The following is a 65,211-nucleotide window of genomic DNA, read 5'->3' on the forward strand; positions in this document are numbered from 1 at the left end:
GGGACACGGGGGGGCACAAGGGGCCACGGCCATGGGGGGACACGGGGGGGACATGGGGCCACAGGAGGACACAGGCTCATGGGGGGCCATGGGGTCATGGGGGGCTATGGGGGTCACAGGCTCACGGGAGGACACGGGGGGGCCATGGGGTCACGGGGGGACATGGGCTCATGGAGGGACACGGGGGGGACATGGGGCCATGGGCTCACAGGGGAACACGGGGACAAAGGGGGGACATGGGGTCATGGGGGGACATGGGCTCACGGGGGCCACGGGAAGCGCCCTGGGGGCACAGGGGGGTCACGGGGGACACGCCAGACACGAGGGGACGCGGCGGCGGTGGGTCACAGCCACCTGGGGGGGGGAGGGGAAGGAGGAAGCCGCCCCTCCCCCCTGCGCTTCCAGTAAAGGGGCGTGGCCGGGGCAGTGACGTCAAGCGGCCGCAGGGCGGGGCCGGGGCAGCCCGGCGGGGCCGGGGATTCCCCGCAGAGGGGGGGGGCGCAGCGAGGGGTCCCCGAGGGGGGGTCCCACGGGGGGTCATTAGGGGGGGTCCCCACTGGAGGAGGGGGGGCATCAGACGGGTCCCACTGGCGGGGTCCCACCCGGGGGTGGCCTTGGGGGGTCCCACGGGGAGAGGGGGTGGGGGCCTATCGCGGGGGTCCCCACTGGGGGCGGGGGGGGGGTGTCCCCGACTCACGTGTCACCGTCCTCGTCCTGCCCGGTGGCGGCGGCGATGTCGGCTGCCAGTTGGGTCTCGGGGGGTCCCAGCAGGGCCAGGGGGGCGGGGGGGAGGGCGAGGACCCCCGGGGGGGCCACCAGCCCCCCTCCGGCCCCCCCCGTCCCCAGCAGCGGCAGTGGCAGCTCCCCCCGTAGCCCTAAGGGGGGGGGGGGGGGTCAGCGGGGTGACCCCGGCGGCCAGGAGGGGGACACACTCTCACCCCCCCACACCAGGCACCCCGGGGCGGGACACACACACACACACGGGTCTCACCTGAGAAGAAAGCGGCGGGCGGCAGCGGGGGGAAGCCGAGGCCGAGAGGGGCGCAGGCGGCCGGGGGGAGTGGTGGCGGGGGGGGCTCCGCGGGGCGCTTTCCCCCGGGGGGGGTCCCTGCCCCGGAGGGGGCCCCCCCATCGCCCCCCGCATCGCCGAGCGCCGTTTCCCGCAGCGGCAGCGACGTTTCGGGGGGTCTCGGGCCCGGGGGGGCACCGCGCCGCGTCCGTAGGTCCACGGGCAGCTCGTCCGCCATGGCGGGGGGGGGGGGCACCGGAGACACCCCCCCCCGGACGCCCCCGGTCCCCTCCCGGCCGCCCCGGTCCCGCCGCGGCGCGGAAGCGACCCCGGGACTTCCCCGCCGGCAGCGAAGGGACTTTCGGGGCCGCCTCCGCCGGGGGGGGGGGCGGAGGGGGGCCGGGGCCACCCCCACCCCCCCCCGCCCCGGCCCCGCCCGCGCCCCGGGAACCCCCTGGGGGGGGCGGGGGGTTCCCCGCAAGCGGCCCCCGCCCCTGGGAGGGGACCCGGGAGTCCCGGTGCTGCGCTGCCCCCTGGCGGATGGGCGGGGGACGGGGGCGGCCCGCAGCCCCCACCCCGAACAGGGGGACAGGGGCGTCCCGCAGCCCCCAACCCAAATCAGAGGAAATGGGCAACCCGCAGCCCCCACCTCAAATGGGGCACAGGGGAGTCCTGCAGCCCCCACCCCAAATTGGGGGACACAGGCATCCTGCAGCCCTCAACCCAAATCAGAGGACACGGGCGTCCAGCAGCCCCCACACCAAATGGGGCACAGGGGCGTCCTGCAGCCCCCACCCCAAATCGGGGGACATGGGCATCCTGCAGCCCCCTGTCCCAAACTGGGGAACAGGGGTCCTCCCACAGCCCCCGCCCCAAATCAGGGCACACGGGCATCCTGCAGCCCCCCACCCCAAATCAGATGACACTGGCATCCTGCAGCCCCTGCCCCAAACGGTTCCCGTGCACCGCACCATAGCTGTGTGCCTTGCACACACGTGTGCACACGCATGTGACCCCAGCTGACCCCCCCCCCCGCGGGCCCCCCCCCCCCCCCTCCACTCTGCCCAGAAACGCCCCAGAACATCCTGGTGGTGTCACACGCCCAGGGACGCCCAAAGCCCCCCGTGTGCCCCCCCACACGCCCCCCACTCCCCAAAAAAAATGCCCCCTCAGGAAGCGCCAGCCTGCACACACCCGCCCAGGCTATGCGCACACGCGTGTGCACACGCGTGACGGGGCCTGCTCGGGCCTGACAGGTTTGGCAGCTCGGGGCGCCTCGTCCCACGGCCATGGGGCCCCCCCTGGGCAGGGGGGCTGCAGCCACCCGCTGCCACCACCGCATCCCCCGGCACCACGGGGCCCCCCGCGGCCACGCCCTCCGCGACGCCCCTCGACAGCCCTGCGCCCACGGGGCTCCAGCCTCGGGGCCGGCCGGGCCCCCCCCACCGTTCCTGGCCTGGGTGGTGGCCGGGGCGCTGGTGGGGGTCCTGCTGGCCGGGGCCTTCGCGGCCGCCATGGTCCATCGGCGAGTCCGGCCCCACACACGACGCCCAGGGTAAGGCCACCAGGACGCCTGGGTCCCCCCCCAGACGCCTGGGTCCCCCTCCCCGGACGCCTGGGTCCTCCCCCCGGACGCCTGGGTCCCCCTCCCCGGACGCCTGGGTCCCCCCTCCCCGGACCCCGGGGTGGCTCCCCAGGCTCCCCTGGCTCTTTGCAGGGACGCGAGGAAACCCCCGGCCCCCCACGAGGGCGAGTGCTGGGCCCGGACGCCTGGGTCCCCCCCGGATGCCTGGGTCCCCCCCCCCGGCCGCGGGGGTCCCCCCCGGATGCCTTGGTCCCCCCCCAGCCGCCGGGGTCCCCTCTGGACGCTGGGGTCCTCCCGTCTCCCCCTCGACCCCCCCCCCCCGGGGAAGGAGGTGCCGATCTGCGACAGGGCGGAGCCCCCCCGGGGGTTGCGGCCACGCCCCCCCGAGGCGGCCACGCCCCCCACATCCCCCTTCCCTGTGAGCCGGCGCTGGGGTGGGGCGGGGGGGGGCCGGTCTCGGGGTGCGGCTGACACCCTCCCCCCCCACCCAATAAAGCGCCGCCGACCGCCGCCCTCATTGTGTTCCTCCGCCCGAGGGGCGCCGGGGGGTGGGGGGCGCTGCGGGGTGCTGCGGGGTGCGGAGCACAGCAACGCACGCGTGTCACACACGAGAGTCTCCGCTCCCGTCATCTCCTTTATTGTGCGGTCGGCCCTGCACGGGGGGGCCTCGGACCCTCCCCCCCGACACCCCCCCCTTGCCCCGCGGGGTGGACCCAGGCGTTCGGGGCAGCGCCCCCCCCGCTATTTCTGCCTGACCTCGGAGTAGACAGTGCCGCCGTCGAGCCGGGGCGAGGGGCTGCGGGGGCGCCGGCCCCCCGAGGGCGCTGAATGTCAAGGTCAAGTACTTGACCCCCTCCTGTGAAGCAGTGCCAGGCGTCAGGGACCCCCCCAGCAACAGGGAGGGGGGGCCCAGGCGTCGGGGACCCCCAAAGCCCGCCCGGACCCCCTTACCATGTCGTCCACGCTGACCGCAGCTGGGGCTTCTGTGGGGCAGAGATGGGAGGGGGGGGGTAAGATGAGCCCCCCCTCAAGGTGTGGGGGTCCCCACGACAGCCCAAGACATGGGGGGGGGGCAGAGGACTCACCGCTGGGGGGGGCGCTGGGTTTGGCTCCGTCGAGGGACGGGGGAGCGGAGGACCTGGGGGCAGAGGGGGAGCCTTGAGCAGGGCCCGGGGGGGGGGGCGTACCCTGGGGGGTTGTGTCCCTGGGGGAAGGGGTGTCCCTCCCGGGGGGGGGGGGTCCGTTACCTGCCGACGTGGCGCCAGAGCAGGTACCCCGGCGGCCACCAGCATCCCCAGCCCCAGCAGCGCCCCCAGGACGATGCCAGCGATGGCCCCTCCGTCGAGACCTGGGAGGGGGGAGGTGAAGGGGAGCCCCGAAATGGGGAGGGGGGGGGCCCCGGCCGCGAGGGTCACCCCCCATCCCACCCCCGGGCCCCCCACTCACCCCAGTCCGGCGGCAGCAGCAGCACGGCGGACTCGGCAGCTCGGCCCAGGGCCGGGTTGGTGGCCCGGCAGCGGTACTCGCCGGCCTGCTGGGGATCCCCGAAAACGAGGCGCAGGGGGCTCCCAGTGGCCAGGGTGGCGTTGCCATGGGCCCAGGAGAAGAGGGGGGGGGGGGGCGGCGGCAGCGGCACAGTGCAGCTCCAGGTGGGAGCCCAGCAGCGGGCGCAGGGGTCCCGGGGGGGTGATGGTGATCCCGTCGGGGCCGTCTGCGGGTGCCGGGGTGAGGCAGGCGCGGGGAGGGCGGGGGATGTGGGGAGGGGGACACAGGGGGGTGGGGGCAGCGATGGCGTGGGGGATGTGGGGCGTGGGGTACACGGGACGGTGACGGCGTGGTGTGAGTGAGGGGATGTGGGGACACGGGGATGGGGACATGGGACTGCGTGGGGGGCGCAGGGATGGACGGGGAGACGCGGGGATGGGGACGTGGGGACGTCGGGATGGGGCGGTGCAGGGGACATAGGGGTGGGGACGTGGGACAGCGAAGGACTGGAGGGTCCCAGGGGACGTGAGGACTGGGATGGGGACAGATGTGGGGGACGGCACAGGGATGGGGACGGACACGGGGCACACGGTGATGGGGCGGTGTGGGGGGACATGTGGGGATGGGGATGGCCGAAGGGATGCGGGGAGCAGGACGGGCACATGGGGGACGCCGTGGGGACTCACAGAGGACGGTGATGGTGGCGTCGTCGCTGCGGTTGGCGCCAGCGGCATTGCTGACCCGGCACGCGTAGGCCCCGGCATCCCCACGCCGCGCCGGCTGCACCGTCAGCGTCCGGTTGTCCGGGGACAGGGACAGGCGGCCGCCGGCCGGCACCGGCGCCCCGTGGCGCAGCCAGGCCACTGCCTCGGTGCCAGGGGGGCTGTGGCACGTCAGGGCTACCGTGTCATTCTCCGCCACCGTCACGTTGTCCGGCGTCACCGACGGCTGCGTCAGCGGGACTGCGCGGGGGGGACCGGGTGGGACAGGGTGGGGGCACACGGGGATGGACGGGTCGGGACCTCCCCCCTTGTGGGGACTGGGGCAGGGGTCGCGTGTCCGGCTGCTCCCGCTCCCAGTGCCACCCTGTCCCCGACCCGAAGCCCCTGGGCAGGGGGGTTGTCCCCACGCCTCCATCCCTAAGGGGGGGAGGGGTTCTGTCCCATGTCCCCCCATCCCAAAACCCCCGAGGCGGGGCACGGTGTTGTCCCCACGACCCCACCCAGCCTGAATCCTGCAGGGTCCCTACCCACCCTCCCAGGCACGATGCCCCTGGAGGGGGTGACACATGCAGCCCCCCGGGCTGGGGCAGCCCCCCTGTGCCCAGGGCAGCGCAGGGAGGCGGAAGCGCGGCCAAAAGTTAATGATTCACCGCGGGGACGGGGACGACGGGGGGCACCGGCGGCCCCCTGCAACGGCGCGGGCAAAGGCCGCCGGCACATGGCGCTCGCCAAGAAGCAGGGACGGACAGATGGACAGACGGACTCACGGTAGACGGTGAGGTTGAAGGTGGCGATGGTGACGGCGGGGAGCCGCAGGGCCACGGTGTAGGCGCCGGCGTCGCCCGGTCGCAGCGCGGCAAGGCGCAGGGCGCAGGCGGCGTCGCCCGTCTCCCGCCCGGTGTGCGCCGGTCCGTCCTGCTGCCCCAGCGGCGGCTGCACGAAGACACTCAGGATCTCGGAGGCGACGGCGGCGGTGGGCGCCCGGTGCCAGGAGCATGACACGACCCCCGTGGGCACCGGCTCCGGGGCCAAGGTGACGTTGCCCCCAGCCTGGGCGGCCTCGGGGTGCTGGCGGATGGTGAAACGGGGGGCTTGGCCCCACGCTGGCGGCGGGACGGAGAGCAGGAGGGTGGCTGCTGCAGGGGGGAAGGTGGTGTCAACCCCCTGGGGACCCCCCGAGGCTGGGGGAGACCCAGAGGGGACCCCTGCCACCCCGTGCCGCCCCCCCACCTGCCAGGACAGCGGAGCCCCAGGGGGGGCCCCGGTGCTTGGTGGCCCATGGCGGGTGCTCGGTGGCCCATGGCGGGTACCCGGCGAGAGGGAGGGGACGTTGCTGCCCCTCCCTGGGGGATGGGCTTCCCCACGGCAGCACTGGGGGGGGCGGGGGGGGGGGGGGGGGCAGCTGCCACCGGGGCATCCCAATGGCCCCCCCGACCGGGGACGGTGGCGGGGGGGGGGGGGGGGGCCAAAAGGCTGTGGGGGAGATGGGGACAGATGGCGGGACAGCATGGGGGACGTGGGGCGGGGGTGGAGACAGGCATGGGGATGGCATCGGGGACAAGGGGACAGGGGACAGCACAGAGAGGACAGGGGGACACGGCTATGGACAAGGGGACAGCGTGGGGGACGTGGGGACAGGGACAAAGCTGGTGGCAGCACAGACAGGACAGGGGGACACAGGGACGGATGGGGGGATACAGGGACGGTGGGGGCAGCAGGGGCCCGAGGACAGGGGCGGGGGAGGGGGGGGTCACTCACCTGCCGGGGGACATCAGGGCGTGGTGGGGGGGCGAGGGGGTGCCGGGGGTGGGGGGCAGCCCCGGGGGGGGCCTTGGCCGGTTCGGGGAGGGGGGGGTGAGGGCGCGGTGGGCGGGCGCCCCGCCAACACACACACACACACCCCCCCCCGGTGCTTCCCGGCAGCACCGCCCTGGCCGGGGGGGGGGGGGGTGAAGGTGCGGTCGGGCCCCCCCCGGGGGCAAAAATGGCTCCGTTGCTGCTGCTGCTGCTGCTGCTGCTGCTGCTGGGGGGGGGGCGTGGGGGTCCCCGCCACTCCTCAGCACCTCCTCCCGGGGGTGGGGGCCGCCCACCGGCATCACGCCCCCCTGGCGATGCCCCCCCCGAGACCTGGGGGGTCTCACGGCGGCGGCGCTCCCCCGGGACGGTGGTGTGCCTGCAGGAGAGAGGGTGAGAGGGTGTGGGGGTTTGGGGGGGTACACACACCCCTTGCCCCCCCCCTTCTGACCCCCCCCCCCCCGCCCCCTCCAGGTTCCTCTCGCCCCTCCAGGAGCGGCCGGCGCGGACGATGCCCCCAGCGCTGCCGCCCCCGCGGCCCCACCAGGGGGCTCGCCCTGCCCCTCTAGGGACCCACGCGGACCCCCCCGGACCTGCGCGGACGCCCCCCGACCCCCCCCTTTGACCCCTCCTGACCCCTCCAGACGTCCTCTGGCCCCCCCGAACCCCCTGACCCGCCCCGATCCCCTTCAGCCCCGGAACCCCCCGGACCCCCCCTAAACCCTCCGTGACGCCCCCGACCCCCCCCTTTGACCCCTCTGACCCCTCCAGACGCCCTCTGCCACCCCGACCCCCCCGTGACCCGCCCCGACCCCCTTCAGCCCCGGAACCCCCCGGACCCCCCCCAAACCCTGTGTGACCCCCCCCCCTTTAAACACACTCCCCCCCCCCCTCCGCGACCCGCCTGTGCCGCCCTCGAATCCCACAGCCCCCCGGAGTGGTCACGTGACTCCGGGGGTCTCCGGGGGCGGGTCGGGGGTCGCCCCCAATAAAGGCCTCAGCAAAGCGCCGGCTCCGCTGCGTCGGGTCGGGGTCGCGACCCCGCGGGTTGGGGGGGGGGGGGGGGGGGGGGGAGGGGGCGCTGCGTCGGGGACCAGCACGCATGCTCGCGCTGGGGAGGGCGCGGCGGCGGTTGCCAGGCAACACGCGCGGCGTTGATTGGCTGCCCGTGCGTCACGTGTGCGGAAGGCGGTGGGGCGGGACGGAAGAGCGGAGGTGGGAAGGGGGAGCGCAGAGCGGGGGGGGGGGGGAGCAAAACTGGGGGGCGGGGGGACGGGACGACCAAGGGGCGAAAACAGCCCAAGCGGGGCGGGGGCGGGGCCGACAGACTCGAAAGGGGGGGGGGGGGCGGGGTGTCACGAGCCCGGGGTCACCCCGCGGCCGCCTCCGCCCCCGTCCCGCAGCCGCCCCCCATCCGTCCCCCCGCCCCAGTGCCCCACTGTCCCCCCCTGCCCCACTCCCTTGCTCAACCCTGGCTCCGCCCCCACCAGACACCCCCGGGACCCCCCCGCCCCCCTCCCGCCTCCCCTCTGCCCCACTGGCGCCCCCCGGGACCACCCCTCCAGCGCCAGCCCCCGCCCCCGTCCCGCTGCCTTTGCCCCTCCTGGGGCGGGGGGTTGCAGTGGGGCACCGGCCCCCCATCGCTGATCCTCCCCCCCCTGCCCCGCAGCCGTGGCCCCATAAGTGCCTCTCGTCCCCCATAACCCTCCACCGCCCCCCTGCCCCACCGCCGTGGCCCCATAAGTGCCCCTCATCCCCCTCGTCCCCCTCAACCCTCCGTTGCCAAGTGCCCCGTGTCCCCCACAACCCTTCCTCGCCCCCCCTGCCCCACAGCCGTAGCCCCATAAGTGCCCATTCTCCCCCATAACCCTCTGCCGCCCCCCTGCCCCACAGCCGTAGCCCCCTAAGTGCCCCTCATCCCCCATGGCTGATCCTCACTCCCCTGCCCACCCCCTTGGCCCCATAAGTGCCCATTCCCCCCCAATAACCCTCCGCCGCCCCCCTGCCCCACACCCTTGGCCCCGTAAGTGCCCTGTGTCCCCCATAACCCCCTGCCTGTAACCTTGGCCCCGTGGCCCTCCCGACCCCGGCCGGCCCAGCCCCAGCCACCCCCCAGGGACCCCCCCCCCGCGCCAGCCCCTGCGTCCTCCCGGGGTGGGGCGTCGGGGGCCGGTTGATAAGGGGGCGCCCAGCCACCCCCCCGACCCTCTCTGTGTCCCCCCCTGTCCCCCCCAGCAGCAGGATGGACGCCCGCCCGCTGTTCCAGGCGCTGCGGGTGCTGGCGGACGACAACGCCGCCTTCTTCCAGCGCCTGGGCACCGAGAGCGGCCGCCGCTTCGCCGCCGCCTTCGCAGCCCTGCGGGAGCACGGCCGGCGCCTGGAGCCTGCCCTGCGCCACTTCGCCCGCCTGTGCCACCGCTTCGACCTGGACGAGGCCACGCCAGGCAACGGCTACCGCAGCCTGGTGCAGGCGGCGCGGTGCTGCCTGGCCCACGCCGTGCACAAGAGCCGCTACGTGGCCGCCCACCGCCGCAGCCTCTTCTTCCGCGCCGGGCACAACGCGGCCGAGCTCGAGGCCTATGGCGCGGCGCTGGCCCAGCTGCGGGCCCTGCTCTGGCTGGCGCAGCGGCTGCTGGCCCACAGCCGGCCCGGCTGCCTCTTCCCGCCCGAGGAGGCCGGCGTGGGCGAGCTGGTGCTGCGCGAGTACAGCACCATGCGCAATGGGTGCTTCTACGGGCGCTGCCTTGGCTTCCAGGTGGCGGGGGGCGGCGTGGGGAGGAGGGGGGACGGGGGGATGGGGAGGGGGCTGCGGGGACAGGGGGACAGGGGGCGCAGGGGCGTGGGGGGCACGGGGATGTGGGGATGGGGGTGCAGGGGCGGGGGGACGGGGGGCTGCGGGGACGTGGGGACACGGGGAGGCAGGGACAGGATGTCACAGGGGACAGGGGTGTGGGGACGTGGGGCTGCAGGGACAGGGGTACGTGGGGACACAGGGACAGGTCCCAGGGACACGGGGAGCGTGAGGACAGGGGCACAGGGGACATGGGGAGAGGGCTGCAGGGACACGGTGCCGCGGAGTCCAGGGACGTGCCGGGAGGTGCGTGGGGGTCACGGGCACATGGGGACCCGTCCCTGGGGTGGCGGGGACCCCCGGTGACCCCCTGGTGCCGTCCCCGCAGTTCGCCCCCTCCATCCGCCCATTCCTGCAGGCCATCGCCATCGGCCTTGTCTCCTTTGGCGAGAACTACAAGCGCCACGACATGGGGCTGGGTGAGCACTGGCGGGGCCGGGGTGGGTCCTGGGGGTCAGCCCGCTCCCTCACCGCCCCCCTGTGTGTCCCCCTTCCCCCAGGGGTGGCCGCCGGGTCCCTCTTCACCAGCGGGAAGTTCGCCATCGACCCCGAGCTGCGGGGGGACGAGTTCGAGCGCCTGACGCAGAACCTGGACATCCATTTTTGGAAGAGCTTCTGGAACCTGACCGAGACCGAGCTGCTGGCGGTGAGCAGGGACCCCCCACGACCCCCCCGGCCCACGGGACCCCTCCAAGACCCCCTGGGCCCCCCTAAGACCTCCAGCCCCCCCTAGACCCCCACAGGACTCCCCAGACCCTACTGACACCCCCCCCAGGACCTGTGGGACCCCTCCAAGCCCCTCAGGACCCGCCTAAGACCTCCAGCCCCCTCCTGGACCCCCCCAGGACTCCCCAGACCCCACTGACACCCCCGCCAGGACCCGTGGGACCCCTCCAAGCCCTCCTCAGCTCTCAGGACCCCCCTGAGCACCCTGGGCCCCCCTAAGACCTCCAGCCCCCCCGGACCCCCACAGGACTCCCCAGACCCCACTGACCCCCACCAGGACCAGCGGGAACCCTCCGAGCCCTCCCCAGCCCTGAGACCCCTTCGAGCCCCCCAGGACCTCCCTGGGACTCCCCAGGACCCCACTGAGACTCTGGGACCCCCCTGAGCCCCGCAGCCCCCCCTGGGCACCCCTCCCTGGGACCCCCCTGAGCCCCCCATCACCCCCTCACCCTGGGCATAGTGGCTGCTGGGGGAGGGGGGGCCAGGGGGGTGCTGCGGGGGGCCCGCTATGGGGTGGCAGAGGGGGTCCCCGACCCCCCTAACTGACCCCCCTCGCCCTCTCACCCCCCACAGTCGGTGGCCACCATGACGGCCACGCAGGTGGGGGTCTGCCGGTCGCTGACGGTGCCCCCCGAGCCCCTGGAGCTGCCGCTGGCGGCCGACCCCTCGGTCACCGTCACCATCAGCCCCCCGGTCGCCCACACCGGCCCCGGCCCCGTCCACATGCGGCTGCTCTCGTACCACCTGCGCGAGGGGCAGGTGGGGGCTACGGGGGGCTGTGGGGGCTGCGGGGGCTATGGGGGGGCTTCCGGGGGCTGTGGAGGGCTGCGCGGGGTGTCCCTGCCTGGGGCGGTGGGGGGACGCGTGGGGCAGGGGTCCCCCACTGCGGTGGGGGGCTCGCTGACCCCGGCGCCCCCCGGCAGGACAGCGCGGCGCTGAGCGCCCTGACCCGTGCCGAGGGTCCGCGGGGGCCGCGGCGGTGGTGGCAGGGCCCCCCCCTGCCCCCCTCGCCCGCCCTCCTGGTGCACTTCCACGGGGGGGGCTTCGTGGCGCAGACCTCGCGCTCGCACGAGCCCTACCTGCGGGGGTGGGCGCGCGACCTGGGCGCCCCCATCCTCTCAGTCGACTACGCGCTGGCCCCCGAAGCCCCCTTCCCCCGGGCGCTGGAGGAGTGTTTCTACGCCTACTGCTGGGCCCTGCGCCACTGCCGCCTGCTGGGTGGGTGCGGTGGGGTGGGGGGGCTGCTGTGGGGTGAGGGGGGGGCTGCTTCTACGCCTGCTGCTGGGCCCTGCGCCACTGCCGCCTGCTGGGTGGGGCTGGTGGGGTGCTGGGGGGTGGAGGAGCTGCTATGGGGGGAGCTGCTGCCTATGGAGCAGGGGGCTGCTGGGGGGGTGGGGGTCTGCCATGGGCTGCGGGGGGGGGGGTTGCTGTGGGGTCAGCGCCCAGCTGTGGGGCAGGGGGCTGCTGGGGGGTTGCTGGGGGGCAGGGGGCTGCCAGGGAGTCTCCGGGTGACTGCCGGGGGTCCCCGCAGGCTCGGCGGCGCAGCTGGGGGGTTGCTGTGGGGCAGGGTGCTGCTGGGGAGGTGGTAAGGGGTCAGGGGCGTCGCTGTGGGGGTCTCAGGCTGCCGGGGGTCCCGCAGGCTCGACGGCGCAGCGCGTGTGCCTGGCGGGCGACAGCGCGGGGGGGAACCTGTGCCTGAGCGTGGCGCTGCGGGCGGCGGCGGCGGGGGTGCGGGGGCCCCACGGGATCGTGGCCGCGTACCCCGTGACGCTGGTGCAGGCGGCCGCGTCCCCCTCCCGCCTCCTCACCCTGCTGGACCCGCTGCTGCCCCTCGGGGTGCTCTGCAAGTGCCTCAGCGCCTACGCAGGTGGGGGGGGCGGGGGGGGCTGGGAATTGATGGGGGGCTGGGGGGAGATGGGGGGCGGGGGGAGATGGGAATTGATGGGGGGGCTGGGGGAGATGGGGGGCGGGGGAAGATGGGAATTGATTGGGGGACGGGGGGGCTGGGGGAGATGGGAGACAGGGGGGACGGGGGGGAGATGTGGAGAGATGGAGGACATGGAGATGTGGAGAGGTGGTCTGGAGGAGACGGGGGGACTTGGGGGGGATGGGAATCGGGGGGATGTCGGAGATGGGGGCTAGGGGAGGTGGGGGACACGGGGGAGATGGGGGACGGGGGGACTTGGGGGGGGATGTGGGGAGATGGGAATTGGGGGGCTGGGGGACGGGGGGCCTGGGGGAGATGGGAGACAGGGGGACACGGGGGACATGTGGAGAGATGGTCTGGGGGAGATGGAGGATGGGGGGATGTGGGGGAGATGGGGGACAGGGGACTTGGGGGGACGTGGGGAGATGGGCTGGGGGACATCAGGGGACACGGGAGATGGAGGACAGAGGGACATGGGGGGCTGGAGGAAGGTGGGGGCACGGGGAGGATGGGGGACGCGTAGGATCCCCCCCGCCCCGGTCTGCTGGGGCCGTTTGGGGACCCCCTTGTCGCCCCGCCCCCCAGGGACGGAGGAGGAGGCCGAGCCCCACCCCACGCCGGAGCCCCTCGGCCCCACACGGCTGCTGCTGCGCGACCTGCGCCGGGGGGCGGCCGCCTGGCTGGGGGGGCTCCTCCGCGGGACCCCCCCGCACCCCGGTACGGGGCCGAGCCCTGCGGGGGGGGTGTTGGGGCGCTGGGGAGCGCGGGGGGGGCATTTGGGGGACATGGGGATGGGTTTGGGGGGGCACCAGGGAGGGAGGGGGATTCGGGGGCACGGTGAGGGGGGGTGTTTGGGACATGGCGGGGGGAGTTTGGGAACACTGCAGGGCGGCGTTTGGGGTCATGGGGAGTGTCGGGGGACATGAGGGGGTGTTTGGGGATATGGGGCAGGGGATTTGGGGTCCTCACCCCCCCCCACCCCCCCGCAGACCCAGCGCACAAGAGCCTCGCGGAGGGGGGGGCACCAGAGCAGGAGGAGCCCCCCGGCTGCCCCCAGGACCCCCCCGCCGAGGACGGGGATGAGGGGCTGGGGTACCCCGACGAGTTCCAGCCACTGCGGAGCCAGGGGCCCCCCGCCCGCTTCGTGGTGCCCCCCGCCCCCCTGTCCAGGAACCCTTACATGTCCCCGCTGCTGGCGCCCGACGGCATGCTGGGGGGACTGCCCCCCGTCCACCTCGTGGTGAGACCCCCGAGACCCCCAGTCCGCCGTGACCCGCTTCCGTGTCCCCTGACGCCTTGCACCCCCCCACACAACTCTGTGACCCCCGTGTCCCCTCTGAGCTCTTGTGACCCTGACACCCCCCTGCCCCCTGTGTCCCCCCTGACCCCTTGTGACCCCTGTACCCGATGTCCCCCCTGAACCTTTGTGACCCCTGACACCCCCGTATCCCCCCTGAGCCCTTGTGACCCCAACACCCCCCTGCCCCCCGTGTCCCCCCCTGACCATCTGTGACCCGACACCCCCATGGCCCCACATCTCTCTGCTGGCCCCCTCTGACACCCCCATGACCCCCATGCCCCCCACCCTGTCCCGCCCCTGACACCCTAGTCCCCCACGTCCCCCTGCCCCCCTGTGCCCCCCCACGTCTCCCTGACCCCCCGCCATGTCCCCCCTGACCCCCTGCCCCCCCCAGGCCTGCGCACTGGACCCGATGCTGGACGACTCGGTGGCGCTGGCCCAGAGGCTGCGGGCACTGGGGCGGCCGGTGACGCTGCGGGTGGTCCCCGACCTGCCCCACGGCTTCCTCAGCCTGGGGACCCTCAGCCCCGAGACCCGCCAGGCCACCGCCCTCTGCACGCGCCTCATCCGCGACGTCCTCCAGCCCCCCAGCGCCCCCCTGGACGGCCCCCGCCGGGGGTCCCTGCTGCTGGGGACCCGCAGGGACAGCCTGGCCCCCCTGGACGGCCCCCGCCGCGGGTCAGTGCTGCTGGGGTCCCGCAGGGACAGCCTGGCCCCCCTGGACGGCCCCCGCCGTGGGTCAGTGCTGCTGGGGACCCGCAGGGACAGCCTGGCCCCACAGGACACCCCCCGCCGTGGGTCGGTGCTGCTGGGGACCCGCAGGGACAGCCTGGCCCCACAGGACACCCCCCGCCGCGGGTCGGTGCTGCTGGGGACCCGCAGGGACAGCCTAGCCCCACAGGATGCCTCCCGCTGTGGGTCGGTGCTGCTGGGGACCCGCAGGGACAGCCTGGCCCCACAGGACGCCTCCCGCCGTGGGTCGGTGCTGCTGGGGACACGCAGGGACAGCCTGGCCCCACAGGACGCCCCCCGCCGTGGGTCAGTGCTGCTGGGGGGCCTCCCGGAGAGCTCAGCAACCCACAGCACAGGGGGCATGGGGAGCCTTGGCCCTCCGGCTGCAGTGACCCATGGCCTCGGGGCTGCAGCGACCCACAGCTTGGGGGATGCAGGGGGCCCTGGCGCTGCCCCGACCCACAACTCAGTGGCTGCAGCCAACCCTGGCACAGGGGGCACGCCGGCCCATGGCAACGGCACTGCGCTGACCCACGGCGACAGCACCAACCCAACCCACAATGATGGCACCACCCCGACCCACGGCAGTGGCATCACACTGACCCATGGCGATGGCACCGCACTGACCCACGGCGATGGCACCAACCTGACCCACAATGATGTCACCACCCCGACCCACGGCGACAGCCCCACACCAGTGACCAGCTCCCACGCCGCTCTGACCCACGGCACCAGGGTGGAAGGCAGTGGTGCTGCTGCGACCCACGGCACCAACACAGCCCTGACCCACGGCGCGGCGTCCCCCCCCGAGGCCGGGGCAGCCCCCCGGCGCCCCTCGCCGCCACCCCTGTGCTGCGGGGCCCTGGCGCAGGGGGGGACCCCTGGTCCCAGCCCGGCGCCTCCCGGGGGGCGCAGTGGAGCCCAGCCGGGCGCCCGCCGCCCCAGCGGCCCCGCGGGGCGCGAGGTGGGGTCCTGACACCCCCCCCCCCAGGTGTGTGTGTCTGTCGGGGGGGGGGCGGGCCCGGCCCCTCGAGAGAATAAAGACCCGCTGGCACCACCGCGGCCCCGTCGTGGCGACCGGGGCGGGCGGGGGGGGGGGTACACGACACACGACGGACGCGGGAGAGCCCGAGCCCCGGTCCGGCGGCAATGAGCCCCGAGATGGCAGCTGTGGGGCTACGCCAGCGGCGTATGGATGGGGGGGGGGGGGGGGGGCGGGCGGGGTGTGCGCTGCCGCCGCGCTGAAGGGGTAATACTCACGCAGGAAGCGTAGGCGCCACGCAAAAGGCGTACAGAGGCGGCAGTTGTGCGTTGCCGCCGCGCAAACGGCGTAATGCCCACGTAGGATGCGTAGCCGTCACGCAAATGGCGTGGCCTCACGTAGGATGCGTTGCCGCCGCGCAAACGGCGTAATGCCCACGTAGGATGCGTAGCCGTCACGCAAGCGGCGTAGAGGCGGGAGCTGCCGCTACGCGAAGAGCGTAACACCCACGTTACGAGCGTAGTTCCCACGCAAACGCCGTAGGGCAGGTGGGCTGGGAGCGGCCCGAGGGCTCCCTGGGGGCCCCCGCTGACGACAAACGTGGGGGGGCATTGGCCCCAAAACGTGACACATCAACCGCCCCCCGACTGCCCCCCCACCCCACCCCCCGGCTGATTTCAGGGACACGCTGGGGGGCACAAACGGTGTTTATTAAACACCCCCACCCCCCCACGCACAACGGAGGGGGACACAAAACTGGGTGCAAGGAGCCCACCCCCCCCCCCCCCCCCAAACCCCGGAGTGACTCCCCCCCGGCAAAGGGCCGCAGGCAGCACAAACACCCCCCCCAACGCCCCCTTCAATAAATACAGGAGGGGGGGCCTGCACCCTGACAACCCCCCGCTGCTCCCCAAAAGAGGGGCTGCCCCTCCCCCCATAAATACTGGAGTGTTTTGCCCAAGTCCGGGGGTGCCCCCCCTGCCCCCTCCCCTCAGAGCGCCATGGAGGTGAGCTCGTGTGCCAGCCCCCCCTTGCGCGCTGGGGGGCCCCCCCCGTACTCCTGCAGCCCCTGGCGCAGCGTCACCAGGGCCGAGGCCAGGGCAGCGCGGTGGGGGCCCCGTGGGCCCCCCGGCAGCTGCAGCAGGAGGGTGGCCACCGCCGCCACCCCGTCCTCGGTGGGCTCCAGCGTCACCGGGCCAGCGCCCGGCCGGGGTAGGGGGGCCGGGGTGGCAGCGGCGGCGGCGGCGGTGGTGGTGGGGTGTCGGCGGTGGCGGGGAGGTGGGGGCCCTGGGGGCGCCCCCCGCTCGAAGCAGACGGTGACCTTGGCGAAGGGGCGGCTCGCCATCTTGCTCATCTCCTGGAGGTGCCGGCGCTGCTCGTGGCGGGCGTCAAGCCCCTGCTTGGCCTTCCAGAGCAGGACGCAGAGGGCGAGGAAGAGGAAGAAGCAGGAGAAGAAGACGGAGAAGAAGACGAAGAGGTCGATGTGGGCCTGGTCCTGGCGGAAGAAGAGCAGCCCCTGCGAGGGGCCGCCCCGCGGGCCCCCCACCCCCAGCAGCAGCAGGTAGAAGCGGCTGGACTTGAGGGGGTGCAGGGCGTGGGGGTAGGTGAGCACCAGGCGGTCCCGCACCCCCCGCACCACCAGCGCCGCCGCCGCCTCCCGCACCGTCAGGTAGGTCACCAGCCCGCCGGCGCGCTCCTCCCGCAGCCGCGTGGCATTGGCGGCGCTGCCAGCGCCGGTGCCGGCGTGGGGGGTCTGGAGGCGGACGACGTGGCGGCCGGTGGCGGGGTCGACGTCCACGGCGAAGGTGTCGTAGGCGGTGGAGACGAAGAGGTCGACGCCGCCGAAAGTGACATCGAGGGTGATGCGGATGTCGACGTTGGTGAACTTGGGCTGGACGCCGAAGAGGACGGTGCGGCCGGGCGGCAGGTGCTGGAGCTGGGGCTGGTGGAAGCAGTTGCTCTGCGAGGTGGGGTCCAGGCAATACTCCTGCTCCACCGCCATCAGCCGGTAGCACTGCTGGCCCCCCACCGGGTGCCCGTGGAAGGAGTCCCGGCACTTGGCGCACTGCGGTGGGGACACGGGGGGGGACACGGACATGGGGGGGGGGGACAGACACACGGAGCGTCCATCAGCAGCTGCGGCACCGGGGATGGGGGGACGGGAGGCGGAGCAGAGGGACGGGAGCGGGACCCGGCGTGGGGCGGCACGGGGAGCTGGGGCCGCGGGGACGGGAGCACGGGGACGGCATGGGGACATGGGGCACAGGGACGGGAGCACAGGGACGGCAGAGGGACACGGGGGTGCACGGATGGGAGCAGGGAACCGGCGCAGGGGCGGCATGGAGACAGCACGGGGACACGGGGCGCACGGAGAGGAGCGCGGGGGCGGCAGGAGGACGTGGGGCGCGGGGCCGAGGGGGAACGGGGCCGTGGGGGGCAGGGGGTGCCGGCGCTCCGACCTGCTGCTTGTAGCACTCCTTCTTGTCGGCGGGGCTGGTGCCGGGGCAGCTGCCGGTCTCGGTGTTGTTCTGGCACGGGCAGCCCGTCCCGTCCAGCTCGTTGCACGTGTCCGCGTGCCCGTTGCACTGGCACCTTCAGGGGGGCGACACCGCGTGAGGGCGCGTCCCTGCGCACGAGGGCGCGTGCGTGGGGGTCCCGTGGGTCCCCCCTCAGCCCCACACGAGGGTCCCCCCCGCCGTACCGGGTGCAGGCGCCGTCGAGGAGGAAGAAGCCGGGCCGGCAGCCGTCACAGCGCTCGCCCACGCTGTTGTTCTGGCAGTCCACGCACACGGCCGCCTCCTCGCTCGGCCCCTCCGACACCCACGTGGGGATCTGGGGGGCAGCGAGGGGGTGAGAGGGGGGCACGGCCGCCCCACGGCGGGGACGGGGGACACTGCCCCCCATCCCCGAGCGGGGCGAAACAGGGAGCCCCAGGACGTGGGGCAGGGGACGGGGACGCCCCCCCGAAGCCCAGGGCGCGGGAGCGGAAGCCCCCCACCCCCTCGCCGCGGGGCAGCCCCACTGACCATGGCGGGCTCGAGGGGGAAGCGCGCGGGGTCGCGGCGGGCGCGCTCGTAGTCGTCGCGCGAGAGGCAGACGGCGGCGTTGTGGCGGCAGAAGCTGCGGCACGGCCGGCACGTGCCCCCCGCTCGCGCCGAGCCCACGAAGAGCGGCCGGCACCGCTCGCACTGCGGGCCCTGCCGTGGCGCAGCATCAGCCCCGTCGCCCCACGGCCCCCCGGCATCGCCCCCCACGGCCCCCCTGCCATCCCGCCCCGCAGGCCTCCCGGCTCCTCTCCTGCACCCCCCTGCCCCATCGCCCCCCAGGACCCCACGCTATGGCCCTCCCAGCTCCTCTCCCGCAGCCCCCTGCCCCACACCCCGCCCCACAGCCCCCCGCCCCACACCTGGGTGTTGTTGAGGCACTGGAGGCAGCGGTCGCGGGCGGCGGGGCCCTGGCACTGGCTGTGCCCGTTGCAGCGGCACGGCACCGCGCAGTCCTCGCCCACGAAGCCGAAGTGGCAGCGGCAGCGGTTGGGCTCCACGCACGTCCCGTTCACGCAGCCGCGCTCGCACACTGGCCGGCACGCGCCCGTGCCGCTGCGGGGGGGCTCGCACGGGGGCTCGGGGGCACGGGGGGGTCCCCGTGCCCCCACACCCGCTCCCTACACCCTCACGGGGGGGCGCCCCGGGCGTGCGAAGCCTCGCAGAGCTCGGGTGGGGGCGGCTTGTGTAACGCTGCCCTTGTGCAAACCACTCGTGCAACAACCCCCTCGTGCAACACCACCCCCACGCCCTGCTGCCCCTGCGCAGCACCCCCTGGCAGTGCCCCCCCTTGCCCCCCACTCACTTGTGGGGCATGTAGCCGCTCCGGCAGTGCCCCCCGTGCCCCCCCCCCCCCCCCGCTCACTTGTGGGGCGCACAGCCCCCCGGACTCACTTGTGGGGTGTGTAGCCGCTCCGGCAGGCACAGCGGAAGCCCCGTGGCAGGTCCCGGCACTCCTGGCTGGCGCCGCAGTCGTGGTGCCCGTTCAGGCACTCGTTCTCGGGGGGGCACCCCAGGAAGGCCCACTGCGCCCCCGCCCCACACGCCTGCGCCAGCCCTGGGGGGTGGCAGGGGGGGATGGGGGGTCTGGGGGCAACCCTGGGGCTGCCCCACACGCTGCACAGGTCCCACCAGGCACACCATAACCCCCCCACCACCACCACCTCCCACACACCCCATACCCCCCCCACCCCCCCAGGCACCCCATAGGCCCCCCAAGCACCCCACAACCCCCCCCCCCACGTCCCATAACTTCACCCCCCACACGCACACCCCTCCCAGCCCCCCCCCCAAGGACCCCATAAACCCACACACACCCCCCACAGCTCTCCCCAAGCACCTCAAACCCTCCCCCACTCCCTCCAGCACCCCCTCAGCCCCCCACACTCCCCCCCAGCCCCCCCATACCGTGCCGGGGGCCGTGCAGGCCGCCCTCCAGGCAGCGCCCGCTGCCGTTGTGCCCGCGCCGGGCGCACCACCCGCACCGGGGCAGCCGGAGGCACTGGGAGCACTGGGAGGCGCCGGCGCACCCGGGGGTGCAGCTCTCGGCCCCCCGCAGCAGCCGCCCGCAGCCCCCCGCTGCGCAGCGCAGGGGGACGTAGCTGGGGCTCATGCACTAGGGGGCAGGGGGGGTCAGGGGGGCTGCGCCCCACAGCCCCCCGAGTGCCCCCAGAGCCCCTGCTCAGCCCCCTGAGTGCCCCCCAGCCAGCCCCCCAGCACCCCCCTACACCCCACAGCCAGCCCCCCAGCCCCCAGCTCAACCCCCAGCACCCCCCTACACCCCCCAGCCAGCCCCCCAGCCCCCAGCTCAACCCCCCAGCACCCCCCTACACCCCATAGCCAGCCCCTCGCTCAGCCCCTAAGCACCCCCCTACACCCCACAGCCAGCCCCCCAGGGCCCACCTGCTGCAGGCTGACGCTCCAGACGCAGTGCTGCCACCCCCCGTCGGCCCCCTTGGAGGCGAGGCAGGGGGCGCAGGCCGGGTGCTGGTGGCAGGGTGTGGGGCAGGGCAGGGGGGGCGAGGACTCCACGGGCATGGGGGAGACGTTGAGCAGCGAGTGGCTGAAGCAGGTCCAGTCGTAGGTGGGCTGCACGCTCAGGATGCGCCGCGTCTCGCCTGGGGGCCACGGGGGGCTGGGGGCGGCGGCGCTACGCCCCCCAACCCGGCCAGGGCGTGGGGCAGCCCCCCGGCTCGGCCCCGCTGCGCCCCACTCCCGGCCCCGTTGCACCTCCTGATCTCAGCCCCGCTGCGCCCCACTCCTGGCCCTGCTGTGCCCCACTGCCAGCCCCACTGTGCCCCACTCCCGCCAGCCCCCGCGCCCCCCGCCCCGTACCGGTGCGCTTGAACTGCCGGGTCCACATGCACTTGCCCCCGGCCGTGCACTTGGGGCAGTCGGAGGCCTCGCACGACACCTCGGAGCAGTTGGCGGCGGCGAAGATCTCGCGCTGGTTGATGCGACAGTCGTTCTCCGACGTGCAGCTGCCCCCGGCCCCGATGCAGGCGCCCTCGGGGCAGTTGGTGCACCACTTGCACGGCGGGGGGGCCTGCGGGCGGCGGGGGGTGAGCCGGGGGTCCCCGGGGGAGAGGAGGGGTGCTATGGGGTGAGCGGGGGGTCCTGGGAGGTGAGGTGGGGTCCTAGGGGGACAGGAAGGGTCCTATGGGGTGAGCGGGGGGTTCTGGGGGGCGAGGAGGGGTCCTACGGGGTGAGGTGGGTGTCCCATGGGGTGAGCCGGGGGTCCCAGGCCAGCACTCACCGGGGGGCCGCGGCGCAGGGCGTGGGGGTGCAGGGCCAGGCACTCGCTGCAGCTGCGGAGGCGCCGGCAGTCCTGTGGGGCGCGGGGCGTGGGGGCGCAGGGGGACACAGGGGTGCAGCCCAGCCTGCGGCGGGGCATCTCATTTGCATCTCATTTGCATCTCATTTTGATTCTCATTTGCCTGTGGGCCCCGCCCACCCCTGACCTGCGTGTGACCCCCCACACCCCACAGAAACACCCACCCCACAGCACCCTGGGCACCCCCTGCACCCCCTCCCACACCATAGCGCCCCACACACCCTCTCCTACCCCATAGCACCCCACAGCTGCTCCACAGACTCCCCCAACCCCATAGCACCCCATAGCACCCCACAGCTGCTCCATAGAACCCCCAATCCCATAGCACCCCACAGCACCCCACACACCCCGCACCCCATACAGCCCGTCCCACCCCATAGCACCCCACAGATCCCCTCCCACCCCACAGCTGCCCCACAGACCCCCCCCACCCTGTAGCACCCTGTGCGTCCCCCGCACCCCCTCCCCCCCATAGCACCCCTCCCCCCGCCCCACGCCCCCCCCGCCCCCCGCAGCCCCCTGGTACCGCAGGGCGACGTCGGCCCCCTGGCAGCGGCCCTGGCACCAGGCGCAGGCGGCCCCCCCGCGCTCGCAGGCCGTGGGGCCGGGCAGCACCAGGCAGGGGTCGGGGGGCACCCGCAGCGCCCGCAGCTGCCCCAGCGCCACCCCGGCGAAGCCCCCCGACACGTAGACGCGACCCCCGGCCGCCGCCGCCGCGTGGGCCACCGAGGGGCTCATGGGCTCGCCCACCGCCGCCGCCTCTGCGGGGCGACACGGGGTGGGGGTCGGTCTGGGGGTCCCACGGACGGGATGGGGGGTCCCGTCCGTGTCCCCCCCCGCCGCGGGGGTCTCCTCACCCGTGTCGGGGGGCAGCAGCCAGGCGTTGCAGCGCAGCTGGTAGAGCAGCACCTCGCTGCTGAAGTCGTGGGTCTCCGTGCGGCCCCCCAGGACCACCATCACGTCCCCCACCACAGCCGCCGCGTGGAAGAAGTGGGGCTGGGGCTGGGGGCGGGGGGATGGGGGTCACACGGGGGGACCCCGTGGAGCCCCTCGCGCGCCCCCCAAGGGCGCAGAGATGCCCCTCGCGCTCCCCGCGGCCGCTCCGTGGGTGCCCCACGGGGACCCCCGATGCGGCCCCCCCCATTCCCTAGGGCCCCACAGGTGCCCCCCAGCACCCCCAAAGGATGCCCAGGCACCCCCCAAGGACCCCCAGGCACCCCCCAGTCATCCCCAGATGCTCCCAAAGGACGCCCAGGCACCCCCTAGTACCACCAAAGGACCCCCCAGCACCCCCCACGGACCCCCAGACGCCCCCCACCTTGCGGCCCTGGGAGGGGGCGAGCAGGCTCCAGGTGAGGTTGGGGCAGTAGAGGCTGTAGAGCTCGGGGGAGGCCGCCACGGCCTCCACGTGGAACCGGTGCCCCCCGAAGACGTAGACGGCGTCGGTGGCCTCGTGGTAGACGGCGGAGTGACCGTAGAGCCCTGCCGGGGGGCACGGGGGGGTGAGCAGGGGTGCCGGGGGGCCCGGCCCAGCGACCGGCGGGTCCCCGCTCGGCCCCCCCTACTGCAAGGGCCTGGGGGTCCCAGACCCATAACCTGGGGGGTCCCAGACCTGCAACTTGGGGGGCCCAGCTGAGCGCCCCTTACTGCAAGGACCTAAGAGTCTCAGCCCCATTACTGTGGGGTCGCAGCCCCGTGACCGGAGGGTCCCAACCCTATAACTTGGGGGTCCCAGCCCCCTTACGGGGGGTCCCATCCTGGCCCCCCCTTACTGCCAGGACCTGAGGGTCCCGGCCCCGTTCCCGGAGGGTCCCAGCCCCCTTCCCCCCCCCGGAGGGGTCCCGTCTTGCTCCCCCTCCTGCCAAGCCCCCCAGAGGGGGTCCCCGTTACCTGTGGGGGGGGTCCCGGCCTGCTGCCCCACCTCCCAGCTCTCGGTGTCCCCCCGGAACTCCAGCAGCTTCGTGTTGAAGCCGTTCTCGGGCGAGTACCCCCCGATGAGCAGCACCGAGCCCCCGCCGCGGGGGGTCAGCGTGTGCCCCGCCACCGCCGGCACCACCGGGTCCTGGGGGGGGAGGGGGGGGGCACACATGGAGGGTGACGCCGGAGACCCCGTGGGGCCGGGGGGGTCCCGGGGGGGTCGGTACCTGGTGCTGGCGCCACTGGAGCGTGGTGAGGTTGAGGAGCCAGGCGTCGGCCGCCACCCCCGCCGCCGTCAGCCCCCCCAGCACCAGCATGGCGCGGCGGGCGGGCAGGGGGGCGGCCGCGTGGAAGTAGCGGGGCGAGGGGCCGGGACCCCCGTCCTCCGCCCCCGCCAGCATCTGGGTCCAGCGGCGCTCGGGGATGGAGTACCTGGGGGGGGGGGGAGGGGGGGGCTCCGTGGGGCGGGGCCTGGGGCAGGGCGGGGCAGGGCGGGGCAGGGCGGGGCCCACTCACCTATAGACGTTTCCCAGCAGCCCCTGGGGCAGCGAGAGCCCCCCGAACATCCAGAGCGTCCCCTCGGGACCCTCCACCAGGCTGTGGCCCATGCGGTGCAGGAACCGGCTGGCCGTGTCCTGGGGAGGGGGGGGGCGTGGGGATGGGGGGGTCAGCCGGGGAAGGGGGGGGGTGGGGCGGCTGGGGGGCGACGGGGACAGTCCTGGGGAGCGATGGGGGGGGTGATGGGGATTGTCCTGGGGGGGTATTGGGGGTCTGGGGGGGTGATAGGGGGGTGATGGGGATGGTCCTGGGGAGGTATCGGGGGGCTGGGGGGCACTGGGGAAGGAGACCAAGGACACGCCCCCCCACCCCATGGGGCAGGAGCCGCGAGGCTGGAAGGGGGCCCTGGGGGGGGGTGTCCCAGCCCCCGAGGCCCCCCAGGTGTGGGGCGGGGGGGGCACTTACGGCCGCCGGCGCCCCCCTCGCCCAGGCTCTCCCAGACGAGGCTCCCGGGCCCCCGCGGCTCCGCGCAGTCGGGGCCAGCGAAGCCCCCGCTGCAGGTGCAGACCCCCAGGGTCTGGGGGGTGGGGGGGTCAGGGGGGCTGCCGGCCCCCCCCTGTGCCCCCAGACCCCCTCTGCCCCCCCCCCGGACCCCTCTTGCACCCCCCACATGCCCCCTGTGCCCCAAAACACCTCTGCGACCCCCTGCGTGTCCCCTGTTCCCCCCCCACCTCCCCCCCGCCCCCCCAGACCCCCTGTTACCCCTGTTCCCCTCGCACCCCAAACCTCCTGCACCCCCCACATCCCCCCTGCAGCCCTAAACCCCCTGCGCCCCCCATGCACCCTAAACCCCCCCGTTCCCCTTGCACCCCAAACCTCCTGCCCCCCCCCCCCCCGCACCCCCAAACCCCCTCTGTTCCCCCAACCCCCCCCGCCCCCCTCACCTCGTTGCAGACCCCCCGCCCGGCGCTGGCGCCGCAGTCCCCCGGGCAGAGGCGCTGGCGGCAGCCGGGCCCCCCCAGCCCCCCCGGGCAGGCGCAGCGGCCCCCCCGGCACTGCTGCCCGCCGGCGCAGGGGGGGCTGCACCGCTGCACCCCCACGCTGGCGTTGAACCCCGTCGGCTCGCTCCCGTTCGCCTCGTAGTACAGCACCAGCACCCCTGGGGGGGGGGACACAGCAAGTTGGGGCCCGGGGGGGGCACCCCGGAACCCCCGGCCCCCCACCCCCCCGCCCCGCACCTGAGTGGGCCTCCAGGGTGAGGGGCTCGGGGCGGCCGCGGCCGCAGAAGGCCCCCAGCAGCGCGGGGTCCCCCTCCAGCACCCCGCTGTCCAGGAAGGCCGGCACCCCGTCGAAGGCGTAGGCGTAGCTGCTCTGGGGGGGGCACGGGGGGGCTGGGGGGGGCGGTGCGGCACCCCCGTGCCCCTGGCACCCCCCCGGCGCCCCCCCAAGTCCCCAGCACCCCCTCTGCACCCCTTCAGCACCCCCTACGCACCCCCCAAGTCATCAGCACCCCCATACACCCCCAGCACCCCTCCATCTCCCCCTCAGCACCCCCCGGCCCCCCCAGCACGCTCATGCACCCCCCACGCACCCCTCCATCTCCCCAGCACCCCCAGCACCCCCATACACCCCCCCAGCCCCCCCCCAACCCCCCCGCCCCCCCAGCCCCCTCACCAGGCAGGAGGTGTGCAGGTCGGGGTGCAGGGTCAGGCTGATGGTGGGGCAGGGCTCCCCGGGGGGGCACGGCTCCAGGCCCCCCGTGGCCGACACCACCCACACGCAGTACGAGAGGCCCCCCCCGGCCGCCGGGACCCCCCCGGCCAGCCGGGACCCCAGGGCCACGGGTGAGGAGAGGTTGGCCAGCAGCGAGCGGCCCCCGCACTCCCGGTAGCAGGTGCCCCCGTCCCTGGGGGCGAGAGGGGGGGACGGGGGGCTGAGCGGGGCTGGGGGCTGGTGTACGGGGCCTGGGGGGCCGGTGTATGGGGGGCTGGGGGCTTGTACGGGGTGGGGGTGGCGTACGGGGGTCTGGGGCTGGTGAACTGGGGCTGGGGGCTCCCACAGGGGTCTGGGGGCAGTGAACTGGGTCTGGGGGCTCGCATGGGGGTCTGGGGCTGGTGAACTGGGGCTGGGGGCTCGCATGGGGGTCTGGGGGCAGCGAACTGGGTCTGGGGGCTCGCACAGGGGTCTGGGGGCAGTGAACTGGGTCTGGGGGCAGTGAACTGGGTCTGGGGGCTCGCATGGGGGTCTGGGGGCAGCGAACTGGGTCTGGGGGCTCGCACAGGGGTCTGGGGGCAGTGAACTGGGGCTGGGGGCTCGCATGGGGGTCTGGGGGCAGCGAACTGGGTCTGGGGGCTCGCACAGGGGTCTGGGGGCAGTGAACTGGGGCTGGGGGCTCGCATGGGGGTCTGGGGCTGGTGAACTGGGTCTGGGGGCAGCGAACTGGGTCTGGGGGCTCGCACGGGGGTCTGGGGGCAGCGGACTGGGTCTGGGGGCTCGCATGGGGGTCTGGGGCTGGTGAACTGGGTCTGGGGGCTCGCATGGGGGTCTGGGGGCAGCGAACTGGGTCTGGGGGCTCGCACAGGGGTCTGGGGCTGGTGAACTGGGTCTGGGGGCAGCGAACTGGGTCTGGGGGCTCGCACGGGGGTCTGGGGGCAGCGAACTGGGTCTGGGGGCAGCGAACTGGGTCTGGGGGCTCGCAGGGGGCCCAGGGCCCAGCCTGGGGTCCGGCGGCTCCGAGGCGGGCGGGGGTCCCGCCGCGGGCCCCGTGCCCCCCCTCACCTGGGGTCCCCGAAGTGTCCGGGGGCGCAGCGCTCGCAGTGGGGGCCCTGGGTGGGGGGCGCGCAGAAGCAGGCGCCGGTGGTGCCGTGGCAGAGGCCGCGGTGGGGCTGGCCGTGGCCGTGGCACTGGCACTGCCGGCAGCCCCCCGGGCCCGTGGCGTCGCCGAAGCTGCCGGGGCGGCAGAGCTGGCACCGCTCCCCGTGGGTCCAGTCTGGGGGGACGGGGGGGAACACGCTGTGGGGAGGAGGCGGGGGGGGGACGCGCCGCGGGGAGGTGGGGGGACGCGACATGGTGGGGAAGTGGGGGGACACATGGGGGACACGCCGCGGTGCCAAGGAGGTGGGGGGTCCTGCCGCGGTGCCAAGGGGGGGGGTCCTGCCACGGTGCCCGGGGGGGGGGGGGTCCCACCACAGTGACAAGGGGGGGGGTCCCGCTGCGGTGCCTGGGGGGGGTCACGCCACGGTGCCCAGGGGGGGTCCCATCAAAGTGACGGGGGGGTGCCCGGGGGGGGGGTCCTGCCGCAGTGCCAAGGAAGGGGGGGGGTCCCGCCGCAGCCCCCCACTCACTGTGGCAGCGGTCGCAGACGCCGGGCCCGGCCGCCTCGCAGGAGCTGTGGAAGTGGCAGCCGCAGTCCACGGAGCACCGGGGGGCCACGGCCCCCCCCTCAGCGTCCCCCCCCTCCTCGGGGTCCCCCCCGGCGGTGGCGTTGGGGGGCGAGGTCCAGCCCAGGTGGCAGACGCAGGTGTAGTTGGGGGCCCCGCTGCAGTAGCCGTGGCCGCAGTCCTCGTAGCACCTGGGGGGGGCACGGGGGGGGACATGGGGGCGGGGGGCGTGGGGACCCCCGACGGCAGCACACGCGTGTCCCCACGCCAGCCCCCCGTGCGCCCCCCGACGCCCCTGTCCCATGATAGGGGAGTGTGTGTTCCCCGTGTCCCCCCCCCCGAGCGTCCCCACCCCACGGGACGGGGCTGTGGGGTCCCCCCGAGTGTCCCCCCACCCCACGAGACGGACACGCACCGTCCCCAGACGCCCCCAACTCGCCCCCGCCCCCACTCACGTGCGGTTGCAGTGGGTGGTCCCGTCCCCCGCGAAGCCCCTCCGGCAGCGGCACTCGAAGGCCTGGGGGGTGTTGTGGCAGGCGGCGTGGGGGTGGCAGCCGGCCAGGCCCAGGCGACACTCATCCACGTCCGGGCACTGCCCGTAGGACCAGGCCGCCCCCCGCCCCCCCGCCGGCAGCCCCCCCAGCGCCGCCGAGCAGTTGGGGGACCCCCGCACCCCCGAGAAGTCGCCCTCCACGCACCTGCAGGGGGACACGGGGGGCTCAGCGCTGTGCCCGGGGGCTCAGGGGGGCAACCCAGCCCCCGGGGACCCCCCCTGGCCCGCCCCTGTGGGGGACCCCTCAGGGGACCCCCCCAGCCCCCGGGGGACCCCCCGGCACCCCCCAGCCACTCACCGTCCGAGCGTGGGGTTGTCGGCGTCGCCGCACCAGCCGCAGCCCACGTGCCGCAGGCACTCCCGGCACGTGCCGAGCCGGGGGCACTCCAGGCACTGCGGCGCCGAGTGCACACTGCGGGACCCCCGGGGTCACCCAGCGGCACCCCGGGACCCCCCTCTGCCCCCCAGCACCCTCTACGATACACCCAGGGACTCCAGGACCCCCCTGGGACCCCCAGGACCCCTCCAGGATGCCCCTGTGCCTCCCAGAACCCCTCCGGGATGCCCCCAGGACCACCCAGAACCTCCCCAGGACCCCCAGCACCCCCCTGGACCTGCCCCGGACCCCTTCGGGATGCCTCAGGACCCCTCCAGGACTCCCCTGTGCCCCCCAGGATCCCTCCAGGATATACCCAGGGCCTCCAGGATGACCCTGTGCCTCCCAGAACCCCTCCGGGATGCCCCCAGGGTGCCCCCAGGACCACCCAGAACCTCCCCGGGACCCCCCCGGACCCCTCCAGGACGCCCCAGGACCCCTTCGGGATGCCTCAGGACCCCTCCGGGACTCCCTCGTGCCCCCCAGGACCCCTCCAGGATATACCCAGGGCCTCCAGGATGCCCCTGTGCCTCCCAGAACCCCTCCGGGATGCCCCCAGGACCACCCAGAACCTCCCCAGGACCCCCCCGGACCCCTCCGGGACGCCCCAGGACCCCTCCGGGACGCCCCAGGACCCCTCCAGGACTCCCTCGTCCCCCCCAGGACCCCTCCAGGATATACCCAGGGCCTCCAGGATGCCCCTGTGCCTCCCAGAACCCCTCCGGGATGCCCCCAGGACCACCCAGAACCTCCCCAGGACCACCCAGAACCTCCCCAGGACCCCCCCGGACCCCTCCGGGACGCCCCAGGACCCCTCCAGGATGCCCCAGGACCCCTCCAGGATGCCTCAGGACCCCTCCAGGACTCCCTCGTGCCCCCCAGGACCCCTCCAGGATATACCCAGGGCCTCCAGGATGCCCCTGTGCCCCCCTAGAGCCGCCCCGGGACCCCCCCCCGGGACCCCCCGCCTCACCTGTCGTACCAGCCCCGGCAGCCCCCGTAGGGGTACTTGGCCAGGTAGGCGGCGAAGAGGAAGCAGCGGCGGGTGGACTGGCACCAGGCGCAGGGGCTGGCGGGGGTCAGGCACTCGGCGCAGGAGCGGCGCCTGCGGGGGGCACGTCAGACCCCCCCGGACCGGGACCCCCCCGGAGGGACCCCCCGACCCCCCCGGCCCGCACTCACTGGCTGCAGAGGGTGGGGCAGCGCTGGGGGTCCCGCACCGCGCCCCCCTGCCGCCCGCGGCGGCTGCAGGCGAAGTCGCCCTTCTTGCTGCTCAGCACCTGCCACTCGCAGAAGGGGTCCTGGGGGGGCGGGGGGCTCAGGCACCCCCAAACAGACCCTCCGCAGACCCCGGACCCCCCCAAACCGCTCTGCAGCCCCCAAGCCCCTTTGCAGCCCCCCAACCCCCCTAAACAGCTCCGCTACAGGCCCTCCGCAGACCCCCCCTCCCCAAACCCCAACCCCTTCCCCAGCCCCCCTGCCCCCTCTGCAGCCCCTCTGTACCACTCCAAACCCCTCTGCAGCCCCCCCAGCCCCCCTGCAGCCCCAAAACGCCTCCCAGCCCCCTTTGCAGCCCCCCCCCTCCTCTCGAGCCCCCTAACCCCCTCCCCAGCCCCCTCTGCACCCCCAACCCCCCTCCCCAGCCCCCCCCGCAGCCCCCCAAGCCCCCTCTGCAATCGCCCAACCCACTCCCCAGCCCGCCGGCCCTCCCCGCAGCCCCCCAAGCCCCCCCCCCCCCCCGGCGCTCACGGCGGCGCAGGCGCGGCAGTCCCGGTAATCCTCGCAGAGGACGCAGTTGTTGGGGGTCAGGACGAGGCGGGGCCCCCCCTCCCCGCAGAGCCCCCCCGGGGGGAGCTGGCGGCCGTGGCAGGAGGCGCTGGGGGGGCACCAGCCGCAGCCCTGGTCGGCCAGGCAGGCCAGGCAGGAGGGGTACGAGGGGCAGCGCCCGGGGGGTGCCCGGAACGGCTCCAGGAAGAAGAAGGAGATCTCCTGGGGGGGGCGGGAGGGGTGTCGGGGCGGGGGGGCCTGAGCCCCCACACCCACGGCCCCCGGCCCCAGGGCAGCCCCCCCGCCGCGGCCCCATGCGGCCCCACGCGGACCCCTGGGCACCCCGCGAGGACCCCCCACCCCGACCTGCGCCCCCACAGGGACCCCCCCCACCCCGACCTGTGTTCCCATAAGGACCCCCCCCACCCCAACCTGTGTTCCCATAAGGACCCCCTACCTTAACCCCGCCCCCCCACAGGAGCCCCTTACATGAACCTGGGACCGTGCAGAGACCCCCCCACCCCAATTCCGCACCCCACAGGGACCCCGTACCCCCACAGGCACCCCCCCACCCCAACCTGCGCCCCCCAGGGACCCCCACCCCAACCTGTGTTCCCATAAGGACCCCCTACCTTAACCCCGCACCCCCACAGGAGCCCCTTACATGAACCTGGGACCGTGCAGAGACCCCCCACCCCAACCTGCACCCCCACAGGCGCCCCCCCCGCACTCACGCTGCCCCCCGGCACGCCGGTGCGGTCCCAGACGAGGGTGAGCTCGGAGCTGAGCCCCCCGCCCGAGCGGTTGACGTGCCCCTCCACCTGCACCGCGTACTTGTTGCCCCGCTCGGGCGCCCCGAAGAGCCGCTCGGGGCGCGGGCGCTGCAGGGGGCGCGTCTCCCGCTCCTGCTGCACCGACCAGCGCCCCACCTCCTCCTGGGGGGACCCCAAACCCCCGCGGGGACCCTCAGCCTCGGGGGGGACCCACCTCCTCCTGAGGGGACCCCAAACCCCCGCGGGGACCCTCAGCCTCGGGGGGGACCCACCTCCTCCTGGGGGGACCCCAAACCCCCGCGGGGACCCTCAGCCTCGGGAGACCCCCTCAGCCTCGGGGGACCCCCACCTCCTCCCCCAGCCCCTCGGGAGGCCCCCCAAATCCCCCCCAACCCCCCATTATCCCACCCCCGCCCCCCCCAGGACCCCTCCCTGCCCCCCCAGACCCCTCTCCTCCCCCCGCGGGGACCCCCCCCACCAGCTCCGGGGAGTTGGGGTGCCGGCCGAGGCGGGCGACGACGTCGAGGCGCTGGATGCGGGCCCAGACGCTGGGGCCGGGCCCGGGGGGCAGCGGGGGTCCCAGCAGCGGGTAGATGAAGCCCCGGTAGACGAGGGAGACGTCGGTGTCGCCGCTGGGGCTGAGCGTGATGGTGGTGCTGCGCACGATGGAGACCTGGGGTGCACGGGGGGGGCTGGGGGGGCTGCCGGGACCCCCCCCCGTGCCCCTGTGAAATGGGGGGACCCCCGGCACCCACCTTGTCGGGCTGGGAGTCGTTGCGGGGCTGCTGGAAGGTGAGGAGGTGCAGGCCCGGGAGGAAGTTGGCGGTGCGGCACTGCGGCAGCGCCGTCAGGAACAGGGGGCGCGGCCCCCACCAGCCGTGGGTCCCCGAGATCTGACCCACGCGGCACCGGCTCTGCTCTGGGGGGCGGGGGGAGGGGGCGTCAGGGGGGCTGCGGACCCTCTGCGCACCCCCTGTCCCCTCTGCAGACCCCCCGTCCCCTCCAAGGACCCCCCGCCCCCTCCAAGGACCCCCGTCCCCTCTGTGCACCCCCTGTCCCCTCCCAGGACCCCCCCGCCCCCTCCAAGGACCCCCATCCCCTCTGCAGACCCCCCCCCCTCCCCTCCGCAGCCCCCCACTCACCCGCCACGGGCATGCAGGTGTCGTTCTGGACGCACCAGCCAAAGGGGCCGGGGGCGCGGGGGGGTCCCGGCGCGGCCCCCCCGAAGGCCAGGCAGGACTCGCAGTCCAGCAGCAGGCGGGCCAGGCCCAGGCACCCGCTGCTGGGGCACTGGGGGGGGGCACGGCGTGGGTCAGGGGGACCCCCCCGTGCCCCACAAGGGGGCTACGTGGGGCGCAGCGCTCCTCCCACAGCACCCTGGCTCCGAAACTGCCCCCGCCCCCCCCCAACAGACCCAGGGGTCCCCCAGCTGCCCCCACCAAGGCGACCCCGACCCCAGCGCTGCTTCCTCCCATTTCTCCAGGGGACTCCAGATTCACGACCCCCCCACACTTCCCCAGGGGACCCCTGCACCCCCAACCCCCTCCCCACTGCCACTGGAGACCACGACCCCTCTCCCCATTTCTCCAGAGGACCCCAGATCCACGACCCCCCCCAAGTTCCCCAGGGGACCCCTGCACCCCCAACCCTCTCCCCGCTGCCACTGGGCACCATGACCCCTCTCCCCATTTCCCCAGGGGACCCCAGCTCCATGAGCCCCATCCCCCTGCCGCGGGGACCCCCACGCCCCCGACTCCCCTCCCCACTGCCCCAGGGGACCATGACCCTCTCCCCATTGCCCCACGGGACCCCCATGCCCCCAAACCCCCCCCGCTCACGTTGCTGTGGGGCGCAGGGCTCTGGCACCCCCCGAGGCACCAGGCGCACTGGGGGTCCTTGGTGCAGGTGCCCCTCTCAGCGTAGAGCGAGCAGTAGTCCAGGTGGTACTGGGGGGCAGCGGGACCCCCGGCGCGGGGTCAGGGGGCACCTGGGGACCCCCCAGCCCCTGTGGGGGGGGGCTGGCGACCCCATGGTGACGGATGGGGGGGTGGCCGGGGACCCCACAGCGCAGGGGGACTTGGGAACCCCATCGGGAGGGATGGAAGGGGTGGTGGGACCCCCCCACACACCAGAGCAGGGACCCCCGGGGTGGGATGGGCAACCCCTCCACGGGAACAGAGCCCCCTGGGGCGGGGTGAGTGGACCCGGAGACCCCCCCGGGTGGGAGCAGGGACCCCATAAATGGATCTACAACCCCCCCCACCCCAGCTGGGAGCAAGGACCCCCACGGGGGGGAACGGGGGGTCCCAGGGACCCCGGGGGCAGGGGGGGGACACACACACTCACGTTCTGGGCCGGCACCTGGAAGACGAAGGCCGGCACCTTGTAGGCCAGGAGGTCGCCGCGGGGGGCCCCGCTGAAGCCCCCCGCCACCAGCAGCACGCTGCCCCGCAGCACCCCCGCCACGTGGGCGTAGCGGCCCTGCCCCGGGGACCCCCGGGACCCCTGGTCTGGGGGCACACGGCAGCATTGAGGGACCCCCAAACCCCTCGGGGACCCCACGACGCCCCGGGACCCCTGGTCTGGGGTCCCACGTCGGCATCCAGGGACCCCTAAACCCCTCAGGGACCCCCAGACCCCCTGGGACCCCCATCTGGGAGCACACATCAGCATCTAGGGACCCCCCAAATCCCTCAGGGACCCCCAGGAGCCTCCCAGCCCGGGGCACATCAGCACCACGGGACCCCCAGACACCCTGGTGTGCCCCGCGCCCCACACCAAGCCTGCCCCCACCTTCCCCCCCGCCGCCGCAGGGCAGCCCCCCGTGTCCTCCCCTGCCACGGGGCAGCCCCCACGGCCCCCCCCGCCGCCGTGGGGCAGCCCCCCGCCCCGCTCACCGTGGGGCAGCCCATGGGCCAGCTCGGCGCTGGGGACCCACTGGTGGCAGCCGAGGTGGTAGAAGAAGATCTCGTCCTCGTAGCACTTCTCCTCGTGGTAGTGGATGTGCACGTTCCCCCCTGCGGGGGTCGGGGGGTCAGCCCCATTTGGGCGGGGCCGGACCCCGCCTTGGTGTGGCGGGGGGGCCAGACCCCCACCTGGCGGGGTGCAGACCCCCCAGGGCGGCAGCGGGGCCGCAGGGACCCTGCAAACCGCGGTGCCAGGCGAGGGGGGCCTGCAGTGGGGGGGGTCTCGGGGCCAGCGCTGCCCCCCACCACGGGGGTCCCTGGGTCCCCCCGCTCACCGTAGACCACCATGTAGTCGCCGACGACGGTGGCGCTGTGGAAGGCGCGTTCGCGGGGGCCGCGGGCCCCGTCCCGCGCCCGCAGGGGGGTCCAGTGCCGCAGGTCCACGTGGAACAGGTCGGTGGTGTTGACCCGCGTGCTGAACCTGGGGGCAGCGCCGGGGGGGACACCGTGGGGCGGTGAGACCCCCGGGACCCCCACAGTGGGGTCCTCCCCGCTGCCCACGGCCACCCGAGACCCCCTGAGCCCGCCCCTCACCCTGCCAGTGCCCCACAGCCACCCCCGAGACCCCCCAGTGCCCCCACCTCACCGGGTGGTGGAGGGCCGGTGCCCCATGGCCACCCCACGGCCACCCCCGAGACCCCCCAGCCTGGCCCAGGACCCCCCCGCGCCCCCCCCTCACCGGGCGGTGGAGGGCCGGTGCCCCCCGTAGACGAGGAGGGTGCGCGAGGGGGGGTGGAAGACCATGGAGTGGCCGGCGGCGGCAGGGGGCTTCCCGCCCCACGGGACCACCCGCTCCCAGCCCCCCAACTCCAGGTGGAAGCGGAAGAGCTGGGAGGAGAAGACGTCCTCGGCCGTGCGGCCTGGGTGGGGGGCGTGCAGGTGGGGACCCCCGCCGGGGGGGGGGCCTGGCCCCTCTGCCCCCCCCAAGGGCTGAGCCACGGACCCCCCCAGACACGAGGGACCCCAGGACCCAGCCCCACAACCCCCCCCGCCCCCGGGGGGCTCCAGGACTTGGAGGGATGGTCCGGCCCCCCCAGAACCCCCAGGCATAGGGGACCCCAACCCCACAGCCACCCCCAGACCCCCTCAGCCACAGGGGACTCCAGCCCCACAACACCCCCATAGCCCCCAGGCATAGGGGACCCCATCCCCACAGCCCCCCCAGAGACCCCTAGACCCCCCATCCCCAGCAGACCCCACCCCCACAGCCCCCCCAGACCCCCAACCCCCAGCAGACCCCATCCCCACAGCCCCCCGAGCCCCCACAGCCCCCCCCCAGCCCCCCCAGCCCCAGCAGACCCCATCCCCCCGAGCGCCCCCATCCCCCCGAGCCCCCTCATCCCCAGCAGACCCCCCAGCCCCCCCGAGCCCCCCACCTCCAAAGATGTAGAGCCAGTCGTCCACCAGGGCGGCGGCGTGGGCGGCCAGCCCGGGGGGGCCGGTGCCGTTCTGGGGGTGCAGCTCCCGCCAGCCCCCCCGCAGCGGGTCGAAGGCCCAGACGTCGCGGGCCAGCGCCCCCCCCCGCCAGCTCCCCCCCGCTCAGCACCAGCGTGTCGCGCCAGCACACGGCCACGTGCGAGTGCCGGGGGGCCTGGGGGGGGGGGGCGTCAGCGGACCCCCAGCTCGGGGGGGGGGTTCCAGGAGGGGGTGGGGGGACACTCACGCACCGGGGCGGGGGTCAGCTCCAGCCGGGACCACCGGTTGGTGGTGAAGTTGTAGAGCACCAGGTCGCCCAGCGCCCGGTTGAGGTCCAGGCCTGGGGGGGGACGGACGGACCCCCCACATCAGGGCCCAGCCCCCTCCCCTGCCCCATAATCCCCCCGCCCCCCTCGCTGCTGCCTGTGACCCTGGGCGACGGACCCCCACGGCCCTCGGACGGCAGCTACCCCGCCAGCCCCCCAGTCCCGGCCCCCCCTGTACCCTGTACCCACCAGCCCCACACCACAGCCCCCACGGCCCTCCCCACACCCCTCTACAGCCCCCCCAGCCCCACATCGCCCCTCCCACACTCCTCTACAGCCCCCCCGGTGCCCAACATCCCTCCCCACGGCCCCCACCACCCCCCCTTAGCCCCCCATGGCCCTACAGCCCTCCCAGAATCCCACATACCCCTCCCATAGCCCCCCAGGACCCCGTATCCCACCCCACAGCCCCCCACAATCACCCCACAACCCACCCCAGAGCCCCCCCAGGACCCCACATCCCACCCTACAGCCCTCTGTGACGCCCCACAACCCACCCCAGAGCCCCTCCCAGCACCCCGTACCCCCCCCAGCGCCCCCCAGCTCACCCCCAAAGACGTAGAGGGCCCCGGCGCGGGGCAGGACGGCGCCGGCGGCGGCGGTGCGGGGCGGGAAGTGGGGGTCCCCCTCGCTGACGTTGTACCAGCGGCCGCCCCCCTGGTTCTCCCCCAGCGCCAGGTCGCAGGCTCGCCCCACGAAGCCCGGCCGGCACCTGCAGCGCCCCGTGGCCTGGGGGCGAGGAGGGGGGACATGGGGGGGACCCCAAACCGGGGGGGGACACCCATGACACCCACACAGAGTCCCCAGCCCCAGCAGGCTCTGGCCTCGGGGGTCCCAGAGCCCCATCCCTGGGGGTTGGGGGGGCGCTCCCCTAGCTCCACCTCCAGCAGGTCTGGGGTCTCCCAGGGGGTCCCACAGATCCACCTCTGTGGGTGTGAGGGGGGGGGGTGTCTCTCCCCATCCCTGCAAGTTTGGGGTCCCCCAGCCCCATCCTTGGGGGTACAGGGGTCTCCCAGCCCCAGAGGTTCAGGAGTCCCCCAGCCCCAGGAAATCTCCCCCCCCCAGACCCCTATGTTCAGGGGTCCCCCATCCCCCCCAGACTCAGGGGATCCCCCATCCCCATAGATTCAGGGATCCCTCACCCCCAGCCCCCAGATCCAGGGGTCCCCCATCCCCCCCAGACCCAGGCGCTCCCCGGGGTCCCCCCACCTGGTCGCAGGTGCCGCCGTGGGGCTGGCAGTAGGTCTCGCAGCGGGGCTGGGCGCAGTCGGGGCCCCCCCAGCCGGGCTGGCAGTGGCAGCGGCCCTGGGGGTCGCAGCCCCCGCGCCCCGAGCACCCCCGGGGGCACAGGGAGACGCTGTAGGTGGCGTTGAACCCCAGCAGGTTGTAGTTGGCGTCGCTGAAGAGGTGCAGCAGCATCTGGGGGGGCGGGGGGGGTCAGGGCTGCCCCACGGCTGCCCCACGGACTCCCACCACACCCCATGGCTGGCCCCTGCACCCCTCACAGCCCCCCCTGCACCCCACAGCTGCCCCATGGCCCCCCTGTGCACTCCCTACAGCTGCCCCCTGCACCCCACACAGCCCCCCTTACACCCCACGGCCACCCCCTGCACCCCCGGCCGCCCCCTGCCCCGCCAACCACCCCAAACCCCCTCTCTGCCCCCCTCCACCCCATCACCCCACGCCCCCCCCCCCGCCCCCCTACCTTGCCCGAGGTGGCCTCCAGGGGGGCGGGCAGGGCGCTGCCGCTGAGGCTGGCGAGGAGGGGGCTGCGGGGGGACCCCCCGTCGTACACAAACAGGTAGTCGTAGCCGCACTCCGTGTCCAGGAACGTGAACGTCAGCAGCACCCGGTGCCGCGGGCTGGGGGCTGGGGGGCGGGGGGGGTCACAGCCCAACCCCTGCGGGCCCCCCAAACCCCCCTCCCAAACCGCACGCACACCCACCCACCCGCAAACCGGAGGGGAGACCAGGATGGGACTGGGGAGGGACTGGGGGGGGGCTTTAGGGGGATTGGGTGACCCTTGGGGTGTCCCAAGGGAGCTGGGGAGTCTTGAGGGGGGGGGCTTTAGGGGGACTGGGTGACCCTTGGGGTGCCCCAAAGAGACTGGGGGGGGGCTTTAGGGGGACTGGGGGTCCTTTGGGGTTTTCCAAGGGTGCTGGGGGATCTCTGGGGGGGCGTTAAGGTGTCCCAAGGGGGGTGGGGGTGTCTCTGGGGGGGCTCTAGGGTGAATGGGTGTCTCTGGGGAGGTGTTAAAGTGCCCAAAGGGGGCTGGGAGGGGGCTTTAGGGGGACTGGGTGACCCTTGGGGTGCCCCAAACGGACTGGGGGGGTCTCTGGGGGGGCTTTCGGGTGACTGGGGATCCCTTGGAGTGCCTCAAAGGGACTGGGGTGTCTCTGGGGGGGCATTGGGGTGCCGGGGGTCCCTCACCCTCCACCAGCCACTCGCAGTTGCCGTTGACCGAGTAGTTGCCGGGGCCGTCGGTGACGAAGCCGGAGGAGCCCCCCAGGACACGCCGCTGGCCCTGGCACTCGCCCCCCGCCGCCCCCCGAAACCCGCTGAGCGCCAGCGCCAGCGCCAGCAGCGCTGGGGGGGCCGCCATGGCGGGGGGGGGGGGGAGCCCCGGGCCGCCTGCGGGGGGGGAGGGAGGGAAGGGAGGGGTGAGCCCCCGAGGGTACCCCCGGACCCACCGGGACCCTGTGGGGAGCCCGGGGAGCCCCCAAAGATGTGCTGACCATAGGGACCCCACGGGGACCCCCCAACACCACAGGGACCCCCATGAGAACCCAATGCCCCACAGGGACCCCCCCAAACCCTCAGGGACCCCTCAACCACACAGGGACACCCCCCAGCACCCCAGGGACCCCCACGAGAACCCCCTGCCCCACAGAGACCCCCCCACGCCACAGGGACCCCCCAACCCCACAGGGACCCCTCCAAGAACCTCCTGACCCTCAGGGACCCCCCAGGGCCCCCCACCCCCTCAGTGGGGACGCTATAGGGCCCCTCCCCCTCCCCGGGACCCCCCGGCCCGGCGACCATCCCCAGGGCTGGGGGGGTCCCACGGGTCTCTGCCGGGCCCTGAAGGGGCTGAGGGGGGCGGAGGGGTGCCGGGGGGCTCTGCGGGCCCCCCCAACCCCTATAGGGCGCCTATAGGACCCCCATAGGGCCGCTGTGCGCCCCCCCCCGCTCCCCTCACCCGCTGGCGGCGCCTCCTCAGGGCGGTGGCGGAATCCCGGGCCCGGAGCAGCGAGACGAGGGGCCAGAGCGGCCGCGCCGGAGGGAGGGGCGGGGCCAGAGTGGCGCAGCGGAGCAGCGAGACGAGAGGCCAGAGCGGCGCGGGGCTGCGGCGGAGGAACGGAGCAGCGAGAAGCGGGGCCAGAGCGGCGCCGCCGACGGCGGCGATGGGGGGGGTGGGCGCGCGGGCGCGCGGGCTAGCGCGCCGCCGCACCAGCGAGACGAGGGGGCCAGAGCGGGCCCGCGCAGGGCGGCCTCCGGGAGGCGCAGACACCCCCCTCGGGCCCCCCCCGTCACTCCGCAGCCGGTGGAAACACGAGAAATCGCTTTATTTTGGCAAAATTCTTCTCTCCAGAAACTGAAGGGCGGCGGGGCGAGAGCCCAACCCGGGGGGGTCGCAGGGACGGGGCCCGGGGGAACTTCGGCTCCCTGTGGGGCTGGATTGGGGGTCCCTGTGGGTCTGAATTGGGGTCCCTGTGGGGCAGGATTGGGGGTCCCTGTGGGGCAGGACTTGGGGTCCCTGTGGGTCTGAATTGGGGTCCCTGTGGGGCAGGACTTGGGGTCCCTGTGGGGCAGGATTGGGGGTCCCTGTGGGGCAGGACTGGGGGTCCCTGTGGGTCTGAATTGGGGTCCCTGTGGGGCAGGATTGGGGGTCCCTGTGGGGCTGGATTTGAGGTCCTTGTGGGGCTGGATTGGGGGTCCCTGTGGGGCAGAATTTGGGGTCCCTGTGGGGCAGGATTGGGGGTGGCCGTCGGGCAGGCTGCCCCCCCCCCGTTGGGGGGCTAGAGCGGCCGCCCCCCTCCGTGCATGCTGAAGTACTCGGTGTAGCCGTTGTGGGCGGGGGGGGGGGGGCGCCTGGAGCTGCGAGGGGGGGCCCTGGCCCTCCCCCCCCGCCCCGGCGCCCTTTTGGGGGGGGCGGGGTGCCCCCAGATCCGTTGTCACCACGCGCCCGGGCGGGGGGCCCCACTCCACCGCCGCCGTCTCCTCCACTTGCTTCCGCGCCTGCTGGGGGGGGCACAGGGAGAATTGAGGGGGGGTTCCCCCCTCCTCTCCCCTCCTGCCCCCAGTGCCTGGCCCCCCCTCCAAATGCTGGGGCCCGGATGGGTTTGGGAGCCCCCCAAATGGGATGCAGATGGTTTGGGGGGGGGCTCCTCTCCCGTGGCTGGACCCAGGTGATTTTGGGGTGTCCCCCCTCCCATTCCTGGAGCCCAGATGCTTTGGGGGTCCCCCCCCATTTCTGGGGTGCCACTGGTTGGGGGGTGTGGCTCCTCTCCCACCGCTGTGCCCCAGCCAGGTTTGGGGGGGGACACCCCTGGTGGGACAGGGGGTGCCCCCAACTCACACTGGGGACCCCCCCGGCGGCGGGGGGGGGGATGGAGAAGAGCTCGGTGAAGTTGGGGACGGAGTCGCTGATGAAGGTGACGTTGCCGTAGCCCCCCCGGGGGGGGCCCTTGGCCGCCGCCCCCCCCTCGGCCGAGCCGATCTGCGACGTCCGCACGTGGTACGGGAAGTTCTTGTTGGCGGCCGAGGGGCGCGTCATCACCTGGGGGGGCAAAGGGGGGGTCAGGGGGGTCCCCCCGCGGGTAGGGGGGTGGGGGGGGCCCTGTGTGTCCCCCCCCCCAGCTCACCAGGAAGACGGCGTGGGCGTAGAGGTGGGTCCCCAGCTGGATCCCGTTGACGATCTTCTCCCGTGCCCACTTGGGGATCCCGAAGTTGGCGATGAGCGCGGTCACCGGCACCGCCAGGAACCTGCGCGTGCGAGGGGGGGATCGTGCAAGGGCCTCGTGTAAGGACACTCGTGCGAGGAGCCCTGGCCACACCAGCCGAGCCCTGGCCCCCCCCGCAGACCGACCCCTCGCACGAGCCCCGTGCAAACGTGTCCCGGCCCCGGGAAACTGCCCTGGGGGGCCGGCCCCGTGCAACCCCCACCCCTTTGCACACCCATCCAGCCATGCGAGCCCCACCCCCGTGCAAGCCCCACCCCCGTGCAAGCCCCGCCCCCCGTGCAAGCCCCGCCCCCGCTCACCAGAGCGTGTAAGCCGCCAGCAGGGGCAGGTAGAAGGGCCCCTTCTCGGGCACCCGCTTGAGCGTGGCCAGGACGGCGGCGCCGAACCAGAGGAAGGCCAGGAACTGCAGCCCCACCAGCCCGTAGCCCGCGGGCGACTCGTACGTGTACAGCACCTGCGCCGGGTCGAAGAACTGCCCCCCAAAAACACCCCCCCCCGGGTCAGCGAGGGGGGCCGGGGGGTGCCGGCGGGGCGGGGGGTGGGGGGCCGGGGTCTCACCTCAGCCTCGTAGGTGAGGAGGATGATGTGGGTGATGCTGTAGAGCGTCATGTACACCGAGAGCCGGACCGAGCCCGCGTGGCTGATGCGGCCCCTGGGGGCGGGATGTGGGGCACCGGCGGTGGGGCGGGGGAGCAGCCCCATAATGGCAGCCCCCAGGACCCACCGCCACCCCATAGCTGTCCCCTGGGCCCCACCGCCACCCCATAGCCATCCACCGGGCCCCATAGTCACCCCATAGCCGTCCCCTGTGCCCCATAGCCACCCCATAGCCACGTCCCCTGTGCCCCACAGCCGCCCCCCGGCCATGTGTCGCCCCCCCCGGGTACCTGGTGACGGTGAAGCCTTTGCCCAGGAGGATGAGCATGAGGAGGAAGATGAGGAAGCTGACGGAGAAGAGCAGCTTGGCTGGGGGGACAGGAGAGGAGGGGAGGGCTCGCACCAGCGTGTGCCGGGCCCCTCGTGCGAGGCCCATCCGTGCACAAGGCCCCACGTGTCGCACGAGGACCCACGTGTCGCACGAGGGCCGTGCCCCCGCCGCCCACCCAGGATCTTGAGGCTGCCGCTGCCGACCCCATCACAGGCGTACTGGCCCCAGTAGACGCAGCAGAAGAGCAGGCTGAGCACTGGGAAGGGGGGGTGGGGGTGAGTGGGGGGCTCCCCCCGACCCCCCCGACTCCCCTCACCCCCCCAACCCCCCTCACCCTCCACGCCGGCGGCCGCCATGAACATCTTGTAGGTGGTGTGGAGCAGTTGCCGGCCCTTCAGCAGGTCTGGGGGGGAGGGGGGGGGGGGTCAGCACTCTGACACCCCCACACACACCCCCCGGCATGGCCCCCCCCCCCACCCCGGCGCCCCCCACTCACAGCCGAAGTAGCAGGAGATGAGGAAGATGAGGATGAAGATGAGGAGAAAGGTGATGTCCGTCTCCAGGATGCCTGCGGAGGCGGGGGGGGGGGTGTGTGATTCACCCCCCCTATGCATTCCCCATGAGCCCCCCACTACCAGGCAGGGCACCCCACAGAGACCCCCCCCAGCCCACCACTTGCATCACAGCCCCCCCCCCCCGTGTCCCCCTGTGCACTGCAGCCCCCCGATAACCCCCACATGTTTCAGTCCCCCCCGGCACCGCAGCCCCCCATTGCCCCCCCCCACATTGCAGCCCCCCACTCCACCCATAACCCCCCAGGTTTCAGCCCCCCCATGCACCCCCTGGCACCGCAGCCCCTCATTCCCTCCCATATTTCAGCCCCCCCTTGCACCTCCTGGCACTGCAGCCGTCCCATACCCCCACCACCACGTTGCAGCCCCCCATTGCCCCCCCCCCACGCAATGCCGCCCCCCCCCGGCTGAGGCCGCACCGAACTCATCGGCGGAGAAGTGCCGGGTCCAGAAGGATTTCCCGTTGGTCAGCACCATCTCGTACTCCAGCTCCAGCCCGTCGCCCTTTTTTGGGGTTTAGGGGGGGTGCCCGGATCAGGGGGTAGTCCCGGGGTCAGGGGGGTCCCGGGGGTGGGGGTCGCGCACTCACCCCGCACTTGCTGAGGGCCACGTACCACCAGCGCTCGCGGACGGAGCGGAAGCTGCGGCCGCTGGCGCAGCTCAGGTACCGCACCGAGTCCTCCAGCAGCACCTGGGGGGGCACCGCCAGGATGGGGACTCCCACCAGACCCCCCCCCGGGACCCCAGACCACCCCCCCGTACCTGGCAGCCCGACCAGGCGTACTGCGTGGTCAGGTTGATGACCTGGTTGTTCTCGGGGCGGATCACCGACTCCTTGGCCAGGCAGTCCTGGGGGGGGGGGGGGCGCGGTGTGGGCATGGACTCCCCCTCTGGCACACGGACCCCCCCCCTCCGGCACACGGATCCCCCTCCCTGCCCGCCCACCGGGGCACCCCCGAGCCTCCTGCACCCCAAGGGAGCCAGAGCCGCCCCCCCGCCCCAATAAGCCTCCCCAGACCCCATTACGAACCCCCAAATAAACCCCAGACCTCGATGCACCCCAATCCCTGTGGACCCCCTGTACCTCCCCCAGACCCCAATAAAACTCCAGACCATGATAAACCCCCCACCCCATTATAACCCCCCCAGACACCCTGTGCCCCCCCAGACCCCAATACACCCCAATCCCTGCAGACCCCATTTACTCCCTAGATCCCCTGTGTCCCCCACACCCGAATAAAACCCCAGACCACGATAAACCCCCCCAGACTCAAATAATACCCAGACCCCGATGCGCCCCAAAGCCTGCAGCCCCCCCGTACCCCCCAGACCCAAATACCCCCCCCCGGCGCCCCCCCACCCCCGCAGCCCCCCCGCCCACCTTGTTGCCCCTCTTGTACACGGCCGGCCATTGGGAGGGGTCGTCGAAGTAGAGCAGGATGTTCTCGCAGCACTTGGCCTGGGGGGGGGGGGTCGGGGTCAGCGGCGCGGGGGGGTCCCGGCGTCCCCGAGCCCCCCACTCACCTCGGGGTATCGGAAGTGGAAATCGAGGCGCCCGTAGTCGGAGAGGAAGCAGAAGCGGGTCAGGAACACCCAGTCCTGGGGGGCAGCGGGGGGTGAGCGGGGGCCCCGGTGCCTGGGACCCCCCCTCACTGCCTGAGGGCGCCCCTCGGGACTCCCCTGCTGCACCCCAGGGACACCCCCCCAGGGGACACCCACCCCCACCTCCCAAATCCCCGGGGGACCCAGGCGTGCGGGAGCCCCCTCCGCCCCCCCGGGACTCCCCTGCTGCACCCCAGGGTCCCCCCCAGCGACCCCCCCCGGCCCCATTCCCAGGGGACCCGGGTGACCGAGCGCCACCCGATCCGGCCACGGCGACACGGCAGGGCCGGGCCTGGGCCCCCCCACGGGGACGAGGGGGGGGGGAACGGGGGGGGGGGCGCTGGGGGGGGCCCCTCATCCCCCAGGACCCCCCGCATCCCCGCCGTTGCCGTGACAACGGCCCTGCTCCGGGTTTCCACGGCAACGGCCGAGCGGGCCCGGGTGGGAGCTGGGAAAGGGTGGGGGGGGGTCCCCGACCCCCACGGACCCCCGGAGCCGCCCCTCAGCTTCCCAGAGCCCCCCCCCAAGAGAAATGGGGGGCGTCCCGGCGCAAAGCGGGGAGGGGTCCCCGTGCAAAAGAGGGCGCCGGTGCAAACGAGGCCCCGATGAAAACGGGGGGGGGGGGAGGTGTCCCGATACAGAAAGGGGGGGGGCGGGGGGGGGGGCCTGGTGCAAACCAGGGAGGGGGTCGCGATGCCAAAGCGGGGGGCGGTGCAAAACGGGGCGGAGAGGGGGGGGGAGCGTCCCAGTGCAAAAGGGGGTCCCGGTGCGTCCCGGGTGGGGTCCCGGTGCAAAGGAGGGGGGGGACACGTCCCAGTGCATCCCGGGGGTGCTCCCGGTGCAAAAGAGGGGGGTCCGGGTGCCTCCCGGGGGTCCCGGTGCACCCCGAGGTGGGGTCCCGGTGCAAAGGGGGGGGTGTCTCGGTGCAAAGGAGGGGCTTGGGGCGCATCCCGGGGGGGTCCCGGTGCAAAGGGGGCGCTCCCGGTGCAGCCCGGCGGGGGGGGATCGCGGTGCATGCCGGGGGGCGTCCCGGTGCAAAAGGCGGTCCCCGCGCAAAGGGGGGTCGCGGTGCAGCCCGGGGGGGTCCCGGTGCGTCCCGGGGGGTCCCCGCTCACCTCCTTGGTGCTGACGCGGCCCCGCACGTACTTGGCGCCGCCGCCCGCGGGCAGCAGCAGCAGCAGCAGCGGCAGCAGCGCCGGGACCCCCCGGGGCGCCCCCCCGGGCCGCGCCCCCCCCGCGCCCCCCCGCCGCCGCCGCCGCCGCAGCCCCATCGCCCCCGGCCCGTGCGCGCTCCCGGGCGCGGCCCCGGCACGGGCGGCGGCCCCGCCCCCCGGCACAGGCCCCGCCCCCTCGGCACAGGCCCCGCCCCCCCGGGAGTCTGAGAGCACGGCGCCCTCCTCCCAGTACCACCCAGTACAACCCAGTAAAACACGGGCAGCCCTGTGCGGCACAGCGCTCTCCTCCCAGTACAACCCAGTACAAGACAGGCAGCCCTGTGCAGCGCAGCAAATTTCTCCCAGTATGGCCCAGTGCCACCCAGTATAACCCCGTGCAACCCCTCATCCACCCAGCACGGTCCAGTACAACCCAGTGCCTCGCCCCGCTCAGCCCAGTACGAGACCCTGGCCCCATCCCAGTATGAGCCCCGCTGCCCCCCCGCTGCCCCCCCGGCAGAACCAAAACCGGGGGGGGGGGATGTCGAGGGGGAAGTGAGAGCAGCACGTGGCGGTGGGGGGGGGATGATGTTGGGGGGACATGGGGGGACACGGGGACACCCCGGTCCCCAGGAGCTCCGCAGGCGCCGGTGCAGCAGGGAGGGGACTCAGGCGGGTGTGTGTCCCCCCCCAGCCACCCCAGGGACCCCCATGCCTGGCCTGGGAGGGGACCCAGCCCCCCCCCGCCCACGTCACCGGGGGGGGGGTGCCGCGGTGACAGCCACCTCCAACTTCCCTTTTCTGCCCCAAAACGGAGAAAACGCATGAAGCGGCGGGAGCTGGGATGGGGACGGCATGGTAGGACCCAAAGGGGGGGGTGAGGGTCCCCACATCCCCCTGCCCTGCCTGCACGGGGGTCCCTGTCCCCAGCCCACCACCCAGGCACCCTCATCCCCATCGCCCCCCTCCTTTCCGAGGGGACCCAGGCGTCCGGCCGCCCCCGGGGGGGTGACACGGGGCAGGATGCATCCCCCTGCCCCGCCACCGCCGCCGCTGCTGGTGCTGGTGGTGGCGGTGGTCCTGGCGGCGCCGGGGGTCTCGGCCTACGGCTTCCGCAACTGCATCCAGTCGCCCTGGGACCCCGGGCTCTTCCGCTGCGTCCAGCGCTTCCTGGAGTCGGTGGGCGCCGCGGTGGGCGACCTGCCGCCGGCCGCCACCGCCCTCAACCTCTCGCACAACGCCCTGCGCCTCCTGCCCGCCGCCGCCTTCGCCCGCCTGCCCCTCCTGCGGACCCTCGACCTGGCCTACAACCGCCTGGCCACCATCGCCCCGGGGGCGTTCGCCAGCCTGGGGGCGCTGGCCGCCCTCGACCTCTCCCACAACCGCCTGGCCGGCCTGGCCGAGGGCGCCTTCGCCGGGCTCGGCAACCTCTCGGCGCTGCGCCTCGACCGCAACCCGCTGGCCAGCGTGGCTCCCGGCGCGCTCCTGCCGCTGGCCAACCTCAGCCGCCTCTCCCTGCGGGGCGGCCGCCTGCTGGCCCTGGGGCCGGTGGCCGCGGCCATCCGGCCCCTGCCGCGGCTGCGGCTGCTCGACCTCTGCGGCAACCGGCTGGCGGCGCTGGGGCCGGCGCCGCCGCTGCCGCCGTCGCTGCTCACCCTGCGCCTCTGCAACAACTCGCTGGCGGGGCTGGCCGGCGCGACCCCCACGCTGCTGCCGCCGGCGCTGCGGGTGCTCGACCTCTCCTACAACAACATCTCGGCGGCGGCGCCCTTCGCCCAGCTCCGCCTGCGCGGCCTGCGCCGGCTGCGGCTGGCTGGCAACCCGCTCGACGCCTTCGGGCTGCTGGAGGTGTCGGACGTGCCGCCGCGCAGCCTGGACTTCTCGGGGCTGCGGCTGGGCCCCGGCGGCGTGGGCGAGGCGTGCCGGCGCCTGGCGGGCCCCCGGCTGCGGCAGCTGCGGCTGCGCCGCACCGGCATCGAGGCGCTGCCCAACGGGTCGCTGGCCGCCTGCCCGCCTGCCGCCGCGCTGGACCTCTCCCGGAACCGGCTGCGGCGCCTGGGCTGCGTGGGGCGGCTGCTGGGGCCGGCGCAGCGGCGGGAGCTGGTGGGGCTGGCGGCGGAGCACAACCTACTGCGGTGGCTGCCGTCCTGCCGCGGCGCCCCGGCCCTGCCCCGCCTGCAGAACGTCTCGCTCCGCTTCAACCGCATCCTGGCGGCGGGTGCCGGTGCCTTCGCCGACGCGCCGGGGCTGCGGGTGCTGCGCCTCGACGTCAACGACCTGACGCGGCTGGACCGGGAGGCGCTGCAGGGGCTGCGGGAGCTGCGGGAGCTGCGGCTGGACAACAACCTGCTCACCGACCTCTACGCCGGCTCCTTCGCCGACCTGGCGCGCCTGCGCACCCTCAACCTCCGCAACAACCGCGTCTCCGTCCTCTTCCCTGGCACCTTCGCCGGGCTGGTGCGGCTGCAGACGCTGGACCTGGGGGGCAACAACCTGCGGCACCTGGCAGCCGCCGCGCTGCAGGGGCTGGGGCGGCTGAGCCGGCTCTACCTGGACCGCAACCGGCTGCAGGAGGTGAGCGCCGAGGCCTTCGGCCCGGTGCAGGCGTCGCTGGGCGTGCTGGACCTGCGTGCCAACGCGCTGCGCTACATCACCCGCCGCCCGCGCCAGCCCCCGCCGTTCCGGCGCCTCCGGCGTCTCTACGACCTGAAGCTGCAGGCGCAGCAGCCCTACGGGCTCCGGATCGTGCCCCACCGCTTCTTCCAGGGCCTCACCGCCCTCCGCGCCCTCTACCTGGGCCAGAACGGGCTGATGGCCGTCCCCGCCGACGCCTTCGACGACCTGGCGCAGCTGCGGTACCTGACGCTGGCCGACAGCAGCGGCGGGATGGGCGACCTGCCCGCCGGCGTCTTCAAGAACCTGAGCCGCCTGCGCAGCCTGGACCTGGAGAACGCCGGGCTGCGCAGCCTGGGCGCCGAGGTGTTCGGCAACCTCAGCGGGCTGGTGCGGCTGCAGCTGGCCAAGAACGAGCTGCGCACGCTGGACCGCGGCCTGGACCGGTGGCTGCCGGCGCTGCGCTACCTGGACCTGCGCAAGTGCCCCCTGAGCTGCTCCTGCGCCAACGCCTGGCTGCCCGAGTGGCTGGGCCGCGGCGCCGTGCAGGTCGTCTACCTCTACAACTACACCTGCGGCGGCGGCGGCGGCGCCGCGGGGCCGCCCGCCTACCTGCACAGCTTCGACACCCGCGTCTGCTTCCTGGACGTGGGGCTCTACCTCTTCGCCACGACGGCGCCGGCGGTGCTGCTGCTGCTGGCGCTGCCGCTGCTGCACCACCGGGCGTACTGGCGGCTGCGGTACCACCTGTACCTGCTGCGGGCCTGGGCCAGCGGGCGCTGGCGGCGCGAGGCGCGGCGCTACGCCTACGACACCTTCGTCTCCTACCACTCGGCCGACGAGGGGTGGGTGCTGGGCGAACTGGTGCCCGAGCTGGAGCGCGGCGCCCTGCGCCTCTGCCTGCACCACCGCGACTTCAGCCCCGGCAAGGCCATCGTGGACAACATCGCCGACGCCGTCTACAACAGCCGCAAGACGGTGTGCGTGGTGAGCCGCCGGTACCTGCGCAGCGAGTGGTGCGCGCTGGAGATCCAGCTCGCCAGCTACCGCCTCTTCGACGAGCTGCGCGACGTCCTCGTCCTCGTCTTCCTCGAGCCCGTCCCCGACGCCGAGCTCGCCGCCTACCACCGCATGCGCCGCGTGCTGCTCCGGCGCTCCTACCTGCGCTGGCCCGACCAGCCCCAGGCGCGCCGGCTCTTCTGGGCCAAGCTCAGGCGCGCCCTGCGGGGCGGCGAGGACGAGGACGAGGACGAGGAGGAGGAGGAGGAGGAGGAAGGCTGCGGCGAGGGCAGGCGGCTGCCCCGAGGGGCGCGGGCGCCGGCGTCACCAAGACCCCTTGCTGCCGGGGCCGCCGGGCGGTGAGAGCCGGGGCCGGACGTGAGCGGGAAGGGGAGAGGGCTCGGACGGGCGCACTGGGAAGCAGACCCTAGAAAGGGCTTTTCTCTCCCCAAAACTGCCTGTTCCCATCCAAGCACCAGGAAATGGTCCGGGAAAGGGCTCTTCTCACCCAAAACTACCCATTCCCCTCCGAGCGCTGGGGAAACGCCCCAGAAAGGGCTTTTCTTACCCCAAAACCGCCCCTTCCCCTCTGAGCACAGGGACACGGCCCAGGAAAGGGCTTTTCTCACCCCAAAACCCCCATCGGTGCTTCCCTTCCCGGGCACCTGGGCTGCTCTCGCTGTGGGGCCGAGGCGCTGTCGGGGGCTCCTGGGAGAGGGGGGGGGGTGTGCCTGGGGGTGCCCAGAGGGAACAGCGGCGACACCCCATTTGGGAGAAACAGCCTTTATTGAGCCCCCGGAAAGGGGGGTGCCCACCTGCCCCCCGGGGCGGGACCCCCTCAGTAGAGCCCCGCGCAGGGGCACCCCCAGGCCTCGGGGCTGGACGGGGGGGACCCATCCTGCTCCAGCGCCGCCGGGGGGCAGAACCAGGAGAGGGGCAGGCGCCGGAGCGCCCGCAGCCAGCCCGGCTTCTCCCGGCTGCGCTGGCACCCCGGCTCCTCCGGCACGTCCCACCAGTCCCACCACTGTCGGCTTTCGGGGGGGGCTCTGTGCCCCAGCGGGGAGCAGCAGCACGGGCCGGGGCTCGGGGGCGCCGCCGGCTGCCCGGGGCAGTGGGAGCTGTGCCGGGGCGGGTCGTTGTGCCGGGGCAGGTGGAGGCGGCGGCAGCACGGGGCGCGGCGCTCAGCACACGGCCAGCCCGGCGCGAAGCCCGGCCGGAGCGAAGCCTCCGGGCTCCAGGCGTCGGGGTTCCGGGGGTCCGGGCTGGCCCTGCGACACCGGGCGGCGAAGGGCACCGCGACGGCGCGGCGGGGCGGCCGGCGGTGCCGCGGGGCAGCCGGGCTGAAGGCCGGCGGGGCGATGGGCAGCCGTTGGCTCCAGCTGCAGCCCTCGCCGGCATCCCCCCCGAAAGGCGCTGGGATGGCGTGGGGCCACGGGGACCCCTCCTTGGCGCAGCCTCGGGGGGAGCCGGGCGGGGGCCGGGGCCAGCCGTGGGCCAGGGCATCCCCCCCGCGCCGGCGGGGATCCCCCCAGGGCGGCGTCCCCGCTCCCCCGGGCTGGAACAGCGGGGCCGGGCTGTCGGGGCGCGGGTCCTCCTCTTCCTCCTGCTCCTCCTCGCCCGAGGTCCAGGAGAAGGGGGGCTGCGGGAAGGGGGAGGGTCAATAAACCCCCCGGGGTCCCCCCCGGCGCCATCACCCCACTTTCGGACTCACCTCCCTCTTCTTTTTGCCACCTCCGAAGATGGGGCTGGGGGTGCCGGGCCTGGCGGGGTACGGGGGGGTCTGCGGGGAAGAGCATGGGGTTTCAGCAGCAGGAAAAGGTGGCGGGAGGGGGGAGGACGTCCTCGTTTTGGGGAGAAAAGGCCATTTTTTTGGGCGCTCACCTTATTCACAACAGCTTGCAGAGGGGCGGGGGCGCTGCTGTAGGGGGGAGTCAGGTCCCGTCTCTGTTCCCGCTCCCCAAAACTGCTCCCGCCGCCACTCAGCTCCCGCTCGGGGCTCTGGGGGCTCCAGCGACCTGTGAGGGGTTTGATGGCCAAGATTTTGGGGGGAAACCACCACCCCGCCCCCTCCCCGCCCCCCCAGGAGCCTGCCGTACCTGGGGGCGCAGTGCCCACCCCCCGATTCCGGTGGGCCAGGAGGAAGGAGAGGTCGGGCAGGGCGCGGTGCCGGCGGAGGAAGGCGTCCAGGAGGGCCCGGCGCCGCTCGCCCACCAGATCGCGCCCCGGAAAAGCCGGGGTGCCCCCCAGGAGAGCGCCGAGGCGGCCGGCCAGCTCCTGCAGGGGGGGTGGCTCCGTCGGGACCCACTGCTCCCCCTCACTTTGGGGTGCCTCGGGGTGACTCGGCAGCACCGGCGGCGGCTCTGCAGGGTGGGGGTCACCCTCGGGGTCCCCCGGGAGGGGGGTTTCGCCGTGGGGGGCCGTATCCCGCGCGGGCCGGGGGCTCAGCAACCGCTCGACGTCGACCGACTTCACCTCGCGGTTGAACATGCCGCGGTGCTGGCACAGGCGGTTCTGGGTGATGACGACAGCTCTGGGGGCCAGGAGGGGGCTGGCGGCGGGGTGGCCCCCCCAGGGCAGCAGCAGCGGCCGCCTGCAGGGTGGGGGTCCGGCCCCCCGCCGCCCCCCGCCGGGGATCTTCCCGCCGAATTTGGCTGTGTCGCGCTCCCGCTTGGTTTTCCAGCGCTTGACGCGGCCAGGGCCAGGGCCGGTGGGGCGAGGGTGCCCCCGCAGGTGGGGGTGCCCCCCATCCCTGAAGGCCCCTCTGCTGCCGTGGTGGCTCATGGCACTGGCTGCCAGCTGGCAAAAGACCAAAAAAAAGGGTCTTTTCAAGCAAAGGGTGGGTGGAGGCGGGAGAAGGGCCCAGCAGGCCCCGCGGGAGGAGGTTTTGGGGCACCCTGTTGATGAGGGCCTCGCTGAAGGGCCCCCGTTTCCCCTCCCAGGACCCCCCCGGTATCCCCAGCACCCCCATTTCCCCCCTCAAACCCCACCAGGCCCCCCCACTTCCCCCTCAGGCCCCCCTCAATATTCCCAGGGTGCCCCCAAGGACACCCTTCTCCCCCTCAGGACCCACCGATACTCCCAAGTCCCCCTCAAGCACTCCCTATCAGACCCCCTCGGTACCCCTGTTTCCCCCTCCACTTCCCCCCAGCACGCCCAGGACCCCCTCAAGGGCCCCCGTTTCCCCTTCGGATGCCCCCAGGACCCCTGTTTTCCCCAAGGAACCCTCGGTCCCCCCCCCAAGACCCCCCTCCAGTGTGCCCGGGACACCCGTTTCCCCCTCAGTGCCCCCCTCAGTACCCCCAGCCCCCTCCAAGGGCCCCCATTTCCCCCCTCGGACCCCCCCCAGGACCGCCCCGGTATCCCCAGAGCCCTCGTTCCCCCTCCAGGACCCCCCAGTGCCCTCCCAGTATGCCCAGTGCCCCCCTGCTCCCGCTGGTGCCCCCCACCCACCGGCCACCGCTGCCAACGGCCGCTCAGGCCCCGCCCCTCTCGCCGGCGGGTGGGCGGGGCCTGCGGGCGGCGCGCGCGGCGGCGCCTCGCGCCTCGGCCGCTAGGGAGCGGCCGCTGGCGCGCGCGAGCCCAAGGGGAAAGAGGGGTGGGGGGGTGGGGAAGAGCGTCCGCTTTTCCCGCGCTGCCCGCCGATTGGCCCGCCAGCTCGAGACGCCCGCCGCTGATTGGCTGGGGGCGCGGGCGGCGGGAAGGGCTCGCGCAGTCGCAGAGGGGACCTGAGGTGAGCAGCGGGGCGTGGGGCTGAGGGAGCCCAGGGAGCCCGGGGATGAGGGGGACCCGGGAATGAGGGGACTGGGAGCCCAGGGGGAACTGGGAATGAGGGGACCGGGGATGAGGGGACTGGGAGCCCAGGGGGACCCGGGAACGAGGGGACCGGGAGCTGAGGGGGACTCGGGAATGAGGGGACCGGGAGCCCAGGGAGCCTGGGGATGAGGGGGACCCGGGAATGAGGGGACTGGGAGCCCAGGGGGAACTGGGAATGAGGGGACCGGGGATGAGGGGACTGGGAGCCCAGGGGGACCCGGGAATGAGGGGACCGGGAGCTGAGGGGGACCCGGGAATGAGGGGACCGGGAGCTGAGGGGGACCTGGCAATGAGGAGACCGGGAGCGCACAGAACCCCGGGGCTGATGGGACACCATGAGCCCCCAGGGACCCGGGGCTGAGGGGTCCGTCACCCCACAAGCACCCAGGGCTGAGGGGTCCATCGTGCAGCCCAGCCCCTGCACCGCAGACACCTGGTGAAACCCAGGGAAAGGTGAGGAGCCGCGGTGGGAGGGAGGCTCCTCTGTGCGGGATGAGGACGGAGGGCGGGGAGACGCTGACGTGCCCCCCCAAAGGACACCCCACCTGCGCCGGGAGGGGACAGCAGCCCCCGCCACCCCGCAGCAGGAGCCCCCCCGGGTGCTGTGCCGCAGCCCGTGGGCAGGAAGCGCCGGTGGCTTCGCGCTCGCTGCCTTTTCTCAGCGCCGATGCCATGCAGAGCCGGGCAGCTCGTTAGCTTTATTGGGGCGGGGCGTGCCCAGCGAGCCTCATGCTCTAACGAAGCGAAGCCTCGAGGGGGGTGCGGGGCATGGGGGGGCACGGGGGTCCAGCAGGACCCTCAGGGCTTCTCCAGCTGGGCGTCGTCGGCGTGGAGGCTGCCCACGTCCTGGTAGGTGGGCTGCAGCCCCCGTGAGATGTCCTCGTACATGGAGCACTCATCCAGGTTCAGCCCCTGGGGAGGGGGGAGATGCGGTTGGGGGGGTGGGGGTGCATTGGAGGGGGGTGGGTGCTGCGCCGGTGGGCGCAGGGGCCTCACCTCATAGAGGTTCTCCTCCTCGCAGGCGCTCTTCTTCATCTGCAGCAGCCGCTCGTTGGCCCACCGCTTCTGCAGGGGCAGCGTTAGGGAGGGCAGCTGCACCCCGAGACCCCCCACCCCCCACCCCCCCCAGACCCCCCCACATGCCCTCCTCACCCTGAAGAGGAGGAAGAGGCTGGGCCCCACAGCGCAGAGCAGCAGCAGGATGCCCTCAGCCGTGATGATCCGGTTCTTGGTGGACTCTTTCAGGTTGAGGAAGGGCACGGCCATGGGGTCTGCTGCCGGCAGGAGGGGGCGGGGGGTCAGCCCTGACCCTCCAACCCCACCCCCCCCCCCGCTGCGTCCCCCCAGCACTCACCGCGCACCTGCAGGAAGGTGCCGCAGGACTGCCCAGCGGCCGGGCCGGCCTCCACCCGGCAGTAGTAGAGGCCGGTGTCGTTGTGCGTCAGGTGGAGGAAGGTGAGGGTGACACGACCTTCCTCCTCCTCCCGCCGCAGCTGCCGCCCGGGCTCCCCGTCCTCGACGGCGGCGCGGGAGTGGCTGCAGTTGCGGTGGGGGCACACCTGGTACCAGGTCACCCGCGCCTTGGCGGGGGCCTGGAACCGGCACTCCAGGCTGAGGTGGTCGCCCACGGTGGCAGTGCGGGACGTGGGGCCGGGCTCCACCATCACCGGGCCGGCGTTGCAGCCGCCTGCCGCCGCCGCGGTGATGTTGCTCACCACGGTCAGGGGGCTGCGGGACAGCTGGGGGGGCGCTGGCGGCACCATGCACTTGCCGTCCGGGCACACCGTGGTAGGCTCCTGGCAGAGATACCCTGCGAACGACGACGGGGGGTCACTGCGGCCCCCCAAGCCCTCTCGCCCGGCCCCGCCCCAACACCCCCAGCTCGGGGCCAGTTTCGGTTCCTCCGCCGGGCGCTGTTGACAGGAAGTGCTGGGACGGGCGACGGGCTGTTCCGGGGTGCCTCAGTGGGGGGCGGGGGGGGGGTGTGCAGCTTTTTGGGGTGCTGCGCCCACCCGCCGCCAGCTGGCCGCCCTTTGGGGGGTCACCGCTGCTGCGGGCCGCATGAGGGGCCGGTGCAGTTCCCCCCCGTTAGAGGTGCAAGGTGGCAGCACCCCGGGACCCCCCTCCATGTGCACCCGTACCCCAAGACCCCCATGCCGCCACAGCCCCGCGCCCCCTCCCCACCAGCCCCTACCTGGGAGGAGGCAGAGGAGGAGCGGGAGCGGGGCGCCCCGTTTTGGGGGAGCGCCCGCCATGCTGCCACCGTCACCGGGCCCTGCCGCAGGAGATGCGCCCCGGTGCCCCGCGCCCGTCCTCCGGGGGGCTGCGGCGGGCGGGGCAGGGCGGGCCCCACCCCAGCATCACCCCTCGGCCCGCCCCAGAGAAGGGGGCTGTGGGGGCAGGGCAGGGGGCCCAGGGGGCTGGGGTGTCAGGTGTTGGAGGGTCTCAGGGGCCCAGGGTTTCGCAGTCCTGGGGGCCCAGAGGTCTGGGGGTTTGAGGGTCTGGGGGATTTCATGGTCCCAGGGGTCGCTGGGGCCCAGGGATCTGGGGTTTGAGGATCTGGGGATCCCAGGGGTCCAGGAGTCTTGGGAGTCTGAAGGTCCTGGGGTGTGAGGGGCCCAGGGATCCTGAGGGTCTGAAGGTCCCGGGGTCCCAGCAGTCTTGGGGGTCTGAAGGTCTGGGGGTTTGAGGGTCCGGGGATCGCAGGGGTCCCAGGGTCTTGAGGGTCTGAAGGTCTGGGGATTTGTGGGTCCGAGGATCCTGGGGTCCTGAGGGTCTGAAGGCCCCAGTGGTCTTGAGAGTCTGAAGGTCTGGGGGTTTGAAGATCCGAGGATCCCGGGGGTCCAGGGGTCCCAGGGTCCGAGGAATCCCGTGGTCTGGGGATCCCGGGTGTCTCGGGGGCCCCGGGATTTGAAAAGCTCTTCGGGGTCACAGGATCCCGGGGTCTTGCGGGGGCGAGGGTCCCGGGGGTCCCGCGGTCCCGGGGGGTGCGCGGCCCCGGGCGGGGCGGCGCAGGGGCGGCCGCGGCCTCGCTCCTCCCGCAGGAAGCGCCGGGAAGGGGCGGGCGGAGGGACCCGCCCGTGACGGGACGCGGGTTCCTGCTCCCGCGGCGCGGCCCGGCCCGGCACGGACCCGGTACGGCCCGATACAGCCCGGTACGGACCCGGCCCGATACATCCCGGCACAGCGCGGCCCGGCCGGTGAGTCCCCCGCGGCGGATGGCGGGGGGGGGCCGCTTCCTGCCGGGCCGCCGCGGCGCCGGGGGGGGGGGAGACACAGGGGACACGCGTGGGGCCGGGGGCAGCGCCGGGGGGGGGGGGGCGGGGGGTGCGGCTCTGCCACGCCCGGCAGGCCGGGGGGGTCGGGACGGGCCTGTCTCCCCTTCTAAATCGCGCCCCCGGCGGCGGGGGGGAGCGAGAAGCGGGGACACCCGCTGCCCCCCACGGGCCGGGCTGGAGGTCGGCCAACGGGGCCAGGGCGGCGGGGCCGCCGCCAGCCGGGCCACGGGGCTGTGGGGCAGAGGTGAGGGGGTGGGGGGGCTGTGGAGCAAGGGGGGGGGGGGGGGGGCTGTGGGGCAGAGGTCAGGGGCAAGGGGGGGGCTGTGGGGCAGGGGTGGGGGGGTAGGAGAAGTCTGGGGGGGGCTGTGGGGCAGGGGTGGGGCCTGTGGGGCAGGAGTGAGGGCCGTGGGGGTCTGTGGGGCAGGGCTGAGGGCCGCGAGGGGACAGGAGCGGGGGGGTCCCGTCCGCCGTGTGTCGCCGCCGCGCCGCGGGGCAGGGTGGCGCAGGGGCCGTGGCGCAGCCCCACGGCGGCGGGGGGGGGGGTGGGGGGGCCGGGGGCCGGTGCCGCCGCGCTGCGCATCACTTCCTGCAGGAAGCCCCGCTCGCTCCGTCAATAACCCGGGGGCCGACGCTTTGTTTTACAGCCCGGGGAGACGCCTTTCCGCCCGGGGGGGGGGCACCCCGAAGAGATCCGATCCCTGCCGCTGCCCCCCCCGCCGCTGCACCCCCCCCCAACTCCTGGGGGGCCGCCCCCCCGTGCTCGGCGGGGCCCGTGGGGGGGGGGTTGCCACATTTCCTGCCCCACCGAGAGCGTTTCGACAGCTCGGAAACAGGTAGCGGGGAGGGGGGGGTTGTTGGTGGTTTTGGGGAGCAGTGCTGGATCACCCCCAGAGTGTGCCCCCCACACACACAAAGGGGCTGCCCCCCAAAGCACCGGCCGGCGGAGCAGGAGGGCACACGGGAGGGGGGGCTGGCACAGGCTCCCCCCCCCACCGCAGGGCTCTCAATGGGGCCCTTTGTGCGGCACAGAGCCCCTTTGAGAGCAGGCACCGCCCCCCCCCCCCCCCCCAGGCGGGGAGGGCGTCTCCGTCTGCACCCCCCAAACCTGCGCCCCGAGATCCCGCAACCTCATCTCAACCCTGACCCCTCCCGCCCCGCTCCTTGACGCCTTCTCTCCCCGCAGCTCTGAGAGGCAGGGGGGCCCCCCCCCGCACCCCGGGGGCAGCATGGAGCCGGAGGAGGCCTTCAACGGGGTGAGCGGTACCCCTCGCCCTGCTGCCGCGGCCCGGGGGGAGGACACACCCGGAGCCCCCCCCGAGGGGCCGATCTCTCTGGGGAGGGCCCCGCTGCCTGCCTCACGTCCCCCCCCGCCTGCCCTACGTCCCCCCGTCTCTCCCCAGAGCCCATCGGCGGGCGCTCGCAGTGCCGGCGGCTCGGCTGTGGCCATCATCGGCGCCGAGGACGAGGACTTTGAGAACGACATCGAGCCGGTGAGCTGGCAGCTTGGGGGGCGCCGGGCCACCCCATGGGGGCTTGGGGGGTCCCCGCAGCCTCACCCGTGACACCTCCCCCACCCCCGCAGAACCCCGACGACCAGAGCAGCCTGTTCCAGAGCCTGGAGCTGGTGCGGCAGCACCCGGCCTACCTGATGGCCTTCCTGCAGCACGTCGTGCTCCAGTTCGACTCCTGTCCCGTGGTGAGCATGGCCGGGGGGGGACACCACAGCGAGGTGGGGGGGTCACCGTGGTGGGGGAGCACCCCTGGGGGGTGGGTGGCCGCACCCCCGCCTCCCCCTCGTGTAACCGCTTCTCTCTGTTCCCCCCCTCCCCGCTGGCAGGGGCTGGAGTTGAGGTAAAACACTATCGGGGGGGGGGGGGAGGTTTGGGGGTTGGGGCGGGGGGGAAGGTGGAGGGGGTTGGGGGGGCAGGGGGGGGTCGCCCTGCCTTCACCCCTGCCTGCGCTCCCCCCCCTGGCCCCCAGCTCTGCTACCTGCACGTGGACATGCTGCGCAGGATGAACCCCAAGGAGGGCAAGAAGCAGTTCCTGGAGTTCTGCCACATGTTCCTGGACAAGGCCGGGGTGAGTGGGCCCACCCCGCAGCCCCCCCCCCCCCCCACACCTCACGGGGGCCTCAGCGGAGGGGTCACCCCCCATCCTCAAACTCCCCCCCCCTCGCAGCTGCTGCGGGTGCCCGTCCCTCACCAGGTGCAGTTCGAACTGGGTGAGTGAAACCCCACTGCTGGCAAGGGCTGGGAGTGTGGCTTCCCCGCCCTCAGCCCCCCCTCTTTTTGGGGCCCCCCCTCCTTTTGGGCCCCCCCCCCCACCCCCGGCACCCACCACCCCCCGCCGCACCCAGCTCCTCCGGAAGCCGGGGCGAGTGCTCAGGGCTGCGGTGTCGAGGGCGGAGGGGTGGGGGCGGGGGGTGTGGGGGGGTCCGTGGCTGTCCCCCCCTCCCCGGGCTGACGCCCCCCTCCCCGCCAGACCGGACGCGCCCCGAGCTGCTGCCGGACGAGGTTCAGCGGCGGTACCTGCAGGAGATCCAGGCCTTCCAGGAGCCCGAGATCGCCCGGCAGCTGGATGACTTCAGGTGGGGGGGTTCAGGCCCCCCGGAGGGGCCAAGGGGGGGGGCCCACCGGCTAACGGCCACCCCCCCGCCCCCTCTCCCCTCCTGGCAGGTCCAAGCGGCTGATGGGGATGACGCCGGGGGAGCAGGAGCTGACGGAGCTGGAGTCCTACCGCACCCGGGACCACAGCATCCGGGAGGCCAAGGAGAAGCAGCTGGCGGAGGTGCTGCTGGCCCGCCTGGAGGAGATGCAGTGAGTGGGCCCCCCCTAGCCGCATAACCCCCCCCCCCCCCCCGGACCCGGGAAACCCCCCCACCGACCCGGCTAATCCCCGCCCGGAGCCTCGTCCCCGCTTTCCTTTGGACAGTCCCCTCCCTCCGCCACATCTGGCCGCCCTCCCCTGCCGGGCGCCGGTCCCAAACCGGAGCCAGCTGCGGCGGGGCTGAGGATCCCCCCCCTTTCCTTCCCAACCCCCCCCTTTTTTTTTCCTGGGTATTGCTCCTGATTGCATCAGCCCCGGCGCGGTATAAACCCCCCTGCCCGACCCCTCTGCCCCAGCCCAGTGCGTCCCAGTGTGTCCCAGCACACGCACGCATCTCCCCGCCGGATGGCACTGACACGCCGACATGGGGCTGGCCTGCCGGTGAGGGGCCGGGGAGGGGACCCCCGATGCTGCCGCCGCGGGGAGGGGCGGGGGCTGAGGCGTGATTTGGGGTGGCGGGGGGGGCTCCCGGACACCTGGTTCACACTCTGCTCCTTTCCCCAGCCTCACCATCTCTTCCGACGAGGAGAAAAGGTGAGGGAAGCGTTTCGGGGGGGGCTTGGGGGCTGCATGGGGGTCGGGGGGGGGGGCTCCTGACGGTGGTGGGACTGTAGACCCCCCTGGACACCCCCCCGAGCCCTCTCTCACCCCCGTCCCCCTCCTAGCTCCGCCATCTTCGGTGCTATCGTCACCTACATGAAGTACCTGGGGGTTAAAACCAAGTTGGGCGACGGCAAGAAATCCAAATCCAACTTCTTCCGCAAAAAGGTGAGACCCCCGGGGGCGGGACGGGACCCCCCCCGGTTCCCTCTGAACCCCCCAGTTCCCGCTGACCCCCCCCCCACCTCCCGCAGATTTCGGGGAAGAAGGCGGACGAGCTGCAGGCCAAGTCGCGGAAGGGCTTCAGCCTGCCGGGGGCGGCCCTCTGGGGCCGGGACGCCCACAGTGAGTGGGGGGCTGCGGGGGGGTCCTTCCCGACAGCCTCACACACCCCCCCCCCAGCCCATTTCTCCCCCGTTGCAAGCCGGGGGGGGGCTCAGCCCAGCACCCTCCCCTCCCCGTTTTCTCTCTTGCAGACGCCGATTTCAGGCAAAGCAAAGGCCCTGAGAGCGAAGGTACCTCCCAGCCTGGGACCTCTCAGCCCCTCACCCACCCCTCACCCGAGAGCTGCCCCCCCGGCCCAGGCTGACACCCACCCCGCATGCCGACACCCAGTCCCCCACCCCTGGGGTCCTCGGCGGGGGGGGGGGTGGGAAAGGGGGCAGGCAGGGGGGGGCTGGGCTCAGAGGAGGTATTGGGGACGGGGGCTGAGGGGATTTTACCGCCCCCCGCCTCCCCCCCCCCCGCAGCCGACAAGGTGCCGCATCCTGAGAGGAAGGGCCCCAAGGCTGCCGAGAGGACAGACGGGGGGGCTGCGCGGCCCAGAGGGGGGGCATCCGGGACCCCTGACCCCCCCAGTGTGGCCGTCACCATCAACCCCCCACCTGGGGAGGGCGCCGAGGGTGATGCAGGTGAGGCGGGGGGGGGGGGGGGGGCGTGGGTTTGGGATGGGGGGGGGTCCTCAGTGTTCTTCTCGCTCATCCCCCCCCACCCCATAGGCTCAGACCCCCCAGGCTCCTTGGAGCTGGGAGACCCCCCCCCTCGAGGCCTCTGCCCCCCAGAGCCCCCCGCCGGTGAGCAGCACCCTACGGAGGAGGGGGCCGAGAATGAGAGGTGAGATGCCACTCCTCCCCCCCCCGTTTCTGCTGGGGGGGGCACCCCGCTTCAGCGAGTGACCCCCCAAATTAGCACACACACACACCCCCCCCCCCCGGGAGAAGGGGGGCACAGGGGCCCTCTCATGCGTGTGCTCCCCCCCCTCACACCCAGCTTGGCTGCTGCCCCCCACCCCCCCTAACTAACCCGCTCTCTCTCCCCAGAAGGCGGATCAGGTTGGTGCCCCCCCCCGGCCCCTCCTTGCATGCCTGAGGGGCGCGACGGTGCCGGGGGGGGGCCTTAGAGCCACCCGCCGACTCAGCTAAGTACTGGGCACCCCCGGCCCCCTCCCTCCCCCCAGGGCCTCCCCCCCGAGCTGATGCATGGCTCTGCGCCCCCCCTGAATCAGACGCATGGCCCCCCCAAAAGATCTCACGCCGTTTCTCTCCCCCCCTCCACCTGTGCATGCCCCCCTCCCGTGCTCTCTGTGCTGCCCGTGTCCGTCGCGTGTCCGTCGCGTGTCCGTCTGCATGTCTGTCCGTCGCATGTCCGTCCGCCCGCCCCCCTCGGCTTCGGGGTGCCCCCCCGCGCCCCCCCCGCCCCGCAGGCTGCCGGGGAAGCTGGGCCGCTCGGAGAGCCTGCGGGTGTCGGAGCGGAGGCGCTCCCAGCGCGGCGGCGGCGGCGGCTCGGCCAAGGGCAAGCGGCAGCCGCGCTCCCGCAGCGACGTCGACCTGCGCGCCGCCTGCCCGGAGGAGGGGGCCGCCACCCCCGACCCCCGCCGCCGACCCACGTAGGTGGCGGGGCGCCCGGCAGCCCCCACCTCCTAGTCCTGCGACCCACCCTAGGGGGGGTGGGGGGCGCCCCAGGATCACCACCCGGCGGGGTTTGGCGCGGGAGCGAGGGGGTTGCCTTGGGGTGGCTGGCACTGAAGCCCACCGGGGGTGGCTGCTCCCGGCGCGCTGAAGCCCACCCCCCCCTATCGCTCCTTTTCCCCCCCTCTGTGTCCCCGCAGCCTGGAGCCGGGGGGGCCGGGGGGGGGCGAGCCCCCGCAGTCCTTTCTGCCTCCCCAGTCTGAGGAGACTGAGCCGCGCGTTGCGGAGCTGGAGCTGGAGCCGCCAGCCTGGCGGCAGCTCGCCGCCCCCGACGCACTCCTCAGGCTGAAGAAGAGCGAAGTCAAGCGGCAAGAAGTCATCAACGGTGAGACCTCCCCCTTCCCCAACCGACCCCCCCCGAGCCGGTTCCCCCCCTGACCCCCCCGGGCCCCCCCAGAGCTGTTCCTGACGGAGCACGCCCACGTGCGGATGCTGCGCGTCCTGCTGGAGCTCTTCTACCAGCCCATGCTGCGGGAGGCCTTCTTCGACGAGCAGGAGCTCTCCAACATCTTCCCCAGCCTGGAGGACCTGGTGGAGGTGCACAGTGAGTCGGGGGGGGGGCCGGGGGGGGTCGGTTTGGGGGGGAGAGGGGTCGGGGGGTCCGAGCCCCGCCCTGCCCCAGCCGTCTTCCTCGACAGCCTGAAGAAGCTGCGGGAGGAGAGTGGCTACATCATCGCCGAGATCGGGGACGTCCTGCTGGCGCGGGTGAGCGCGTGGCGGGGGCCCAAGGGGGCGCGGGGGGGTCCGTGGGGGTCTGCAGGGGCGGTGAGTGGGAACCGGGGGCACGCGGGGGTGGGTTTAGGCGAGGGTACGGAGCGAGCGTGGGGGTCGGGTGCGGGGTGAGCGTGTGGGGGGTACTGAGGTGTGCAGGGCACGTGTGTGCGTGCAGGGCAAGCGGGCAGGGTACGTGTAAGCGTGTGGGGGTATGTGTAAGCATGTAGGACATGTGTAACTGCAAGTTAAGCGTGTGGGCTACGTGTAAGCATGTGGGGTAAGCGTGGGGCTACGTGCAAGTGTGCATGGTAAGCGTGTGGGCTACATGTAAGTGTGCAGGGTAAGCGTGGGGGCTACGTGTAAGCACGTGGTCTGAGCGTGTGGGCTCCGCGTAAGCGCACAGCGGGGTAGGTGCAGGCGCACAGGGGGCCTGTGTCAGCGTGGCGGGCCCCCCCAGTTCGAGGGCACGGAGGGCAGCTGGTTCCAGAAGATCTCGGCGCGGTTCTGCAGCCGCCAGTCCTTCGCCCTCGAGCAGCTCAAGGCCAAGCAGCGCAAGGACGCCCGCTTCAGCCAGTTCATCCAGGTACTCTCGAGCGTGCCCCCCCCCACACCCCCCCACACCCCGCGGGGGGTCCCCCAGCGCGCCCCCCCACCCCAGCACCCTGCCCTCGCCCCCCCCAGGAGGCGGAGAGCCAGCCCCGCTGCCGCCGGCTGCAGCTGAAGGACATCATCCCCACCGAGATGCAGCGCCTCACCAAGTACCCGCTGCTGCTCCACAACATCACCAAGTGCACTGGTGAGAGGGGCTGCGGGGAGGGGGCCGTGCCGCGCCCCCAGACCCCCCTGAAACCCCCCGTCCCTCCCTCCATCCGTCCCTGTGTCCCCCCCCTGCAGAGGCGGCGGGCGAGCGGGCCAAGGTGGAGCAGGCGGCTGAGTGCTGCCGCCAGATCCTCAACCACGTCAACCAGGAGGTGCGGGACATGGAGAACCTCATGGTAAGGGGTCGCCCCGTGTCCCCTGCGTGTCCCCCCCGTGCTCCCAGTGTCCCCTCACCCCCCCTTCCCCCCCCCCCCCCCCGTGCAGAAGCTGAAGGACTACCAGCGGCGCCTGGACCTCTCCAACCTGAAGCAGAGCATGGACCCGCTGCTGAGCGAGTTCAAGGTGAGGTGAGGGGGGGCTGCTGCGGGGTTCAAGGGGAGCTCCCGCTCCCTTAACCCCCCCTGACCTCCCCCGAACCCCCCAGAACACGGACATCACCAAGAGGAACCTGGTGCACGAGGGGCCGCTGACCTGGCGCGTCACCCGGGACAAAGCCGTGGGTGAGTGATGCGGGGGGGTGACTGTGGGTAGCGGGGGTGTAGTGGGGCGCCCTGCTGACACACCCTCCCCCCCGCGGGGTTTTGGGGTGCGTCCCCCCTCTCCCCACAGACGTGCATGTGCTGCTGCTGGACGACCTGCTGGTGCTGCTGCAGGCGGCAGGAGGAGCGGCTGGTGCTGCGGTGCCACAGCCGCACCATCACCCCCGCGCCCGACGGCAAGCAGATGCTGAGCCCCATCATCAAGCTCAGCTCCGCCATGACCCGCGAGGTCGCCACAGGTGGGGGGGTGTCTGGTTTTGGGGGTGCGGGGGCTGGTTCTCGGGGCACCGGGGCCAGTTTGGAGCACGGGGCGTCTGCGTGGGCAAGGGGCTGGAACTGGTCGCTGTGGGGCAGAGCGGAGTAGGGGGGGGCCTCGGGTCACCCCAAAACGCTCTCCCCCCACCCTGACACCCCCCTTTTGCTGCCCCCCCCCCCCCAGACCACAAGGCTTTTTACGTCATCATCAGCTGGGAGAACGGGGCGCAGATCTACGAGCTGGTGGCGCAGACGGTCTCAGAGAGGAAGAAGTGAGTGGGGAGGGGGGCTCAGGGGGCTCGGGGTTTTTTGGGGGGGCTCGAGGGGGTGGGGGATTCTGTGGGGCTGGCAGTATTCTGGGGAGTGCTCACCCCCCCCTCTCCCCTCCCAGCTGGTGTGCCATGATCAGCGAGACAGCCGGCTCCCTCAAGCTGCCGGGGTCCCACCGGCAAAGACCTCGCGGGGAGGGGGGGCAGAGCCCCCACAGCCCCATCTAGTGAGTGTGGGGGGGGCGCTTTTGGGGGGGGGGGGGCGTCGAGTTCTCTGCTGAGCCCCCCCCCCCCCTTCTTGCCCCAGCGGTTACCGGGAGCCCCTGCTGAGCAGCTCGGAGAATGGGGGGTCCCTGAAGGAGCCGCTGCCCCTGGACGGTGAGCGGAGGGTCCGGGGGGCAGGGGGCGCAGCCCTGCGTGTGGCGGGGGCGCGGGGGGGGAGGTCTGACGGGCCCCCCCTCCCCTCCCCAGAGCGTGAGAAGGACGGGGCAGTGGAGGGCACCGAGTCTGCGGGGAGCCCGGAGAAGAGGGAGGCGGAGCGGGCGCTGGCCGAGCTGCTGGCCCGGAGCGGGACCCCCCCGGGCGGGCGGGGAGGGGGGCCTGGCCGCCGCCGCCCTGCGCAGAGGTGAGAGCAGACCCCAGACCCGGACCCTGCCCTGCAGCACACTGCTGTGCCCCGAGACCCGGACCTGGATAAATCCAAACTGACTCCAGATCCCAAACCCAGACCCCAAATCCAAACCCAGACCCAAACCTGGACCCCAAATCCGAACCTAGACCCCACACTCAGACCCCAAACCTGGACCCCAGACCCTGCCCTAAACCACGCTGCTGTGCCCCCAGACCCCAAACCCAGACCCCAAATACAAACTGACCCCAGACCCCAAATCCAAGCCTAGACCCAAACCTAGACCCAAATCCAAACCTAGACCCCACACTCAGACCCCAAACCTGGACCCCAGACCCCAAAACTCTGCCCCAAACCTGGACCCCAAATCCAGACCCAAATCCAAACCCAGACCCGCGCCCTGCTGCTGTGCCCCCAGCCCCCAAGCTCTGCACCCCCTCCCCACAGCCGCCCCCTCACCCTTCTCCTTCGCCCCCTCCCCAGTGTCGGTGCTGAAGCAGCTTCTGCCGGGGCCGACGCTGGTGGCAGGGGGTGACGGGGCCACCTCCCCCCCCGAGGACGCCTGGGGGGGCCCCGGCCCGGCCCCCCCCGAGGAGGAGCGGCGGGACGCGGGCGACGGGGCCGAGAGCGAGGGCGAGGGCCGGGGGCAGCGCCCCGAGGGGGGGCCGCAGGTACGGGGGGGGGCGATGCAGGGTTGGGGGGACATCGGGGTTTAACCCACCCCCTCACTCTCTCTGTCCCCTCCCAGGGGGCACCCCCAACGGCCCCCTGCTCCCCGCAGTGGGGGTCCCGGCTGCCCGAGGTGGGGGGGGGCCGGGACCCCCCTGGCGCTCCCCCCGCAGCAGGCGGCCTGGCTGGGGGACGAGCTGCAGGGCCTGGAGGAGACGCTGCAGGGGCTGAAGGTGAGGGGCGTGGGGGGCGTGTTCCCCCGCAAGGGGTGTGGGTCTGGGCCCCCCCCTGACGGGTGCGGGTCTGGCCCCCCAGGAGATGGAGGAGCATTACTGGGAGCTCCAGCAGTTCCTGGCCAAGCGCAGCTCCACCGGCTGCCTCTTCACATGAGGGCAGGTAAGGGGGTGCCGTGGGGCTGGGGGTGCTGTGGGGCAAATGCTGCAGGGCAGGGGGTGCAATGGGGTGAGTTCTGGGGGTGCTGTGGGCTGGGGGCGCTTGTAGGGCCTGTGCCGTGGGGCTGGGGGTGCCGTGGGGTGGGCTGCAGCATGGGAGGGGGGGAAAGGGGGCTGCCTTGTGCGGGGGGGGCGCGCCTCGCCGTGGGGCGGGCGGGGGAGGGAAGGGGGGGCGCACCTCGGGCTCGCTGACCCGTCTCCATCTCTGCCCCCCTAGGCCCCCCCCCCCGGCGGATTCGGGGCACCTCTCACCCCCGCGCCGTGGGGCAGCAACGCGGGGCCGTACCCTGGTGCCCCCCCCCGGTACCGTTTCGGGGGGGCCCCCGTCGCCCCCTCCCGCCCCCCCCCCCCCCCCCGCGCTCTTTGTTGGGTTTTCTACATTCGCTGGATTTATATATGGGACTGCAGCGGGGGGGGGGGGGCAAAGACGGGGCTGTGGGGGCCCCCCGCGCTGTGGGGCTGGTCGGGGCTTTTTTAACCTTTGTACAGAAAATGGGGGGGGGAACAAACTGCAGGGACCCCCGCCCCCCCCCCCCCCGCTGCTGGGAGCAGGCGCTGGGGGGGGCAACCCCCGCCCCTTCCGCAGAG

General features: G+C 74.0%; 7 protein-coding genes across 7 annotated transcripts in view; 3 read left to right on the top strand and 4 right to left on the bottom strand.

Annotated features, from left to right (window-relative positions):
* Positions 1-8,837: 8,837 nt before the first annotated feature.
* Positions 8,838-13,519, top strand: LIPE (lipase E, hormone sensitive type). The gene is made up of 8 exons (XM_086481371.1): positions 8,838-9,350; positions 9,775-9,880; positions 9,947-10,092; positions 10,746-10,931; positions 11,096-11,390; positions 11,812-12,039; positions 12,685-12,816; positions 13,089-13,519. The coding sequence occupies exons 1-8, from the start codon at positions 8,838-8,840 to the stop codon at positions 13,517-13,519; spliced, it is 2,037 nt and encodes a 678-aa protein (XP_086337497.1).
* Positions 13,520-13,739: 220 nt separating this feature from the next.
* On the bottom strand, positions 13,740-37,564 carry MEGF8 (multiple EGF like domains 8; the record flags this gene model as incomplete). The annotated part of the gene is given in 44 exon segments (XM_086481372.1): positions 13,740-13,795; positions 16,161-17,178; positions 17,573-17,705; positions 17,815-17,945; positions 18,140-18,310; positions 18,520-18,712; positions 19,052-19,214; positions 19,565-19,772; positions 20,060-20,274; positions 20,492-20,702; positions 20,907-21,036; positions 21,517-21,751; positions 21,848-21,992; positions 22,309-22,472; positions 22,881-23,061; positions 23,135-23,339; positions 23,424-23,542; positions 23,881-23,982; positions 24,350-24,564; positions 24,644-24,776; positions 25,080-25,311; positions 26,184-26,394; positions 26,750-26,976; positions 27,241-27,483; positions 27,637-27,750; positions 28,688-28,819; positions 28,897-29,015; positions 29,464-29,703; positions 30,216-30,416; positions 30,733-30,927; positions 31,010-31,173; positions 31,397-31,598; positions 32,108-32,200; positions 32,601-32,764; positions 33,152-33,271; positions 33,496-33,641; positions 33,900-34,080; positions 34,597-34,741; positions 34,743-34,811; positions 34,888-34,976; positions 35,511-35,691; positions 36,172-36,381; positions 36,668-36,831; positions 37,393-37,564. Coding segments are annotated over 44 exon segments (8,142 nt in total), but the record flags the coding sequence as incomplete, so codon positions are not given.
* A 537-nt stretch (positions 37,565-38,101) lies between these two features.
* On the bottom strand, positions 38,102-44,299 carry TMEM145 (transmembrane protein 145). Its single transcript, XM_086481373.1, has 16 exons — positions 44,144-44,299; positions 42,951-43,025; positions 42,808-42,885; positions 42,189-42,275; positions 42,016-42,117; positions 41,846-41,930; positions 41,351-41,422; positions 41,189-41,257; positions 41,030-41,110; positions 40,814-40,892; positions 40,485-40,578; positions 40,226-40,398; positions 39,828-39,948; positions 39,542-39,742; positions 39,102-39,204; positions 38,102-38,454 (listed from the first exon to the last, which is right to left on the bottom strand). The coding sequence occupies exons 1-16, from the start codon at positions 44,297-44,299 to the stop codon at positions 38,102-38,104; spliced, it is 1,929 nt and encodes a 642-aa protein (XP_086337499.1).
* A 906-nt stretch (positions 44,300-45,205) lies between these two features.
* Positions 45,206-49,771, top strand: LOC147412435 (uncharacterized; the record flags this gene model as incomplete). The annotated part of the gene is made up of 2 exons (XM_086481374.1): positions 45,206-48,071; positions 49,719-49,771. Coding segments are annotated over exons 1-2 (2,919 nt in total), but the record flags the coding sequence as incomplete, so codon positions are not given.
* A 2,621-nt stretch (positions 49,772-52,392) lies between these two features.
* CD79A (CD79a molecule) lies at positions 52,393-53,762 on the bottom strand. The gene is made up of 6 exons (XM_086481375.1): positions 53,749-53,762; positions 53,620-53,657; positions 52,962-53,417; positions 52,760-52,878; positions 52,604-52,672; positions 52,393-52,519 (listed from the first exon to the last, which is right to left on the bottom strand). Exons 1-6 carry the CDS (start codon positions 53,760-53,762, stop codon positions 52,406-52,408), a joined length of 810 nt encoding a protein of 269 aa, XP_086337501.1. The 3' UTR covers positions 52,393-52,405.
* A 2,349-nt stretch (positions 53,763-56,111) lies between these two features.
* On the top strand, positions 56,112-64,875 carry ARHGEF1 (Rho guanine nucleotide exchange factor 1). The gene is given in 33 exon segments (XM_086481376.1): positions 56,112-56,138; positions 56,194-56,209; positions 56,329-56,375; positions 56,468-56,581; positions 56,866-56,964; positions 57,064-57,106; positions 57,367-57,472; positions 57,561-57,701; positions 58,216-58,245; positions 58,377-58,479; positions 58,566-58,656; positions 58,788-58,826; positions 59,061-59,222; positions 59,310-59,424; positions 60,014-60,196; positions 60,419-60,603; positions 60,676-60,822; positions 60,901-60,983; positions 61,450-61,575; positions 61,674-61,788; positions 61,887-61,987; positions 62,076-62,153; positions 62,236-62,311; positions 62,421-62,464; positions 62,466-62,589; positions 62,790-62,877; positions 62,997-63,082; positions 63,157-63,252; positions 63,346-63,441; positions 63,986-64,173; positions 64,345-64,404; positions 64,487-64,567; positions 64,841-64,875. Coding segments are annotated over 32 exon segments (3,084 nt in total). The 3' UTR covers positions 64,562-64,567; positions 64,841-64,875.
* Positions 64,876-65,013: 138 nt separating this feature from the next.
* LOC147412438 (ETS domain-containing transcription factor ERF-like) overlaps positions 65,014-65,211 on the bottom strand; it is a 3,357-nt gene continuing 3,159 nt past the window's right edge. The window contains 1 exon segment of the mRNA XM_086481377.1: positions 65,014-65,025. Coding sequence (XP_086337503.1) covers positions 65,014-65,025 — 12 coding nt within the window.

This window comes from Leptosomus discolor, unplaced genomic scaffold (assembly GCF_034619465.1).
Source record: "Leptosomus discolor isolate bLepDis1 unplaced genomic scaffold, bLepDis1.hap2 HAP2_SCAFFOLD_162, whole genome shotgun sequence".
NCBI lineage: Eukaryota > Metazoa > Chordata > Aves > Leptosomiformes > Leptosomidae > Leptosomus > Leptosomus discolor.

What these genes read in the sequence shown, in the direction of transcription:
- TMEM145 (XM_086481373.1), bottom strand. Translation starts at nt 44,299, where the DNA reads ATGGGGCTGCGGCGGCGGCGGCGGCGGGGGGGCGCGGGGGGGGCGCGG. An exon ending in TGGCCCTCAGCAAGTGCGGG is followed by an intron (nt 41,931 to 42,015) that starts GTGAGTGCGCGA and finishes ACCCCAAAAAAG; the next exon opens with GGCGACGGGCTGGAGCTGGA. An exon ending in CTGGCGGCTTACACGCTCTG is followed by an intron (nt 39,949 to 40,225) that starts GTGAGCGGGGGC and finishes TCGCACGCGCAG; the next exon opens with GTTCCTGGCGGTGCCGGTGA.
- CD79A (XM_086481375.1), bottom strand. An exon ending in GGGCGGCCAGCTGGCGGCGG is followed by an intron (nt 53,418 to 53,619) that starts GTGGGCGCAGCA and finishes CGTCGTTCGCAG; the next exon opens with GGTATCTCTGCCAGGAGCCT. An exon ending in CACCTTCCTGCAGGTGCGCG is followed by an intron (nt 52,879 to 52,961) that starts GTGAGTGCTGGG and finishes TGCCGGCAGCAG; the next exon opens with ACCCCATGGCCGTGCCCTTC.
- LIPE (XM_086481371.1), top strand. Translation starts at nt 8,838, where the DNA reads ATGGACGCCCGCCCGCTGTTCCAGGCGCTGCGGGTGCTGGCGGACGAC. An exon ending in GGCGCTGCCTTGGCTTCCAG is followed by an intron (nt 9,351 to 9,774) that starts GTGGCGGGGGGC and finishes CCGTCCCCGCAG; the next exon opens with TTCGCCCCCTCCATCCGCCC. An exon ending in GCGCCACTGCCGCCTGCTGG is followed by an intron (nt 11,391 to 11,811) that starts GTGGGTGCGGTG and finishes GGGGTCCCGCAG; the next exon opens with GCTCGACGGCGCAGCGCGTG.